This window comes from Hibiscus syriacus, unplaced genomic scaffold, assembly GCF_006381635.1.
Source record: "Hibiscus syriacus cultivar Baekdansim isolate YM2019G1 unplaced genomic scaffold, ASM638163v2 tig00111837_pilon, whole genome shotgun sequence".
NCBI lineage: Eukaryota > Viridiplantae > Streptophyta > Magnoliopsida > Malvales > Malvaceae > Hibiscus > Hibiscus syriacus.
In genome coordinates, this window is record NW_024063194.1 from 7,713,363 (window position 1) to 7,785,451 (window position 72,089).

The 72,089-nt window shown below is 34.0% G+C and overlaps 1 pseudogene; it reads right to left on the reverse strand.

The window, feature by feature from the left end:
• Positions 1-26,456: 26,456 nt before the first annotated feature.
• Positions 26,457-39,049, reverse strand: LOC120171805 (annotated as a pseudogene).
• Positions 39,050-72,089: the final 33,040 nt, after the last annotated feature.

A 72,089-nucleotide genomic window follows, 5' to 3' on the forward strand; every position in this document is an offset into this window, starting at 1 on the left:
TATCTGGCAATAATTACAGGATAACATCGGCAGCCAATTTATATTTGAGAGAAAATCCCAACTTTTCCAACGTTTGGATGTAGCCCATCATCTTGATGACATGAGCTCCTACAAGTGTTCCCTTTTTCATTTTGCATTGAAATAGAGCTTTAGAGGTCTCATATCTCTCTTAATGTGCTTTCCCTTCATATATTTCTTTAAAATTTTGAATCATCTCATATGCAACCATGTCCTAATATTGCTTCTGAAGCTCAGGAGTCATGGTGGCAAGCATTAGACATTCAACATCTAACATATCATTCATATGTTTCTTGAATTTGTCTTTGTCAGCTCTTGAAGCATTAGTTGTCGGTTCATCAGGAACATGTTCCTCAATGACATATTTCTTCATTTCTTGTTTGAGAACAATTCTTAAATTATGAAAAAGTCAAGGAATTTTATGCCATTAAGTTTATCCTTCTCAAGGAGTGATCTTAGTAATAAAGTATTGTTTCCCATTAAATCTACAACAATGGAAATATCAAGGTAAGTAAATTTACTGAAATAAAATTTATAAATAGGACTTTATTTACAAATTACTCCCACTATTTTATTCAAAATTAAAAACCCTATATGTTTTAATTTCGAAAAAAATCAACAAAATTTTTTCTAGTGGGTGAGGATCCATAATACATCAATTTCCTAAATTAGCTTTGGTTATTCTTTTAGGATATTGATTATTTAGGTAAGTAACACTTTACTAGTTATATCTCATGTAACTCCTCATTTTGGTGAACAACTTTTGTTCAAGTCATCACATGACTTATCCAAATATTTAACCTCTAGGTTTTAATCCTATTAGAATAACCTAGCTAAGTTATTACCAATATCTCAACCGGTGAATATCACTTGCTTATTCTTCGCGTTTAACCAAGATAGATTTATGTGCCAATGCTTTGGCAAAGCCCACACAATATCAATCAAAGACTTAATGAGGGTAAATATTAAACGGTTAACTTAGATTATAAAAAGGAATTTGTGTAATTATCTCATCATTGTTTGTTTTAATATTAGGCCCTTATTGATCTCATCAATATCCATTCTTATTTTATCATTTGATGCATTGCATACATAACAAATTTAGAAATAAATCAGATGTAGTGGTTATAGCCCAAAACAATGACTAAGGTGGCCCATCCCTAGCCAATGGGAGAACCAAAAACCCTAAAGCCTAAGACTGCTCTCTAGGTATCTTCTCGCCATTATTCTTCTCCTTGTGAATCTTCATAGGTTTACAATTTTAAAAGAAACTCGTTTTACATACGAGGGAGTAAGATTAGAAGATAAATACAACAGAGATATAGAAAGACACAGCTCGCACACTGTATTTCAAATTAAACCATTGTAAATTGAACAAGGTCTATAACCATGCATGTCAAACACCGTGAAAAAAAAACATATCATATATATACACATTCTTACGCCTTTGTTAAAAAAATATTAATATGCGCCTTCAATTTGTACTGTTGATGAGGGGTCAAGGGGCGAAGCCCCTAGCGTGCATTAGTCGTACCGCGACGGCCGATGGGATTTTTTGAAAACAGTACTTTTGTTTCTATGGAAAAACTTCATGATTTGATAACACTTATCAACATAATCGTGCTTTTGACATTTTCAATCCCAAAGATTTTCTGCATCGGAACAACCATTGTTCCACTGCCAAACGCGATCTGCTATCGTACTCCCACGGATCATCAGGTCAACGATTGACATATGGATTTCGTAAAATCCTTGTATCAACAAATCGATTGAAATACAAATTAAAAAATTAACATATTAATCGTTGTGGTTATCGTTTCAAACAATGATATCATGAATATTTACCAAAAACGATAAAACTAGAACATACATCTCATATCGCATCAACCAAGAATTTAACCCGAATTCGGATCATACAAGTGGCTTTGATATCACTGTTGGGACCATATGCAGCAGAAACAAAACTCGACGAACTCACCAGCGATACAAGTACGTAAAACCGAAATTGGGACGAAGGGATGCGAATACTTACAGTGGGTTCGATGAAAAAATAGCAAGGACAGCAATGAGAAGTGGTGATCACCATCTGTTCGAATCGAAAGGCTCCACGAAAACATGTCTCGACCTCTACTTAGTTCACCCGATTGAGGGCAAAGTTTTCTTTTTCCCAAAATCTATTTTGAGAAAACGACTGAAGAGAGAAAACGGTTGCTAGACCTTGCCTCCTTTTAAATATATCAATTACCCTAACATCTTAGGGCCTGTAAAGTTATTTCGAATTAATAAATAAAATATTATTTAATTAATTCAAATTAAATATACATTAAAGACTTATAATCTAAATTACAATATTTAATGTTTATTTAAAAACTTATTTAATTATTCTGAATTATATATATCAATTAAAAGAGTTGTAATCTAAATTACATTCTTTTAATGCTTACTTACTATATTTGGGATAATTAAAATCATATGTATATCAAATATACATATCTACATAGCTTAGATTGAGATTGATTCTCGAGAACTTTAAAAGTGTCAAGTTCGTAATGATAAGAAAAATAGTAAATTTGTTTACTAGTGTGATTTTTGCAATAATTGCTATGAAGTTATTGCTACAACTTTGTCAAGTTTTCTTATTGAACGCCGTGGATATTTAGGCTTACATTTGAGATGAAAAATATTTCAACTGCTTGAGGATAATTTCTATGGATCTGGAAAAGTTATACATATTACCTTAAGAATGGATTAAGGAATTCTAAAGTAGAGATATTAAACTCGACTTGATAACAAGTGTTATTATGGCAGAAGACCTATGGTTCATGATTCAAGTGTTAGTGGGGCAGATAGTAAATGTCTGATAAAGATTCAGGAGCTTATGTTCCTGATGAATCTTATGGGATTATCATTTATGAGTTTTAGATCATTTTTTAGCATGAGTTGGTTGTCTTTGCATTAAGTTTAGGTTAATGGTCACAATAAGCATTTAATTTAGAAAGATGCAGAGAAATTATAAATTTTAGTGATTGATGAAAAAGTGAATTCATTATTAGCGTTATATTAGCATTGGTTGCGATTGAGTTAAGAGTATAAGGCTCAATGGCAAGAACTGCTAGAACGAGGATTCATTTAACTGAGTATTTTACCTAGGGGTGCATTGGTGTATTTCTGAAAAAGAAAGATTGATCTTCAATCGGGATATCACCAGTTAAAGATTAAAGAGGAAGGTATTCCAAAAACAACTTACAGATCACGGTATAGGCACTACGAGTTTGTAGTAATATCGTTTGGTTTGACAAATGCTCCGGCAACATTTATAGATTTGATGAACTGAGTATTTCAGCCTTAGTTGGATCCGTTTGTAGTGGTATTTATTGATGACATTCTGGTATACTTGAAAACAAAAATAGAGCATGATGTTCATCTCTATATTGTGCTCAAGATACTTAAGGATAAAAAGTTATATGCCAAGCTGTCAAAGTAAAAGTTTTGGCTGCAAAAAGTTGCTTGTCTTGGTCATGTGGTCACGGAAGAATGCATAAGAGTTTATCCTAAGAAAGTTCAAACAATTGTGGAGTAGAAACGTCCAAAGAATATTATAAATGTTCGAAGTTTCTTAGAACTTGCTGGTTATTATCGGAGGTTTGTGAAAATAAATTCAATTATTGCATCTCCGTTGACCAAGCTCTTGAGAAAGAATGTTTCATTTACTTGGATTGAGAAGTGTCAAGAGAGTTTTGAAGCTCTAAAGAAGATTTTGACGGAAGCACCAGTGATGATACAACCGAAATCTGGCAAAGAGTATGTGGTGTATAGTGATGCATCTCATAATAGTTTAGGCTATCTACTTATGCAAGAAGGTAAATCTGCAGCTTATGCTTCTCGGCAATTAAAGACACAAGAGAGAAATTATCCCACTCATGATCTTGAGTTAGCAGCGGTGGTTTTTACTCTGAAGATTTGGTGTCATTATTTGTATGGTGAGCGATGCCACATCTACACGAGTCATAAGAGTCTGAAGTACCTGTTGAATCAAAAATAGCTAAACTTGAGACAGATGAGATGGATAGAACTTTTAAAGGACTATGATTTGATCATTGATTATCAACCAAGGAAGGCAAATGTTGTTGTAGATGCACTTAGTCGAAATTTTTTTAGCTTTACGAGCTATGGATGCGTGACTAGTGTTGAAATAAAATGGCGCACTATTGGTTGAATTAAAGATAAATTCGATGCTTCTAGATTGGATAAAAGAGCTACAAAGGAAAGACGGGAGATTCTTGGAAACGTTTGCACTCGTGGAAAAAGGTGAGACTAAAGACTTTAAAGTCAAGTATAATGGATGTCTGCATTACCGTGGAAGAATCTGCATTCCACATGATAATGAGTTGAAGAAAGATATTCTTTCTGAGGCACATTTTAGTCCGCTGACTATGCATCCAGATGGGAGCAAGATGTATCAGGATGTAAAGAGTCGATTTTGGTGGCAGTGTATGAAAAGAGCCATTATTGAGTTATTTCTACATGTTTGACAAGTCAACAAGTAAAAGCTGAGCATCAAGTGCCTTCGGGATTGTTTCTATGGATTTTGTTATAAGGCTACCTTTGACATAAATATGATCGGGTAACTAAGTCGGTACATTTCATTTCAGTGCGAATGGACTATTCATTTGATAAATATGTAGAGTTGTATATAAAAGAGATAGTTTGGATGTATTGAGTGCCAGTATATATTATATCTGACAGGGACTCAAGGTTCACTTCAAGATTTTGGAATTCCTTGCATAAAGCTTTGGGTATTAGATTGAATTTCAGTCCGACCTTTCATTCGCAAACGAATGGCCAGTCAAAGCATACTATTCAGATATTAGAAGATATGTTGAGGGCATTTGTGATTGAGTTCAAGGGATCATGGGAAAAATATTTGCTTTTAGCTGAATTTGCTTACAACAACAGTTATAAATCGAGTATCAGGATGGCTCCGTATAGAGCTTTATATGGGAGAAAATGCCGAACACCATTAAATTGGTTTGAGTTAAAAGATCAAAATCTTGTTGGCCATGATTTATGGAAAGAGATTGAGGATAAAGTGAAGATAATCTTAGGATGGCATCTGATCGATAGAAGTCTTATGCAGACTTGAAGCGAAAGGAGATTGAATTTCAAGAAGGCGATAATTTTTTTCTTAAAGTATCGCCTTGGAGAAGGATTTTGTGTTTTAGGTGCAAAGGGAAAACTAAATCCAAGATTCATTAGACCTTCCGAGATTTTAAAGAGAGTCAAACCAGTAGCTTATCAGTTAGCCTTACCTTCGGAGTTAGACAAAGTTCATATGTGTCGATGCTTAGAAAGTATCGAACGGATCATTCATATGTCATTTCATCGGAGGAAATTGAGATTCGACCATATTTGACTTATGAAGAAGAACCAGTACGGATCTTGGCTCAAGAAATCAAATAATTGCGTAACAAGATGATTCCTCTAGTTAAAGTGTTTTGGTAAAAGCATAAAGTCTTAAAATTCGAAGATGAATTTTATTTAAGGGGGGAGAGCTGTAATACTCCAAATTTTTGGATAGTGACCAAAATGTAAATTTTAAAAGTTTGATGGTCAAAGTAAAGAATTGGGAAAATATTAAGGACCTAAGTGGTAAATTTTTTCAATAAATTTTTTTTCTATAAATAGATTTGGTTAATCACTAGACTATAAATTTTGAAAGTTTAGTGACCAAAGTATAAACTCTGGAAAAGTTTGGGGACCAAAATGATAATTTTTAAAAATCACATTTTGGCCTCGTAGATAAATAGTTTATCTCAAGAATAATGTTTCTGTGTGAATTAGAATTTTAATACGCGTTTTGTATTAAAAATTATAAAGAAACGAAGTTTGAAGGAAAATTCGGTAAAACAGATTGAATAAAAATTTCATGAAAATCTGAAGATGATAACTTAGACCTAAAAATATTATTTCCACATTTTAAAATGTTGGAAAATAATATAAATCTTTGGATTTTAGGATTCAATTCCATTTTTATTATAGATCGTTAGATTAAAGTGGTATGATTCCAATTTTTGGAAAAATGCAAGGGCAAATCGGTAAAATAATATTTTTTTCCATCTTTGACTTTAAGAAGATGGTCAGGTTGAGATGTCTTGGTTGGATTGTAAACATGATGTTTCATTAATGGTAAATTGGTATTTTCCCATTTTAATGAATTTAATATTCATTAAAGTTGAATTAAAGATAAATATATCATGAAATTATCTAAAATTCATGCCAAATTGTTATAATCTTCTCCAAGTTTGTCGTGAGCTTCCAAAGGTAAGAGAAAATCAATTTGGTCAATAGTTTTGAGCTATTTTATTTGGATTTCAAGTTATGTCGTGAAATGGAAAAATGATCTATTCGAAAATCGCTATCTTTTGGTACCAAATATGATTGCCCAACTTGTTTGATTTCAAAAAAACCCCAAATCTTAGGGTTTCTGTTCACACTAGGGTTTTTGAAATTGGTGATAAATCTTTATGATTTATAGGTTATAGATTCATTTTCAAGCTTGATTTATGATTAGAACATGTTCTAACTTCCTAGAAATGATTCTATGATTTTCAGCCAAAAGAGGAAATTGTAGAACTTTGTGTTTTGAATAGAGTTGATTAGGTCTTTGATTGTAGAGATGTTGTAAAGTAGTTTGGAAGTTGATTTCATGCTTGAATCGAATCAAAATCGAGAAAAATCATGAAAACCTAGATTTAAAGGTTAAAGCATTCGACCATGGTATTGTTGAGTGACAAAATGTATGGAAAGATTAAAAAAAATGGGCTGGAATTGATGTAGGAAGTATGTTACAAGCCTTAGAAAATTTTGGGGACCATTTTATAATTTTTGAAAAGTTAGGGGACCCATTTGGAAATTTTTTAAAAGTTTTGAATGGTTGTTGAATATTATAATAAGTGATTTACTATGCTGGAATTTTCTATTTTGGAATTGAAATGAGTGTTAATATGTGAAATATGACCATTTTGGAAGTTTGAAAAGCTTGGTGATTTAAGTATAATATTTTTATAGTTGGGGTTCTTAAATGTAATTGTACCTTGTAAAAGCACTTGGAGTGTAATAATTTCAGTGCTGGAAATTTTGTTTTAAAATTTAAGTGATAAAATAGTGAAGGACCATTTTGTGTAAATTGGAAAAGTTGGTGCCAATATTAAAAGAAATTATTAAGTGTTAAGTATTTTGGTAGAAAATAAGTTCCAAGTGTATTATGGATTTTGTTTTGGGGATGTGATTTTGTTAGTATAATACTAATATATGTATCGACATCAATTTGTGATTTTGTACATATTATGATTGAAGCAAATTGAATATAAAATGATCTAGTGTGGAGCATAATGAGGCACATATTTTGATATATGAAATGTCAATGTGAGTGCATTTATTATGTACTTATATGATATGAGGAGGACTTGTGATGAGTCAACCTTGAATGATTTTATAAAAGCATGTTTTACCGTATTTTGAAATATTTTCATAAAGTTTATGAAAATGATTTTTATGAATGATTTTAGGGTATGAACTGCCCTAAAATGAATGGATGTGTTTCATACAAATTATTATTTATTGATGGTTTGGAATAAATGTTTAACATGCGATTTGGAATAAGAGTACTTTGTGTACTTTGGCACTTTTTGTGGAATGATGGTAGTCTTACAGTATTACTATTCCAAAAACGGTTAGTTTCATGTTATTGTGTACCTTGCATTCTCATTTGTCATACATTGGGTGTGAATGGATATTTTTGGAATATACCAATTTATAAGTATGCTAGGCATACGAAATATTGTTTAGTAGGTTATTTGACGAAAACTTGGCTTATCAAGTCAGTTTTTATGCATTTATGTATTTTACATGATAAATCGTATTTTGATCTTATAATGGTTTACTCATGTTTTCAAAATGCCTTATTTGTTTTATTATGCCTCACTAAGTGTATACATAGCGCGTGATGATTTTCACGCGTAGGTAAAAGCCAGGATTAGAAGTAAAGAGTACAGAGCAACTCCAAGCATCAAGAATTTTACCACAATATCAGTAAGACATCCTATGATGTATTTTGACTTAGTTTAGTGGCATGTACCTACGAATGTCCTATTAGCTCTATTTAACTATTTTGAAAACTGGTTTGTAATAGATAAACTGAATCGTTTTATGATATTTTAAATATGGATAATATGAACCAATATTATTATTTTGAGTATACGTATTTAATATATATTATGTTCGAACTTAAACTATTGTTTGATGAATTTTAACATTATTATATTTATATATATATATATATATATGTATATGTGTGTGTGTGTGTGTGCAAAATTTTTCTGGTTGCAAGTACATAAATGTTTTGAAAGTCATGTGACATTTGTGACTCGTGTACGGGGACATATACGGGAAATGGGTAATACATATATCCCATGCCTTTATTGGTTGAAATGTTCTTGACTCAGTACAATTACACTTTTTTTGAGAATTGAGTGCAAACAAGCAATTAAGCAATTTATGTTCATTCTTGCTTATTTGTTTGATTGAGGGTGTCAGACTAATATTGATGTTCTAGAACCCATGATTAAATACATATCGAGATTGCATGTTGAACTTGTTGTTTTATCGTTATATGGGCACTTAGGATTTACCCACTTCTCTACCCAAATTGCCTACCCATTTATAACCATTAGTGAACCATTTTTGTTCTTTTACCCTTTCTTTACTTTTACCACATTTTAAAACCCAAAACATTTTTTGTTTTACCCTCTTTTTGCTACCCTTGTCAAGGCAGATATTCAATTATTCCACGAACAAAAAAAAAAGGTCAAAATATTTTGGTTCGAATAATATTCGAACAATAGAAAAAAAAGATTCGAAAAAGCGGGGAATTAGTTGTTCGATTTTTGTTGCATTTTACTTTGCTTATTTTATTTTACTTTGGTTGTTTTTTGGTTTGAACTAATATGGTTTGAATCTGTTGTCTTGATATTTCACCATATTTTTTTTCTATTTTCCCCACCTTAACCTAGGTCCCATTACACCTTTTTCAATACCCTTGATTAATGCATCTTGTTCATTTTAGTAGTGGAGAACTGGTTTACTTACAGACTTATGGTAATATCGTGTTTGGTTCTAGCTTGAGCGTTTTCTTTTACCTGAAACACTTTGAACGACAATTAGTGAATCCTTGTGAGGTATTCAGTATTGTTACATTGAAATTGATGGATTATTTAGATATCATGATTTTGCTGAATTTATTCCTAGTTATGCCTTTTACTTGATTGTTATTTTGAATATGATAATTGTTGTGGTCTTGACTCATTTGGTTATCTTGGATATATTCTGAGATGAAGGATGGTAACTTGAGATTTTTGATAAATTTGATCAAGGCATGCTTGAGGACAATCATTGAATAAGTGAGGTGGAATTTGATGAGTCATTTATTTCCTTATTATTTTTTCATTAGTTACTCCTTGATTGTTCGATATTTTTTATTTGGGTTGTTTTTGTTCAATTTTGTGCGGACTTTAATTTACAATAAAAACATTTGAAGAGCAAGTTCTGCAGTTTTTTTTATTTTCTAGAATCAAGGCGGACTCATAGGTATGACTTGGGGCATGATGATGTCCGACGTGGCATATTATGGCAGTCTAGTCAACCGCAGCTTCTAGAAGGCGATCTAGTCAGTACTATCTAGATGGGAGACGTGCAAAAATCACTTAGGATTTAAGTTTGCATTTTGGATTTTTAGTTATTTTCTTATGTTATTTGAAAGGTAAATACCCCCTTGGGATAAATCTCGAAAAGTACTTGGTTTCGATTTGTTTTCTTTATATAAATTTAATAAAAGTTTTCTTCTTTTCACTTTCCTTTTTTCACTTGAAGTTTTTACTTTATTTTATTTTTAAAAAAATATGGTAAGTATGATTTCTATCACGCTTAGCTAATTTTTGCAATTAGTCAATGGTTTAGTGATGACTCAATTCATTTAGTAAGAATTGAAAAGCACTTAATATCTTAGGATATCATTCTGAATTTTCTACAAACTTGGATTTGCAATTGGCCTTTCCTTTAAAAATCTCAACACTTTCATTTCAAAAAGAGCTCTTTGGTTTGGATGTTGTTTTGATTTACAATTGGAAGAAAGAGTCATGTGGTAGCAAATTCAACTTCGTGTGAACACTTAGTGGCAGTCTGCTAAGGGAAATTGAGATCGGATTTGATTCTCATTGAGACAACATAATCCAAGTCAGACTTTTCCAATGCTTAAAGTTGTTTGGTGCTAACGACGATAGTTGTAGTTAGTCCAAACAAGGAATGGATTTCAAAGATTTTAATGACCAAGAAAACAAGAATGAAGAAAAGCTTCTGGTTTTCATTCAATGAAGAAAGAAAAACAAAATTGTTCATATATACAACTATAATACCTTAACTAACAAAGTTTCAATAGAAAAACTAACTAACGATAAAGCTTAACTAACCAAACCACTAGTTATAATTATAAGCTAATACCCCCTTAAGATGGGACTGCATGGATGTTGAGGAGACCAAGCTTGTCAAAGAAAAGATGATGCATGGGAGACCGAAGAGGCTTAGTGAAAATATTAGCCAACTGGTCTGAAGATCGAACGTGAAAAAGTTTCCAAAAGAAAACAACCTTCACTTTTTCACTCACGAAATGGCAATCAACTTCAATGTGTTTGTTTCGTTCATGGAAAACATGATTCGTTGCAAGGTGAATTGCAGCTTGATTATCACAATACAACCTTGCATGGTCAACATATACATGAAATGAACATAACAACGAAACAAGTCTACAAGTAGCCACTGCCATAGCTCGATATACTACCTCGCAAGAAGAACAACTGACAACGGCCTATTTCTTCAACTTCCAAGAGACAAGATTGTTTCCAAAGAAGACACAAAAACCCGATGTAGAACATCGAGTATCAGGACATGAACCATAATATGAATTAAAAAATATACTCAACTAAGTAATAGACAGAACTGGGAAAAGCAAACCAAGTCCAGACGATTACTTTATGTAAGACAAAAGATGCTTCAAAGTTTTCATGTGTGGCAGGCGAGGATACCAACAAATAACGATGTCATCCACATAGACAAGGATACCAACAAAGCAATCTCCACATAGACACGTGCACAGTATGAACATTGTCAGATTTTCTCCAACAAATAACGATGTCATCCACATAGACAAGGATACCAACAAAGCAATCTCCACAGCCTTTTGTAAACAAGGAATGCTCAAAAGGATATTACTAAAAACCAAGTAGATCAACCACACTGGAAAATACAGTGAACCACTACCTAGATGGCTACTTAAGTCCATAGATTGACTTACGAAGCTTACAAACCATGTTTATGCCCTTAATATCAGGCTGATACCCAAGAGGTAATTTCATGTAGACCTCCTTATCCAGAACGCCATTCAAAAAAGTGTTATTAATGTTCCGTTAAAACAAGTGACATCCTCGTAGTACTGCAAAAGTAAGCAACACCCTGAAAGAAGTCATCTTGGTAACCGGTGGAAACATATCCATGTAGTCAATCCCTTCAACTTGTATAAAACTTTTGGCAACAAATATGGCTTTGTGATGATCAACTGAGCCATCAGCCTTATACTTGACACGGTAAACCCATTTGCAATCAACAACATTCTTCCCATCAGGCAAGGGAACGATGGTCCAAGTATCAAGGCACTCCATAGCTTGAAGTTCATCGTCCATAGCATCTCGCCAAACTAAGGACTGGATAGTATGATGGTAAAATTATGGCTTAAACTAGGAAGAGGCATTGGCAACAAAACCACCATACGCAGGTGATAATCTAGAAAAAGAAAAAAAAAAACTCAATAGGATACAAACAACCAAAAGATATATTGTTGCAGTAATACTTCTGAAGATATGATCGCTTTTGAACAAGATGAGAAGAACGCCAAACAGGAAGTGGAGCAGCAGTGTCAACTGTAATGGGTGCAACATCAATTGAACCAACAAGTTCCTCCAAAATAGGCTCAAGAGAAGGAGATGACTGCTGAATTGGTACGGAATCATGTTGTGTAGGCTAAACTTCTAAGGCACGTGAAGAATCAAAAATAGAAGTCCTGGAAAACATCAACAGAATAATCAGCTAATTCATATTTTGAAAAGGAAACAATCCCTCATGAAAACCACATTACGAGAAACAACTATTTTCTGACTTTGCAACAAATATGCATGATACCCCTTCACCCCAGGAGGATATCCAAGAAACACAGCAGACAAAGCACAAGCCGAGAACTTATCTTGTTGTGTCTTCAACGTGGAAACAAAACAAAGGCATCTAAAAGCTCATAGATGACCATAATCTGGTAAATGACCGTACAAGACTTCATATAGGGATTTATTTTCCAAAGCATGTGATGGAAGATGATTGATCAAATAAGTGGCAGTGAGTAAACAATCACCCTTATTTGTTTTAGTTTCGCTTTTCCTCACATACTGCACAGTTGCATTTGTATAACATGAGCTAAAAACCCCTCCATCCTAATTAGTAGGTGTGTCCCCTCGAATTGAACTCGATCTAAAAGCCTGTGATGAGCCAGGATTAAGGGTTCAGTAGCCCAAGAGGCACCGACAAGGAGAATTCGATAACCTATTACTTTAGAACCGAACCCAGTATATAGTGAACTTAGAACCCTAAACTAGGTAGAGCCTAACCCAAACCTTAAGAGTCTCGTGAGGAGGGTACACAAAGAAAAGCTTTTTGATTTATTTAATTTTGTTTTTCCCAATAAATGTATGCAAACTAGAGATCATGCGGTTAGATTTAATTTTTTGAATAAGCATGCGAACTAGATGGTATGAGGATAGGAGTGTGTTTAAATGAAGTATGTGGGTAGAAATCTTGTTTGGGTAGGATCTACTAAAGCATGATTGGGTAGACAACAAGTGGGGTTTGTTTTACCGACAAATTATATCCGATTAATTCATTTATGATTACTAACCAGTTTTCTCTTGTCTTTTTGTTTAATTTTGTTACCATTTTGCATTACATTATTCATTCCATGGTGTTGATCCATGAATGATGTCCATATAGAAGGCTAGTAATATGGAACGAAGGATTCAAAAAGAGGTAGAAAACAATGCAGATGTTATGAGATGGTTCGAGCAGTCCCAACTAACAAATAGAGACAATTTATAGATTGGCTCAGATTTGACTGGGTACACACATCAATGACCGTCAAAATGACCTGATCACTAACTACCTTCAATATACTCAAAGATTAACTCAGTACTTGGTTGACTTATCATATGAAATTGATATTGTAAGTGAAGGATTGGAGCCCAAGGCTAAAGAAGCTCATAGGATCCTAGATTTACTAGGGCACATCCAATAATAAGGAGAGATAGCTCAGATTTATCTGTGATATGTTTAAGCCTTGTAACTGAACTTCGTTTCCAATATAAAAGGTTGTTCTAAGGATTCATCCCATAATCAACACCTTGCATTGCATTTACATTGCATCAACATTGCATTTACTTTTTCGCATTGCATTTTATTCATTAATAGCCATATTTTTCACATTCATTAACAAAGTATCAATATTAATAAAAGGTTACCGTGGAAGAGTTTCTAGGAGCCAATTAAAGTTACCCAAGGTGTGTTTCTGGAAAGATCGAAAGCAATGAATGAAATATTTGCATGTATTAGTAGGATCGAGATAATCCAAGCGAAACTCATAAAGACTCAACAATATATTATCGATCAAATAAAAAGGTTTCTGAATTAATCAAGAGAACAGCTGACCAAATTAATGGAGATGGTGAATGTTGTGATCCATGGGGAGAAGCCACCAGATGATCCCATTGTAAAGGCTTTGAATAGGATTATGAATATCAGTGGTGGAGCTGAAATGACAGTGACATGTGATCAAGAACTTGTTAAAGAGAAAGATATCTTAAACGGCTCCGAAAATTAGATGTAGTTGTAGAGGGTCCCATTGGACCAACAATGAATGAATAAGATAAACTTTACTCAAAGAAAAGGGCATAAAAGAGGACTGAATGTTGATCAAGAAAGCTAAGAATCATCAATCTATCATGATTACATGTTCTAACTTTTCGCAGTCATCCAGTCAGGATAACCAAGTTCTATCTAAGTAGCCTCTCGTCAAGGGGAGTAGATGAGAAGAAAAAGAAAGTACGGGGTTTTCAGATTCCTCCCTTCCACTTTTCGTGTGAAAAATTACATTAAAAAATGCTTACAACCGGATTGATTACACTGTGATGTGTCCAGCCACATTGGCCTTCGAATGAGAAGTGTACTTATAAGGAGGTTCATTGGATAAACCATATTGGAACTCGAGATTGTTCAACTAAAGTTCCTGGAAACCTTGAGGGAAAGTTCTTGGACCCTTTAGAGAAAGCAATTTGAAGGTGAAAGGTAGAAGAGAAAGGGGTTAAGGTTCAATGCTCAGAAATCATTGCCCCAACCGAGATTAATATAGTCAGATCTGGTGAAGGACACATGGAGCGAGAGGATGGGAAAGAAAATCCAAGCAAAAAGGCTCTAATGGATGTAATATGAGATTAGACCACATGTTTAAGAACGATTTGGGCAGATGCAACCCTAGTAACTCCTCAAACACCTATATTGAATTTCCTGGTGGTAATTGGGGCTTTGGACAGTTTAGATAGTCTGACGAATACTCCACCAATCACAGCTACAATAAATGCTCAAAACCGGGCCAAAACTATCATCACCAAGTAGAATCGTTTTAGACCTAAATTTGGGCCCAATTTCCAACCAAGGAATAAAAGGCTGAAGGGGTAAGAAAAAGAGAAAGATGCCAACCTGAAAGGAGAGGGTAGTCTTTTGGAGTATATGAAGAATACTTTCCAGTTTGGGAATGTTAATGCTGAACCACAGTTGGTGTGTGTAACTGAGGAAGAAGATCTAATTGAGGATCCAAAGCTGCAAGATGCTTGAAGATGACGGGAATTAAAATATGTGATTGGTATCTGACTTTGTTTCCCATCGAACAATCGGACTACGAAGGATCTTTTTGTAGTTTTTAGATAAAGTTTAGAGTAATATTCGGAATTAACCCTTATTCTTTTACCCGCGAGCATTAAGGAATCTTTTGTGAGGGCTGTTATGTTAATTGTAATTTTCTGCAATTAAAAATGCTTTCGTTCAATTCTCAAGTGGCAATTATTTTATACATTTTCATATTTTTATCATTTTTTACACTATTTCGTTCATCCCATGCAAATGTCTATTACTTTTCCGAATGTATATATTAGTTCTAAATTTTTTTTACATGTGTCTCAATCGTTAATTGCATGAATGTTTCTGAATTCTAATCGTGAGATAAATTTCGAGCGGTGTGTGTTCAGTAAAAACCTATAAGTCCATAAATAAGGTAGAATATGAGGATTCTAACGAATTATTGAGGCTAATGGAAAAGTAAGGTATTCATGCCTTATCTCACAGACAAAAAGTCAGGATTTCGAGTCTAAGAACATATGGGAAAAGAGATAGTTAAAGATTTGCAATACTTTGCCAAGAATCGATAGAGTTGCTTCAGTGTCAAAATCCTCTTTCGAGTCCATAAGTCATGATGTGCTTCGGTATGGAATAATCGAAGGCTCAGACAGTACATGTTTCCTTACTACTTGGTGAATATCTAAACATGTTTCTCTAAAGTACTTGATAGAGTCACCAGCTTTGACAAACAAATTGGCGAGAGCAAATATTTTTGACACCATATATGTGAGCCTAAGAAAGCATTAAAGAAAGTGCCAAAAAAAAATTTCTAACTAGTTGTACGTTTGATGATTTTGAGTCCCTGTTGTGCATATCCACTATGGAAGAAATTGAATCATATGACAAATCCTAATAGCTTTATTCAGATGAGGCATCCAATGCTTTGTGGACGAGGAATTGAGACAGTGCTAATTTCTCTAAAAAACGTCTATTATCCTCTTACTAGTAGATTGGATTTCTTTAGCATTAATAGTATGACAAAATTTGAGGTTTACGCTATGAGGATAAGAACAACCATAAAGAGAATGATTGAGGTTATGAGGGGGGAAATGAGAACTATCATATGAAATTGTCCTTCATCATGTATACATGTCAAACGTCAGAATGTAGTAGGACAATGAACAATGCTACTTCCATTTAGCCTTGCTCACTATGATTGAGATTTTGTTACTTCAAGTTCTGATAAAGATAAAGATGAGCCCAAGCTCAACACAATCGTTTCAACCTCATTGAAGAAAAGAGGTCAGAAACTATCTTCTAGAAATAGATGTGTCAGAAGCAAATGAAACGAGCTTTAAAATTTTGAGAGGGTTATATGGTGACTGAAAAGATCTTGTCAATTCATTATGATTCCCATGAGAAATAAGTGTCTAAGGGAGCAAAGACCATATGTTGTCAATAAGGCATTTTCTGGAGAAACATTATTTTTTTATAAAGATTGATGAAGATAAATTGAGCGGCCCGGTAATTTTGATTCTAGTTTAGAAATAACACACTCGAAAAAAAAAGAAAGGAAAAAAGCAAAAAAAATTGAAAGAAAGAAAAAAGAATTAGAAACAAGAAAAAAGAAAAAGAAAAAGAAAAAAAGAAAAAAAAAGAGAAAGAGAAAGAAAGAATAGATAATAAAAAGAATAAGGAAAATTGAAAAGGGGCTTAAGACGATAATCCACCAAGATCGTTTTGAAGCCAAAGGAATGACTTGAGGTGAAAATATGAAATGGCAGCTCGAATACATTGTGATAGGCACCAAGCAAGTAAAACACCCACAAGAGTCTTGTATTTTGAGAGGAGCTTCATATCTATAGATATTTTGGCAACATTTACGTTCTTCTAGACAGAAGCTTACCTTAGTGCTCCAAATTATATCAAGTTGATTGGTTCAGGAATATTCATGCAAGTGATGCTTGAGGCATTTGACTTTATTTATTGATTTTTATCATTTCCATGATTGCCACGACTTTGTAAAAATTCAAATTTCATCATTTTAAACCCTAATTTTGTTCATTTACAAGCATCTTATAAGTAGATTAACATAGTTCAAAAGAAAACAAAAGATTTCTTGGTATTACTTTAGACTAATCTTTTAAAGTGCATTGAATCCGAAGTAGCCCAAAACCTTGACACTCGTGTTCATTTGTTAAAGAGTGTATGCCAAGGAATGATATGTGAGATGAATTCATGTACGTAACTACGTGGGGATAGCTATTTCATCCCCATCAAAGTTGTCTCTCTGAGATATTTGGATCAGGGCAAATAAACAAGTTGATTTCTCAAAAAATGGAGATCTTAGAAGTTGTTGAAGCTTATTCTACATCTTAAAGGAAAAGAATAGGTGACACCAGAGTAATGAAATATTTCCCAATTTCGAAAGAAAATAGTCTGAGAGACTAGAAAGATTGGAGGATAGAACTCGTAGCACTTATCTGTGACGTTGTTGGTAACCCATCAAGAAGCAGATGATCGCCTTTTTAGAAGAGGGCACATATCCCAAAGTATAGAAAAAATACAAGAATACGACCAGTCAAGAATGAATTTTGGCACCCAAGTAGGGAGGAGCCATGAAAATACCCACTTTGGAGCATGACCAAAGACTCAGATCATGTTGAGATAACAAGATTCAGACCAAAGACATTGAGAATGAGTCTCACAATTTGAAGTGTCAGGGGCAAGCCCTGAATATGAGCAGAGCTTACCTCGTGAAGCAAATCAGTCAAGCATCAATGAATGGTAGAGTCTCGAAAAATAACTCTGATAGCTTATTTGAGCCAATGACAGAATGGTGCATCAAGACTATAGCAAGAAATGAAGCTTTTCTGTCGATACTATAATGCTGATGAGAAGCAAACATAACACAAAGATAAGATGATTGGGCAGATCATTAGAAGTTGCAAGCTGCTACACTGATATCTGAGTAAACCCTATAGAAGAATGATCAAGAGGAAGAAGACATGGTTCTCCACTTTGGAGTCAAGAGAAAACTGAATCAATATTTGTCCATGCATGAGAACATCATTTGCATAAAAGAAAATGCATTACATTGCATTCACATTTTACACATAAACATATAATCTTACAGATCTTCCAAGGAAAGAAGAACATTCATGATATAAAAATCCCAACAAGTGGAAGCTATAATTTAAATCCCAGATACAGAGAATCACGTTGAGGGAGGCATACTCCCACGTTCGATGGTTGCTAGACAAATTTGCACAAAAAATTGATTTTCAAAGATTATCTTGAAATTGAAATCTTCAAGTATGATCTTTCAAATTTTCATATATACTGATAAGTGGTAATGTTTAATTTGTAGATTTGATATTCCCAGAGTGACAGCGAAACAAGTCTGCCCTGATTCAATGCATCAACTCCCCATATCTGATTTTCCCTTTAGAAGAAGCAGAATATATCATTTTCTTCCAAGATTTGATATTCCCTGAGTGACATCAGAACAAGTCTACCCCGATTTAATAGATCAACTCCCTCAGATCTGATATTCCTTTTAGAAGAAGCATAACAGATCCCTATCTTCCAATATTTGATATTCCCTGAGTGATAGCGGGAACAAGTTAGCCCCGATTCAATGGATCAACTCCCCCAAATCTGATATTCCCTTTAGAAGAAGCGGAACATATCCCTCTCTTCTAAGATTTGAAATTTCCTGAGTGACAGCAGAACAAGTCTACCCCGATTCAATGGATCAACTCCCCAAGATATGATACTCCGTCTAGAAGAAGTAGAACATATCCCTCTCTTTCAAGATTTGATATTTCCTGAGTGATAGCGGAACAAGTCTGCACCGATTCAATGGATCAACATCTCCATATCTGATATTCCTTGAGTGACAGCGGAACAGATCCCTTATCATATTTCAAACCATGAAGTTTGTCTGGACTAAAAATGCATTGTCTCTTCATCTTTTCCCTATTATTATTGACACAAGAATGGGCAAAGAGGGCAACTGTCGGCACTCATTTTTCATCCCATTTTATATATTATTATTACTAATTAATATTATTGTTTTATTTTCTTAACAGATCCAAATTACAACAAACATGCCTAATCATGCCCCAAAACACCAACCCAACTACCAAACAAGCCTGACCCAATTCAGCCCAAGTTACATAACCAAAACCTAGAGCCCACTACTGCAGCCCATGCGTGGAAACCCATTAGGGTTTCTGTTGAGAGCCTTGCACGCCGCTAGCTTATAATCGTTGGATCGGCTTGTTGATCTAACGATCCAGATCAGAGGCCAACTAGGGTTTTGTGTTTTCTCTTCAACAGTCATTCATCTCGGTCGTCGGATCTGGACCCATCCAACGGTCCAGATCAAGCCTGTCACCGCTCATTTCACCCAATCCCAGATCCAGCCGCTGTTTCAACCAGTCCCTAGCCACCACAGCTTCCACCAACCAAATTCCAACTCAATCCATAAGGCACACAGTATAACCCAAACACGTAAAAAACCACTTTTTCAGTTGTAATTATTTTGATCCAAAAAAGCAAAAAGCAAATTAAATGTAAATCGGGGTTTATAAATACCCGAACGATATATGTAAACGGGGTGGGCATACAAAGACTCCAGATTCGAAAAAAATAAAATCATAGTATTTTTTTTAGGTATTATTATCATTATTATTTTTTGTATATTATAATTTCGAATATATGAAATAGGGGCTTTGCATTTAATGAAATAAACAAAAAAAGGGTTAGATTTGTAGTTACTTGGGGAAATAGTAGTTGGAGCTGCGCCTAAGAGGTTAGATCAGAGATTTTGGGAGGGCTTAGGTTTTGTTTTAGTTGGTTTTGGGGTCGTCGAAAGGTGGGTAGCAAAGGGTTGAGGGAGCATCTTGGGGTGCTTAGGTGATGTTTTACGATGTTTTAGGGTGGGATCTAGGTCTAGAGGAGTAAATCGGATAGTCTAGGGTGTTTTGGGGTTCATTTCTAAGCTCTGACCACTGCGTACAGCAGCCGAAGGGAAGTCAGACGACAGTCGAGGGCGAGGTATGGCGGCCGGTGAGTGACCGACCAAGGATTTTGAGAGAGAGCTCTCAATTTTTTTTCCTCAAATTTAGTTCGAATGAAAAAAATGTTAATGTTGTATTTATAGGGGTGAGTTAGGGGAAAATTACACATAAGTCCCCTAACTTATAGGCATTTTTATAGAATAGTCATTAGGGGGATCGTTTTTAGAATTTGCCCATTTATATTCATGTTTTGCAATGTTTATTTTAATCATAATTTAGTCCCTTTACTTTAAGCGTGTTTTGCATGTTAGTCACCTGTAGGGATTTTCTTTGTAATTTACCCATTTTTGTGCATGTTGTTTAGTTTTAGGAATATTTGCTATTTAGCCCTTGCATGTTTACTTGTGTTTTTCATTTTAATCCTATAGTGACTTTTTAATTTTTCTTTGAATATTTAGGGACTTATTTTGTAATTTTACCTTTATTTATTCGAATATGTAAAATGTAGAAATATTTGGAATATTTATGAAATAGCCCTTGTATTTTTTTCATGTTTGTATTTCGAAATCGAATGTGTTTGTTTTATTTATTTTAATTCGGTCATAGAATTTTAATTTACTTTAATTTAGTCCCATGTTCTATTTATTTTTATTTTAGCACTTAACATTGAAATTTTTTATCTTAGTCACTTGTATATTTTGTTTTATTTTAGTTTTGACACGATAGTTTGATCATTTTTGTTTTAGTCTTGTTTTTATTCTTTATTTTAATTTTTGCATGTTGTTTGCATGTTAGCTCATTTTAGTTCTAATTAATCTCTCTTGATATACTCATAAGCATTGCTTGACCCGAATCGAAATAAATTGACTAAGGGTAATATTCGATCATTTTAATATTGTCCTAAAGTGATTGTCTTAACGTATTAGAAAGTTACTTTCGATAATTTTAAAATTAAAGTATGTCCCATTTATTGACACGAATTGAATCAATTTCATTTTTTTAATTCGGGAATTGAGAAAAAGACAATGTTCTTTTAATTAAATTCATTGAGAGAAGGCTGTTAGAACGAATCTAAGGCCTCGTCTCGATATATTTAAATAATTGAACATCCTTATTCTCATTAAAGATCGGTAAGATAATTAATTAATTGTATTTGCTTGATGTATGATTTTTATTTGTTTTATTTTTGCATGTGTTTTCCGATAGATTTTCAAAATAATAACATTCAAATCGACAATGAGAATGGTAATATCCTTTCATTTCGGTCGGAGTAATAAATAACTGCTTTAAGGCATAAGAAATCATTTATTTTCGATTGGAAATAATTTGATCTCGCCGTTTTCTCTCGAATTAATATCATTTTTTAGAAGGAATATTAATATATCTTTATTTCAATTGGGGTAATAAATTATTGTTTTAATGCACGATAGGTCATTTATTCTCGATTGAAAATCATTAGATATTATTATTTTCACTTGAAACGGTATTGAATTTTAAGATGAAATAGTAATATATATTTATTTCAATTGGAGTATTAAATGATTGTTTTAATGCACGAAAGATCATTTATTCTCGATTGGAAATAATTAGATATTATCGTTTTCACTCTTAAAATTATTTTGGGTGTTATTATTTTGAAATTGGTAGTGAAATTTAGAATGGAATTTTAATATTTCTTTATTTCGATTGGAGTAAGAATCGATCGCTTCAAGGTATGAGAGATCGATTCTTCTCGATAGGAAATAATTAAATATTATCATGTTTCATTCGAATATTCAAAGAATATTACCCATGGGATCTTAAATTAAATTAGACTCGAACTTGTAAAGTTTATTGCAAAGACAATTGATTAATCGACTAGGTACCGATTTAGGGCGTTCTGGGGGTGTTAATCATTCCCCACACGTAATCGACTCCTGAATTCAAATTTTGGTAACGCAGACCGCAAATTTTTTGTTTTAATTAAAATTAATATTTTATTAAAATGACAAATATGTTTTTTGATGCCCAATCACACCCTAATCAAAGATTGGTGGTGACTCTTCGAACCACGTTCTTATCACTAACCGATCGTTCCAAAAGAATTATTTCGAAACGAGACCCCCTTTTCCCCATCCGGGAAAAGACCATTTCAACATCAGCCTTTCATAACATCTCTACGAATTTTTCTTATTGTAATGATGATGAAGAGTGTCGCAAGAGGAGTGAAGAATTTGGAGAGGAAGGTGAAGGCGAGTTGATCGTCCTTAGTATCGATGGTTCCTTCGCGTGCAAGATTGGCTAGACTATGGCTAAGAACATTTTTTTGAGCTGCGATTTACGGTGAGAAAATTTTGAATTTGAGTTCAACATATCTCTAAGGTCGTGTTCCCTGAGTGACTACAGCAAGTCTCAGGCCAAGATCAAGAGTGGTTCTACTTGTCTTTGTTCATTTTAGAGGTTGGGTTCCATCTTCCGGAACAAAAATTTTCTGAAATAAATGTTGAACACTTATGGGGTGGTTCCGGATCAATTAATTAGAGTTTCTTAGTGGATCCATGTCGGCTATCTTATCCTCGATAGATAGAGAAAATGGGTGACATCGGTGGTGATGTTGCAAAATCTTTTTACTCTAAGTAGAGTAGCTTAAACGACTTGTGGAGACTTTCTGAGTTTTATATGGAGGCACATAAGGGGCTTGAGATTGATAAGCTCATTTTAGATTATAGAAGTAAGAAGAAGTTAGGCTTGGATCACTTCAAATACCTTTAGGTGACCCACAAGTTACCCGAAGATTTTGGTTTTCCTTAGCAGTGGAGTACGCCTGAGCAGATGACGAGGCTATTATCCCATGATTAGAATGGGAGGAAGAGAAGAGGTTTTCTTTGTTGAAGAAAGGTGGATAACTTATCGTTTCATAAAAAAATTTGTTCGAAACGTCTTCAAGTTTTTTCTTAGGGGAGATAGTCCGTTCAAGATCGAAGATTCTATGAGTGGGTGTATGTTAATTTCGGGTACTTAAGATCGCAGGAATATTTGACCCAATAAAAGCACGGACAATTTATTGAAAGAGCTATTGCGGAATAAAATAGAGGACATGTTGCTCTCCTTTTGTAACTGTCCCCGTAGACCATGGTTAGATTGGTGATTGTCAAGGGGTTTTACCTGGGTTTTAGAGGTGAAAATAGTTTGGAGATGTTTCTTTAATTCAAGATGTCTCTGGGAGGAAGCAAATTAGGGTTCATAAGACTCCCTTAGATAGTATTTGTTTTTACTGTGTAAGGTCTGTAAAGCTCTTATGTCTGCGCCGCGCAGACCACGCGCAGACATTGAACTTCGCAAACCGTTTGGTTTTTAGAAGACAAAAGCTCTTCTAACGTCTGCGTGTGGTCTGCGTGGCGCAGACATGACCTTATGTATGCAGACGTCTTCTAACTTCTTCAAATATGTTTTATATTTAATTTTATATTATATTTGATTTTGATTTTAATTTTAATATTATTTTTTTTAAATAAATTAAATATTAATTTTTTAATATTATATTATAGATATTTAATTTTATATCATATAAATTATTTTATATATTATTAAAATTTTAAATTTATTTTAATTATTTTGATTTAAGTTTAAATATAATATTTTTTTGTATTTGTTATTTTTAAATTATATTTAAACTTTTTATACAAAATGTAAGTATTTAAACCACATTGCTTAATAAAAATGATTTCATTGTTTGATAATTAAGATTTTAAAATATAAAAAATTATAAAGTATGTTTTTAAAATTTTAAAATATAATCACAATTAAATAAAAAAATAATCATAAAATAATTTTATAAATTAAAAAATATTTTATAAAAATATCATATAATTATAAAAATAAATTATGAATATATATTTAAAAAAATAAAAGTATTGCATTATTGCATATTTAAAAAAATCATATAATTTAATGATCATTTATAAATTTTATTCTATAAAACTTATAAAACTAATAATACATGTGATTATGTGAGACTTATAATAGAATTAATAAGGTGGTGTTTGTTTTTCTAAAAAATTTATTATTGTAGTTTTATGAATTATTTAAATTTCAGTATTGTAAAACTAAAATTATTTAAATCTCAGTATTGCAAAACTCTTTTTAGTTTAAAAAATCAATTTATTTATATTTCAATTTATTTTAGCAGTCTGCAAACGTTAAAAAACAAACAGTATTCTTCTTGCAAACCGCTGACTTTTGGTCCACCTCTTCTGCTGCAGATGCTTGCAGATGTGGTACGCATACTGCAGACCTTTTACCTCTGCAAAAACAAACTCCACCTTAGTGATGACTTGAGTGAGGTATTGACGCCAGACCGAATAGTGATTATCCTGCAAGCGCTCCAACAGATGATTCACAAGAGAAAATTCGCCCAAAAAAATTCAGAGAAAAAAAGTCTCTAGGGTTTAATAAAATATTATCAAATCAAACAATCCCCCAAAAATCAGTCCACAAGCCGGACTGTTATAGCCAAAAATCATCTTTATTCGAATTTTGCCAAAAATAGCAAAATCCCGAAAATCACTCTAAATTGAAATTTGAAATAAAATAAGCAATCTCCAAAAAATACGGCCTAAATCGGATTTAAATTGACTTCCTAATTGACAATCGAAATATTACCATAAATAGTAAAAAATATCTAAATCTAGTGACTCGGAGGGGAAAACGGCAGAATTTGAGGTTGAAAAAAAGGCCACATGGAGCATAGCTCATGTGGAGAGCGTGCGCGTCGAAAAGAGTTTTCCGGATTGGGGTCTTATGCGCGATTCTGACACCTGTAGCCAAAGTTATGGCCAAAAGACTGAAACATACTCAAAACGACCCCAATGAGGAACATGTCATAATCAATTCCCGCCTTTGCGCCGATCTGCCAATTCATGGTATCTCAGCGCCATCAAGGTACAATCTGATAGCTCAGCATCATCTGTCTCGGATCCCCTGCATCATGTATGATCTTGATGCTTTTGGAGAAGAAAAAAAATAGCGCAAAAGTAGTGGAGCGTGTTTTTCCTATAGGGTAAGGACCAATTAAGGCCAATAAACGTTAGCTCTTTGCATATTTTTCCTATGAATGATGACTGTCCTATAAGTGGGTCGTTAGATGAAATGAGGACGGGGAGTCAACTTGTACAGATTTCATGAAAGGGGACTCTTTTCTTCGATGTCTTTATCCTCCCACAATTCCTTCTCTACCAGTACGATTTTATGTTTGTTATTTATGATTTATTGAATTAGTGTTATTGACTTGTTCCTGTATTGCAGGGCCCAAAATGACTCATTTTATTGGAGTAGAGGTGCATCCTTTTTTCAACAACAAAAAATAGACTCTAACTAAAATTTTTAAAATTTTGATGGGCTTAAATTAGATTTTTTAAAATTTATTGCAAGTGGTTTAGTTAAGAAAATAAAAATAAAATAAAATCTAATCTAAATTTCTAAAAAATATGACGGACAAATTAAATTTTGAAAAACTTTGAAGGGTTTCAATTATAATTTTTTAAAATTTTGGGGGCCGTAGCCCCGTTAACCGCTATAGCGTTTCGCGACTGGCTGTGGCTAATTCCCTTTCGATGGTTGAAGTCAATCAACTAATGGAATCTGAGTGAGAGGTGATTTTTAATTATAAGAAATTCGGAAAGATGATCAATCAAATTAACGTACCAAATTTAATGGGGTAAGAATCTTGATATTTTTAATAAAGAAAATGATCATCAACAAACTTTTCTGTGATCAAACTTAAAAAAAGGAAATTGGTTCAGAATTCGAGGATGTTACACCGATGAAGATTGTATGCCCGCATGGAAAGTCAATGTAGGGAAATCTATGTTATATAAATATTTTTTCCATTTCATCCAGAAAATTGTCTTAGAAGTTTTCTTTACAATCTGTACGACTATATCTATTACTAATTTAGCTTCATTCCCAGCATTTGGTCAAATCTATGCAACTTTTATTCAAATAGCGATAGATGAATAAATACAATATTTTCAATTGTAGGGGCAAAACTCGTTTTGATAAGGTATGTAACTATGCTCTATATCTATAGAATATTTGAATTCTTTATCTTCTTTTAAGTGCTAAACTTTGATTCTTGATTTGCAGTTGGTAGAGCTATGTGCTAGATGGTCAAGTTTCAGGAACTTGTGAAACTGTTTTACATGACGCTGATGAATTGTTTTAAGAAAAAGAGTCCTCTATGTCGTCCCCGAATCATCTGTAAATCCGTTGCTGGTTTGATTGATCTCAAGCTTAAATATGATGAAGAGATGAATTACATAATACACAGAGTGCAGAGATACTTTCTGTAACGTTAAATGTCATGCTGGGAATGCTATGGTTGCAAATTCAAGTGTGGTACTAACATGCTTCTTCCACAAAAGTTGGATGAACTCGTAATCGCAGGCGTCGCATGAGAACGCCCAGAACTTACCTTGTCTCTTGCAATAATGTCAAACATATACTTTAGCTATGTTCATGCTTCAAGTCCTGGATTTGCCTACGCAATAAATCCCCTTCTTTTTTCAAGCTTGCTTCTATCTCTTCAATGTTTGATAGGGTGAAAGGGAACGCCTTCGTACCATACAGGGTGATTATGTTCTTCCCATTTGTGCTAATAGGTTTCCCATCTTGACCAATCAGAACCAATGCAAGAATGGCTTTGATGTTGAAGATCCTACACAGATCTTGTCGAGACCGATCCTTGAATGGAACAGCCAGCCATCGCATACCGCGTAAAATGGCATCGAATTCATTCTGGTCCCTTTGTGAAGAAACCAAAACAACCTCAAAACATCCTCCCCTGCTGCTCCTTAACTATTTGTATGATTCTACAAGATGTGCATTGAAAGCACGGCACAGAGGAAACCACTACGCGCGAAGTAAAGATCGACCGTCTTCCCAACAAGCTCGGATACTAATATCTGCAAAACTCAAAACATAACAGGGTTCATAACTTGTACGTTAACACTATATTAACGTCATTAAATCACTAAAAATGGTACCTTTCCACCATTGCTAGCAATGACATAATCTCGTCCTGGACCAGCTAAAAGTTGATCAATTTTTCCTCCTTGACACTTTGAATCGTCGAGAGCATTCAATTCTTCTCTTCTCTTCCTAGTTAACGGAAACGTATCTTCACCATAATCTTCAATCAATCCAATCAAGTATACATCAACCCAAATTTAACGGGACATGGGACGGAATGCGAATCACATGAATCCTTTGGTGTTATCTCTTGTGCAAATTGACGTCAAACGGGACGGCAAGCCACGGCAAAGTCTTGAAGTGAGCATCAAATACATCGTCATTGTGGTCGAGGGAAACGAATACAATCTCTAGTTCTTTCCCCATCGATCTTAACATTTTGTATAGGTGCACCAGTTTGGGGGTAAAACCTTGGCAGGGGCTGCACCAGTTTGCAGAGAAGAATAGGTAGATAATCGTCTTCTCATTATCAAATAAAGTTAAGGGTACCTATTTGCACAAATATATACATAGTTGTTGAGTAATTTCAACTGAAAATCAAGCAAAGGAACTATAACCTATGTCCAAAGATTTAAATAATGGTCTGTTATCGGATAGCAACTGTTATATAACCGTCAAAATGTCATTTGAAAAAAGCGTTATTGTATGATCGTGATATCTACGATAATCGTAATAAGATCTGCTTTGTCTGTCATAATGGTAAACACGGCGCAACTATTTATATCTAACTATATTCATTACAACTTGTTCATTTATTCCAGGCAAGTAAATTTATGATAAATTGGAAGTGATGAGAACTTACAAAAGTAAATTTAATTTGAAGGAATACCTTTTCTTCACCTGATGAGAGGAATTCAACTCCTTGAGATGTCAAGATGGTGGTGAAGTCCCAAAGGGGCAAGCTTTTGCCCTGATAATCAAGCTTAGGATAACTTAGGATAACTTGATGAGAAATTTTTTTTCTTCAACATGCTAATCAGGAATATTCGATGAGCATATAAGTGAAGGATGAGGATGCAGAGCAAGTTTCTGGGTATTTTATACCGTAAACATCAAAGGAAGTGTATACACTTTTTCTTCTGAATATTGACTACGATGTTTTTCATTGGACCTCTTGTTTTGTTTTTACTGTATATCTTGGTTTTGGAATATAACCATTTTTATTATCGAGCCCACTTTCAAGAATATCATTCATTCTTGAATTTATTTCTTTATCAAAAGAATCATTAAAAAGTAAGCTTATATATAATATAAATATAATTTTAAATTCTTAATAAATAAAATATAAACAAAATTTAAAATAACAAATTAACATACACAAAAATCTATTAATTTAAATTCAATTCATTCATATCCTATAAGCGAAACAGGAATCTATCATGTCGCTCCGTTCTCCATAAAGCTGCCCCTTTTTCGGCCTATAAGGGTTAATAAAATATTAAATAAAGATATTTTAAATTATTTACTAAATTATAGGAGTCGTGAATGATAAATAGAAATTGAAATTCATCCCAACTCTTGGCAACACTGGTAATTAATCTAAAGATAATCATAAAATAGTATATATTTGAAAGATTCTCATTTTATTTGATAATAAACATTCAAACATCCTAATATACAATGTGTTTAAACTCGAGACTTCTAAAGATAACAATCATCATTTAACTGTTGAGATAGCTTTCTTCAAGATGCTCGTAATGTTCTTTTACTATGATAGTTTGCTATTTTTTTTAATGAGAAGAAAGGGACATGCTAGATGACAAGTAGCATCACTAGCTTAACTATCTATAGAATCATCATAAAAGGTAGAGCTTATCTCTGGGTGTGCATCATGGAATTTGTGAACACCAAAAAAACAACTCCAATCCAATTTTATCATAACATCAGCCACTCTATTGTACTCTCTTGGAACATGATTCAAACAAACACTCTAATCGCGCTTGATGAATTAAACAATGTGTGGGATCATTCGAAGGTGAAAACCTTCGTATATTTGTTAATTGTCAAAAGAGCATTGTTGCAATCCGACTCATTATAACATGGCATAAACCAAGATCGCAACCCAAGTTTAGACCTTCAAGAAAACCCTCAAAGATCAGCATCAAAATCGAAACAACAACTAATTCTTTTGTAAAACCATAAAGACATGCACCCTTATGATCTCTCAAGGCACCACCGTAGGACGCTAGGTTAGTATCCGTTTGTTAGGCTCCATCAATATTAATCTTCACCCAATCGTCTGGAGGTGGCTTCCATGAATTGTTTCTCATCATTGGGGCTAAGCAAAGCTCTTGAACCATATTACAAAAAACTACTGCTTCACTACCTCAAATGTTAATCTTAATATTTGTAACGCACTAAATCTCAAGTTAGAAGTTTCAAGCTAACCTAGGAGAGTTTTGGATAAACTCATCAGCCTTATAGGAACCCTTAGTCCAAGTCGATTTGGTTTGGACTTGTATTGATCCCACATGGTAATAAAAATGGTATTTTTGTTTTAGGAGCAAAACCAAAGGAACCAAGGAAGTATTTTACTCATTTTAAGATTCAAAGGCTGAATCCCATTAATGTGCATGAGGTCACACGACTGAAAAGGAAGAAAACTATTATCTCTTCTTTTTTTTCTTCACCAAATATCGCCTTCTTCTCCCATTCAAACTCTCCTTAGTTCTTGTTTGTATCCTGAGAAAAGATAGCAACTTTGTAGCCTTGCAAGCTTAGTAAAAAATTATCAAGGTAAGGGTTTGTAATCTCCTCATCTTAAGCTTCCTTTCAAGCCCACAATATCAAAGTTTGGATATGGTAACCATAATTAGGGGTATAGTGAGGGTTTAGAAACCCTTAATGAATCAGCTCATTTTTTTGTAGATTTAAGTTTTAGGAAGTGTTCTTAACTTCCTTCTAAATTTTTAAATGAGTTGGTAACTAATTTTCCTTTTTTATGATAAATGAAAGAAGTTGGTAAGTGCTCTAAGGGAAAGGGCAAAAGAAAAGCTAGTTCTTAGTTGAGCTTTAAGTCATTCCAGCGGCTTAAGGATCAAGATAACACATTTCTAACTCACTTATACCACTTGTTTATCATTATATGTTCTAGATTAGCTTGTTTAAGAACATGAAGCATGTGAGTGCATCCATGGTAGATTATGACATTTGATGTTATACAGCATGAAAATAAATTACTATAACCGTTATCAGCTCAAATAAGACTTAATTAATGTTTATGGGTCTTAGAGAGGCAAATGAGTAAAGTTTGTGTCATTTTCAAAAAGAACAGAGTATTTATGGGCTTGGATATCAGTACTAGATGAATATAACTGATACTATTCTTTAGATAGCCAAAACAAAAGGGCTTTTGCCTTATTAATATCAATACTATGTTCATAGGGTATCGATACACAAAGGAGGGGTATCGGTACTAGAATTCAATTATAAATTTTAGTAGCGAAATATGGTACTAGTACTTGCGGAGTATCGATACCGAACTTAATTATCATAACATCAAACCTAATTTTAGTATTAATACATAGGATGGTATCGATACCCTAGTAAAGAAGTATTCATACTCCTATAGGAATATCGATATTACAATGCTTCCTTAGATTCTAGTAGACCAATTTGGTATTGGTACTACAGGTGCACAAAAAATCCGAATATCCGATTTTGCGCAAAAAATATCTGAAACTGGTTTTGGGAAAAACCGATTTTTTTTAAACCGGATCGGATATTTTAAAACTGGATAGTATAACCGGTTTGGGAAAAAATTGGAAAACTGGTTTTTTTACCGGATTAAAAACCTGTTTTTTATCCGAAAAAAACCGGTCCGAGTTTAAAAAACTAGCCGTTAATATAGCCATTGGGGGGGTTTTGTGACCTTTGTTTCTTAAAAATTACCATTTTACCACCCTAAACATTTATAAATAGGTTGGGGATGTATTTGGTTGATTACAATTTTCTCAAATCTTATTACACAACACCTAAACATCTCTCAAATCTTATTTTTGTAATTTTTTTTTCATCATGACTAACACGACTGAATCTTCTGTCGGGGGAAACCTTGAAGTCGTGAGAGTGATCAAACACAATCGAAACAAATATATTTAGGATCACTACGATTTATGTGAGATGTCAAATGGCTCGAGGAGGGCGTGTTGTAAACTTTGTCTAAAGTTGCTTGCACCGGAAGGAAACACAACGTTGAAGAACCATTTGACAAAATCATGCAAGGCACTTCGCTTAAGATCGGATCCAAGTCAATCGAATCTTTCACCGCAAGGTGGTGTTTTTCTTTACGACAACGAAAAATTACAAGAAGCGTTTACAAAGTTCGTGATTACAAAAGCATTGCCATTCTACTCAAGTAAGTCGTTCTACCCTTAGAAGAGATGCTATAAAAATGTGGCGTACGGCGAGGGAAAAAATGATTTTAGGATTCCAAGAACACCGTTATGGTGTGTCGCTTACATGTGACGTTTGGAGTTCCCCTCATAATGCCGGAAATTCTTTTTTAGCCGTTACGGCACATTGTTTAGATCAAGATAAACGGCAAATGATGAAAAGAACAATATCTTTTGAATTATTCGGTGAGCCGCATACCGGTGCTAATTTATTTACACTTTTAAAAAGGGTAATTTGTCTTTATAAATTAGAAAATAAAGTTTTTCTATATCCTTTGATAATGCATCGAATAATACAAACGTGGTTCCAAGATTGAAAATATTACTTTCACCGATTTTAGACGGTGCATTTTTTCATACACGTTGTGTTGCACACATAATTAATTTATCCGTGCAAGTCGGTTTGGAGGTTATTGAGCCGATTAGATTAGAATTTAAAGAAATGATAAAATCAGTTCTTTGTAACAACAACAAAAGACTAAATGATTATAAACGATTTTGTAAGTCAGTTAATAAAAAAGCTTTGGGTCCTAATTTGGATTGTCCAACTCGTTGGAACTCAACTTGGATGATGATGCATATCACCTTAAGGCAAAGGGAAACATTGCAAACATTTCACGATCGGCTTTTCGAGAGGGGCCATGTCCCAAACATTTATCCGGATTCGAGTTGGGAAACTATAGCCAAAATAACCGATTTGCTTGGGGTTTTTAAAAATGCAACAACTTTTTTATCTGGTGTTTATTACCCTACTAGCCCATTGGTTCTTAATCAAATATTTTTGTTGGCTACCCGACTAAATGGCTTTGAATTTGAAACCGAAGATTTTTAAGAAATTGGCTTTGTAATGAAGGAAAATTTTTTAAAATATTTTAAGGAGATTCCCCCCATTTTTACATATGCCGCTTCTTTAATTCCAACGTTAAATGTTGGCGGGGTTGAAACACTAATTGAACAAATTGCTTTTTCTTTTAATCTAACCGATGATGAACCCAACTTTGTCCAAAACCAAATAAATTATTTTAACAAATGTTTTCGAGACATGTTTGCAATTTATTTAACTAAATAATAATCAAGTAGTGTAATACATGATCAAATGAGAACGAATGAGGAATCATCTAGTAGACGCCCAAGTAAAATAAATTTATCACTTTTTAACACTCTTGTAAATTCCAAATCCAAACGATCACGTACTACCACCTCAAGTAGCAAGTTGGGAAATTACATGTCATGCAATTTTCTATAAAAAAATGACATTTGAAGAGTTTGAAAGTTTGGATATTTTGGCTTGGTGGAAAGAAAAGGAAGCACAATTTCAGATTTAGCCGCTATGGCCCGTTATTTACTAACCGTCCAAGCTTCTACGGTAGCTTCGGAATCTGCTTTTTCTGTTAGTGGCAGGGTTTTATCGCAACGGAGATCAAGACTAAGTCCCAAGTCGGTGGAAGTATGCAGTTGTTTAAAGGATTATTTGGATGGAACGACTCGGAAGCAACATATCACCACCCTAGAAGATGCAATTGATGCCGATTTGGAAGCAAACTTACACATTGAAGAAGTCAAACTTGGAATATCCCCTCCAAATGAAGAAGACGAAGATGATGAAGAAGAGATGGCGATGTAGTTTATTTTTAAGTATTTGAATTTATAGAACTTGAAAGTTTTTAAGTATTTGAATTTATTGAACTTGGAAGTATATAAGTATTTCAATTATCGTAAACTTTGTTGCAAATGATGACGATGTAATTTTAATAATATTAAAATTGGTTTTTTTTATATCCTATTTTTTTTAAAAACCTATTTTTTTCAAACCGAAACCGGTTACACCATCCGGCCCTCAAAACCGGTTAGGATCCGAACTGGTTTTTTTATAAACTGATTTTTTGGCTTGGTGAAAAAATATGATCGGTTTTTATCTGATCCGGATCGGATTTAAATCCGGCTATGTGCATCTCTAATTGGTACAAGGGGTGAGTATCGATATTGAAGGGTTAGTACCGTACAAAAAAGGCTTAGTATCGATACCATCATCCTGAATTGGAAAAAAACGCCTAATTTGATACAAGGGTTTTGGGAAGGGGTCTAAAAGAACTCGAACTTCTTAAATGAACTTACAAGTGAGAACAATTAATGGATACAATAATAGCTAAGAATGGTATGAAATGAGAATGTCATAAAACTAGCCATTGTGTGACGCTCAAGAAATAGCAATGACACACAAGTTACTCTAACGGTATGAAGATTGTCTTGTATGATTAGGATATATGGTTATGTCTCAGCTAGTGCCAAGGCACTTCAGCCACTAATCGGACATTGATGCCCTAAGTACTCACAAGGAGTAGGCTGGACGAGTGTATGTTTCCAATGAAAAAATCTATAGATCTTACCTCAACATGTGTTAGCATACTTGTATGTTTATGTCTTTACTTTCTAGCATGACTATATGATGGATGCATGCAATATAGTATAAATATTAGTGTGACATTAAGCTTGTGAGCTCAGCAATTCAAAATTTTTTTTTGTACATAGGTTCATAGGAGGAGCGGAGCGCCAAGGAGCTTATCACATAACCTGCATTCTAAATATTTTAGAGTAGTAGAGTACGTCTTGAGTCTTTTTAGAGGATATGTATTGTTCATATACCTTCATGTATTTGAGTTGTAACTAAATTTTTAGAAAGATTTGATATGTGCTATTTTGAGACGTATTAGGAGCTCCCTACTTTTTTAAAACTGAATTACTTGTGTCTTTTATTTATGTTTCCAAATATGATGGCTAAATGATGATTTCAGTATTGTTTAAAAGAACTTTTTGGTATAACCACTTCATTCGTCTCGTGTGATGCTTTAATAATTCAATCTTTAGGTTAAATTAAATTAGGGTGTTACATTTAATGGTATCAGAGCATCAGGTTCAATCGTTCCACTCGTGTTAGTAAACGTCCATGTGTATACATACCTCTAGAGTGTCAAAAGTACTTTATATTTGGGATGAAGATAACAACCTCTCTTTTTTTCAAAAATTTCAGAAACCCATACCCCGATAACACAACTCATGGTCGAGAGGGTAGATATGGATTTTGTCTTGGATTTAGAGGAGTTTGAGATTTCAGGAAACACTTGGGTTGACGAGGTAATCTTCTTTGAATATCTTACCTTAACGCTTATGCACATAGACTGTGCCATCTTCAAAGTGTTAGGTGCTCTACTTACCCCACCAGTATCTCCAGTTTCGCCTATCACTGTGATGCTTTAATAAAGGGGCTCTGTAGATATATGATCATGGATTTCTATGGTTCTAGAGATGGTGAGCCTATCACTGCAGATTAGTGGCATAGAGAGACCCTCTAACACTTCATCAACTATACCTTACCCTTGAGGGTAAGCTCGAGTGTGTACTACTCTATTTAAGGGTGATGTCATATACTTGTGGAGATGATTGAGATGGTTTTGGAGACTAAGATACTGACTTGGGAATACGTCTTGTCAGAGTTTCGACAGAAGTACATTAGATAGGCTTACACCAACAACTTAAGGGAGTAGTTTCTATAACTTAAGGCGAGATTACAATACCACTCCATAAAGTGGTTGCGCTCATATTTTCCCTCGGGTTTGTTTCAGTTTGAAAGGGTAATCTACCTTGAGATTCTAAATGACCAATGATTTGGGCTAATGGCTTATCTGTTTGTCGATTTCTTGAAGATGAGATTGCATTTGTGTTTGAAATTTTTATTTCGAGATAGTCAATTTTTCAACAATGGATTCAATGAAGGTTTTTTGTGGCGCTTGGTTTGGAAACAGAGGTTGGTCTCGATTGGTAATTCATATTTCTATTTCTATAACTCAAATTTGGGTGATCTCTCCAACTGAGATTAAATGTGTTACTGTAAAGGTTATACGGTCTTTGAGGAGGTCATGGAAAATTGTTTACGGCATTGCCATGGGCTCTGACTCATCTTGCAATAAAGAGCAATAGTCTGTCAGATGATCCGGTAAGGTGAAAATTTCAAAGACCCTTGTGGCTTCAATTTTTCCTATAACGAGCGAATCCACGATATCAGTTAATTTGTCTATCTTATTTTCCAATGAAATATTACTTACTTCGTGAACCCGTTGACTGATTTCACTCGAAAAACCAAATTGTTGTAAATTTGTGGCCATGGTACAGATTAGAGTTTTCGTGGCTTCCATGGTCATGTTGACGAGAGTGCCACCACTAACGGCATCCACCATTTTTCTATCAACCGAAAGCATGGCTTCATAAAGGTACTGAAGAAGAGTTTTTTCTGATAGACCATGTTGATGACAACTGCCATATAATTTTTTAAATCTCTCCCAGTAATCAAAGAGAGTTTCGTCATTTCTTTGTTGGATTCCCATAATGTTTAGCCTATGTTTGCTCGCTTTCACCGGAAGGAAAAATTTGACAAGGAAAACACGAGATAATTCAGCCCAAGTAGTAATCAAATTAGGCGGAATATAAAATAACCACTCCTTAGTCGTTCCAGCTAAGGAAAAAGGAAACACTCGTAATTTAATTAATCCTCGAAAACTCCCTAAGACATCATACTGTTGAAAACCATATGAAATTCGACGAGGTGCTTATGTGGGCTCTCACTGGGATAACCGTTCTAGGTAGGAATGAGATGGATCAATCATTCTTTAATTGAAATTGGGTCTCGCAATTAGGAAAGGCGATACAAAGCAGTTATTACACAATGGGCGCTGCAACTAGCTCTCTAATAGTCTGATGCGCCATTATTGGTAGCTCGAGTGTAGGATTTGTGTTAGGAACAGTGGGATTGACGTCTAGAGTAGATTCTTAGTAAGATTGTGATCGAGATGATATTTGGGATATAGATTTTAGATATGATATTTGCTCGTTCTATTAGCGTTGTTGTTTATTCTTTCGAAGCGTTTAACAGTGCGTTCTACGAGCTCTCGCTTCGATCTCCTGGTCAAATTCTACAAGATCTCCCAGATTGCTCCTGATCATAAAATCAAACAAAAATTAATCAATAAATTGTTGAAACATTTCCCTAGCAACAACGCCAATTTTGACAAGCGTCATTCTACTCATCAAAAATAAAAAATATCTTTAGAATAAAATAAGATAAATGAAATGAAAGTAGTATAGTAAATAGGGTCGATCCACAGGGAAATTTTGGAACCTTTGGTGTGATTTATGTTGATTTCTTTTGGATAAGTAAGAGTTTTATTATATAAAATAGCAAAGTTTTGCTACAATCCAATCAACCAATAAACAAAAGAACACTATGCACAATTATACAAAAAACAGTGATTGTTGGAACTATAAGCCCCAAGCATTACATATGATTAGATTAGTACTATCAAGTCTATTGAAGTTTTTCCCCCAAAGACTAAACCGAAAAGCATCAATGATTTCATTAAGCAAACTTTCAGCATGTCTTCCTCGTTTCTGGAAGATACCCTGATTCCTTTCCTGCCAAACAATATAAATAAAAGCATACCAAGCAATTTTTAAAATGAATGTGAAAAGAGACTTTTCTTTCATGAATTGATTATTGTAGTAACCTATTCCTCCCAATTCAAGTTCGTAGGATTCATTCCATTCAGATTCAAGAAAGAATTCCATAAGCAAGCTACTAGAGAACATTCAGAAAAAACATGGTTTATTATCTCTTGAAAACAGCTACAGATTACACAAGCAGAATTAATGTTAATTCCCATTCATTGCAGGCGGTCTCTAGTTGGTAATCTGTCTTGTAAAGCTATCCACACAATTAATGAATGTTTCAAAATATGCATGGGAAACCAGATGAGCTATTGCCATGTTACTTTATGTCCTTTAGGTCTGATTTCATTCCAAATATCTTTAAGCATGAAAGAGTTATAAATAAATGGAACTGCATCAACCCTCATTTTTAAGATACGTTTGGTGCTCCAGCTAACATTTGAAGCAGGTTCAAACTGCCAAAAATCATTATCCTTGATGACATAGTTCTTGAGCCAAGCAACCCAAAGGGATCCATTACCAGCCAGGATTTTCCGTATGAGATGAATGATACAAGCTCTATTCTAGCTTTTGATATTTTTTAGCCCTATACCACCTTCAGATTTTGAGAGGCAAATTCTTTCCCAACTCACTCGAGCTCCAGCAGCAGATTGGTCTATACCTTTCTAAACAAATCGGGAGCAAAATTGTTCCACCTTTTTTAAAACATAGGCAGGCAAAATTAGCTATCTGAACCAATAATTGCTCACGTGAAGAGCACATACCGAATCAATTCAAGTCTTCCAGCATAACTAAGATTCTGTGATAACCAATGAAGGAGTCATTGATGAATTTTTCCAAGAAGAGCTTCACAATCATTTTCATTAAGTTTGCGCGTGACCAGAGGAATACCAAGGTATCTAACTGGAAGGCAGCCTACTTTGAAATTTGTTAAATTTTTTATTTCCTCCATGGATCTTGGTGATAGGCCTGCATCAAATAACTCACATTTGGACGAATTTATTTTAAGACCAGAAATATCGTGGAACTACTGCAATACACTAAGAACACCACTAGCAGATTCAATGTTACCCTTACAGAAAATCAGTAAATCATCTGCAAAGGATAGGTGCGTAAGCCCAATTTTCTTTCATTTAGGGTGATAACCAAACAAATCCCTTGGAAGCATCCAGATTGAGCAGTTTGGATAGGACATTAATAGCAAGAACAAACAGGTATGGAGAAAAATGATCCCCTTGCCTCAAGCCTCGAGCCCTTTAAAGTAACCTATTAAAGTTCCATTGAACGATATGGAGAACCTAGCTTGGGTGTAGCATATCTCATTCCATTTTATGAATTTTTGAGGGAGATTAAGGGCTTTGAGAATGGCAGAAATAAAACCCTAGTGAATGGAATCAAAAGCTTTATGAAGGTCAATTTTCATAGTGCACCCAGGGGAGATGGTCTTTCTACCATAACCTCTTACCATCTCCTGAGCAAGGAGCGTATTATCAATAATGTCTCTGCCTCAGATAAAAGCTATCTTGTTTAAAGAAATGATCTCAGGAAGAACATCAGTCAGTCTTATAACCAGGATTTTTGAAATGGCTTTGTAAAAACAGAACATCAGGATATGGGTCGAAAGTCTTTAACAGAACAGGGATTTGGTACTTTAGGAGCAAGGATAATAATAGTAGAATTGAATTCTGGAAGAAAAAAATCATTGGAGAATAAGTGCTTGACAGCTGGAGTGAAATCCTTACCCACTATAGTCCATGCTGCTTTGAAGAAGAGATCAGTAAATCCGTCAGGACCCGGGGCTTTTTTGTTTCCTTGGTTGAAGATGGCACTTTGGATTTCTACTTCAATAACTTCTTTGACGACACTTGAAGAAGCTTCACAGGGCAGATTGAAATTCAGAAGAGTTTTGAGAAGATTAGGATCAATTTCTTTAACCGATGAATCAACAGTTCCAATAAGATTAGAATAGAAATTGATCATTTCTTTAGCCATTGTGTCAAAGGTTTCAAGTCTATTTCCACTTTCATCCACAAGAACTCTAATTGTATCTCTCTTGTTTTTGAAGGCTGCCATGGAATGAAAAAATTTAGTATTTTTGTCGCCCTCTTTAATCCACATTAATTTTGCCTTTTGCCTTAAGAACATACTTTATGCTTCTTCCAAATTCTTTAGCTCATCTTGAATAGAAATCTCCTTTTCAATGATATCCTCTCCTTTAAGAGTGAGAAGTTGATGTTGTTCCAGAGCAGTACGTTGAGATTTAACCCAATCTGAAATGTTACTGAAATTTTCTTTATTAAATCTCTTTAGGCACACTTTCAATATTTTTAATTTGGAGAACAAGATCATCATAGGATCTCCATGAGCTCTTTGATTCCAAGATTTCATGACTTCATTAAGAAAACTATGATGTAATGTCCAAAAGTTAAAAAACTTGAATGGCTTTGGTCTATTAATAGGTGCCTCTTTAAAAAGTCAAGCAATAGCCATACAGTGATTAGAGACTCCTGGGGCTAAAAATTCCACAAAGGAATGGTGAAAAGCAGTAGCCCAACTAGAATTAATCATGACTCTGTCGAGCTTTCTTGCTAGGAAAATATATTTTTGTTTATTACTCCATGTATACTTAGGACCAAAGAAAGGATGGTCACTAATTTCCAACTCACAAGTGAACTCTTGAAACTCTTTCATATCTGAAGTAATATATTGACCAAACAACTCATGATCAGAACTTTCCGTAGAATGCAGAAAAGTATTAAAGTCACCCCAAAAATCCAAGGATCACGATTAACTGAAATTTCAACCTCTTTAATCTTTTTCCATAAGAGTATTCTAGCTATCCCATCATTTCTACCATAAATAGCATAAATGAACACTGGACAACCAAGAAAAGATCCTTTAATAGTGATACTTTGATCAGAGGTTTGAACAATAGAGAAATTTAATACTTTCCTCCACATCACCCATATCCTACCATTGATAGTATGTTCATAATTAGTGCAGACAGTCTAATTCGAAAATTTTGTGCTATAAATAGCTTCTGCTTTTTTAGCTTTGACTCTTGTTTCCAGTAGACATAGTACATCAACTTTATTATGATTTGCACGCTGAACTACTTTATTCTGTTTAATAGGACTATTAAGTCCTCTTATGTTCCAAAAGCTAATAATAATTGGGATGTAGATCCGGAGAGCCCTACTTGATTTCCAACCGAAGTGCACTTAGTTTTATCGAGAATTTCCTTCTTTTTTTATTTTAGCTCAGTAACCATATCAACAACTCCCTTTACAGTAGCTCTAGGTTTCCTTGGCAGACTTTCCATGTTAATGGGAGTCTTATCAACAGAATTAAGCACATTAAATCGATTCTTCGAGCATGTTATAGATGACTTTGACTTATCCTTAATAGGTATGCCTCTTCCTTTTTTAGGGATTAAAGGATGTACTGGATGATCCATCATAACAGTGTAAATAGGAAGTGAAGAGCTTTTAGTCACAGGGTTAGCAATAATAGCTTTCATTGGGATAGCTTCCCTTGAAACTGCTTGAGTAGTAGAATCTTCAGAACCACCATTATTATTAATTTTCCCAAGATCATCATTTTTTACTTCCTCATCCAGAGAATTAGCTTGCACTGTATTCAGAGTATTACTTACTGTTTCCAAACTTGCTTCAACTCCTTCCACAGTCTTATTTGGAAGGCTCTCTCCTTTCTTGACCCAAATTTGAGATACAACAGCAGCTTCATTAGATTTCTTAGGATAGTCTTTAACGTTATGCCCAAATACCTTACAGTTCTTACAAGAATTAGGAAGCCAAGGCACTTCAACTTGTATAGAAGTTTGCCCATTTTGTAAAATTACTTAAATGGATTTGGGTATATTATCATTAACCCCGACTTCAATACACACTTTGGTAAACTCAAGCCTAGTCTTAGTAGCAGTTTTGGAGTCCATAGAGATAGGGACTCCATTGGTAGAGGCTATATAACTTAATCCAGCTCGAGAAAAAAGTTCTAAAGGAACATTATACAGATTTACCCAAACTGGAATAGTAGACAAGTTGAAGCTAAGGCATTTTATGTTTGGTTCCCACTTACGAAGAATAAGAGGCTTATTATGCACATGCCATAGACCATTTTCAAGTACCCAATCACAGGCAGATTCAGAATTGAAAGAAAAAATAAACAGGTTGTTGCCAGCGAAACTAACCTGTATTTGTGAACCCTTCAAAGCTTTTCCCTAAATGTTGTTGACGATTATGTGCAACGAAGCAAAAGAAGGTGAAACTCCAAGGAACTGGCCCATGAAAGACAATTTCCACTCGGAAATTCCATCTTCGATCACCTCCAAAGGCGGAAGAATAGTCTGGCTTCCATCACTAGTTTTTGGGGGGAAATAATCTAGGTTTTGATTTTCAGAACTGCTAAACAATTTTCTCCACTCCATCATCAAAGGCAGGAACTAGTATGAAAAGAAGACAGATGAGAGACTTTAGAGACTGTAATCGGAACAGTAGGCATGATTGAGAATAAGTAAATGAGGAAGCAATCTAAGAAACATTGATCAAAGAAAAGCAGTAAATTGAAGAATGGACGAAAATAAAAATTGGAAATCACTTGTTGAACAAATATCCTCGAGCTAGCTTGATTAAATTCCCACAATCATCGAAATAGATTTTTGCTCCGAGATTCATATCGGTTAGAGTCTACAAGGCCCCACCCATTGTAACTTGCCCTTCTCTCACATAACCGATCTTCCCAAGTCTATCTTCGAAAGATGATTCTTGAGTGGATTAACCACATCTATAGCCATTAAAATAATCATATTAAAACTGGAAAAGCCCGACATAGAAATTGTCTCGTCGAGGATCGTATCTTATCACGTCTTTCCTTAGCGGACCACCACTAAGAGTGTTCAGAAGAAGTCAACTTAACATAGGCCGATCCTTCCTCCCAACTGCATATTAAATGATATCCAGACGAACAAGCTCTTTTTGATTTGATACAAGTTTAAAATTGTAGTAAGACCGATTGTCAAACTATTTAATCAGAATGGCGAAAATGTATCTAGAAGGGATTTAAGTGATATTCAATTCTCACGTATGGAATTGATTTGCACTAGCTCTCGGCTTATAGGAAATTAGCTAAGCATGATATTGATTATCATACTTAGCATAGATTTGTAAAATAAAAATAACTTGGAAAAGTAAAAAGGAAAATGGAGACTTTAATTAAAATAGAAAAATGCCCAAAAAACAAAAGTAAGAAAATGATATCCCTCAAGCCTTACCCATGAAGGGTATTTATAGGCATGTGCAATCCTAAAAATAACTAAGATAATTCAAAATAAAAATTCTAAATAATACTAAAAGATAATTCTAATTCATATGTTTTGAAATTAATTAAACAAACTGAAAATCCTAAAATCTCTCTCCAGAATCGTGTTCAATGATTGAGTTTCCAGAATCTTCCAGCACCTTCTAGATACTACCACGTCAGCTCTGCGCGTGCCCATGCCTCCAGCCATGACCAGAAAATAGTAAAAAAAAATACAGAATTCATCCTTTTACTACCAATTCAGTAAGTTATCCACTGCACATAAAATAAACAAAAACAATACAATCAACAATGATAAGTTCATAAAATAAATAAATTAGCAATTTAAAAGAATCAATTCTAGGAACTAATCACCTCTATAAAAAGCACCAAGTTATTTGCAAAGAATAAATGTGAGAGTATAGGGCCATTCCTCCCTAGGCTGATTAGCTTCAATTTCTCACCATTTACCTCACTCTGGAAATTATTATCCTCCTTTTTTAGCTAATTTTTTTCTATAAATATCCGATGCACCTTAGGGTTTTGGTTTTGCATGGTTAGTTTTACTCGGTCGATTGCAAGGGCAGCTGGTGATCACCATCCGGTAAAGAGAAGCCTTTGAGGATTTCTATGGACCCTTGATGATAGTCTTTGACCAATATCATCGGAAGAAGAATGCTAGTGATGGTGATGTTTCTAGGGTCACTTCAGAGCATATAAATAAGTCACGCTATGACATTCTCCAAGCGTTGGACGCAGAGAAGGATAAACATGATAGAAACCAAGTTAATAGAGTTTTACCCGTTGAAGTGGTTCCAGAGAATGGGGATGACCATTCAATCAAGGGTAAGGAAGTCGTTACAGTCGAGGGTGCCCAAGTTGTCTCAAGTAAGTAGTGTGGTTCTCATAAAAAAGGGTGGTTTGAACACCTCTACGACTAAGCCTATTGTAGAAGCTCATTTTGTCCGGAATTTGATTTGAGTCTTTGTTTATATATATTACTTATTAATAATTATTTATTAATTATGCTTGTGGTCATATATATAACATTAATTTTAAATACACTAAAAGTTATCAGTTTTTACAGGCTTATAGCATATCAAACGATTCAAACCAAGCCCAATATTACATGAAACCCAACTTGTGTCCAATTGGTGGGAGCCCAAAGCCTTACAGCAGGCCAACAACAAAGAACCGAGATGATTCCTTCCTCAGGTTTTCATGCTTCACGAAGTTGGCATGACAGCAGCCACCATGCCATGCTCAGGTGGTCCAAACAGAGATTCCAGCAGCCACCTCTCACACAATGGTCCCACCAACAACAAACTCACCCAGCTGGCCCATCTAGAAGCCTCCCCTCATGCTTTTAGTTGGCCATGCAAAACCAAAGGATTTCCATGATTCATTGAGGTTTTTCACCAACACATGGGGGGAAATTACAGGAGGAACAAACACAGACAAAAAAACAAAGAAAAAGGATAATATTTGGGGGTAACAGAAAAGCAAAAAGGGGATAAAAACTCGAAGGGAACAATTGTAAGGGGGCTTCTTCTACTAGAAAAAAAGAAGGAAAATAATGTAAATGGAGAAGTTCTGCTCCCCATTTGAAAACACAGTGTAATCAAGATATTCTCCCCTTTTATTTTTTCACAGAGGTAATACAAAGACTTAGCTATTTTTTCTTTCGAATCAAAAAGCATAACAATAACCTAGCTTCAAGATGCATTAAAGGAAACATTTTCTCATTTTCGAAATGAAGATATATATATATAGAGAGAAAAAACCATTTACCAGAGTTGGTTGAGCCATCGCCGGTGTTAGGAGCATCTGGAACATCGCTATCGCCTCCCACCATCCATACGTTGTTAAGTCGTCAAGGGTAAGCTTTCTTTTTCTTTGGAGGGTTTCGTCGTTGGTTCTCGGGTGTCTTTTGGGAGTCCCTATCGAGAGAGCTATGTCTAGGTTTGGGGGTTTTTTATGAAGGTTTGACTGGGGGGTTTGTTTACCTTAATCGGGGTTGATTGGAGGTGGTAGCTATGGTGCCTACCTTTGCCGATTGATAGGAAGAAAATATAAGGGTTAAGGGGTAGAGAGTCATCGGCTTGGAGATTTTATGAGAGATTAGGGCAGGTCCTAGTCGCCTAGGGTTGTTGGTTATTGTTTGATGCGACCGATGATCGACCATCCATATTCGGTGGCCAGAATGCTCGATTCTAGAGCTGTGATTGGTCTCGGCTGAGAGACAAGTCGAGAGAAAGAGATTACGGTTGATACTGAAAAAGGAGAAATGAAATTAGGGTTTAATTTTTACCATATATATTATATATATTTTTATACTCACTTGAACGACGTCGTTTGGGAGATATAAGTTGTATGTTTCCCGCATGGGTTATTTTCTGTTTGGGCCATTATGGTTTTCTTTTTAATTCATTTTAATCCTTAATTTAGGGTTTACGTATATTCAATTTTTTTACTTTATTTTATCCGCATTTAAATATAGTCCTAATTGTTATTGTATTTAATTTTTGCAGTTTTAGATATTTAACCTCTAAATTTTTGCATGTTTCTTTTTAGTCATGTTTATGTGTTTAGGGTTTATTTCAATGTTAATCCTTTATGATGGTGATTTGTTTTGTTTTAGTTACATTGTTTATTATAGTATAATATTAGTATTTTTACCCTAGTTTTTATTTTACTTGTAGTTAAGTTGGTAAATTTTTATTTAACAGTATTTAGTCCTCTTTTTACTAAGTGTAATTATTTTCTGAAATTTGCAATTTGAATTGTTATTTTTTTATTTAAGTCACGGTTGTTAATTATATATATAGTTTTTGGCATTAAATGTCATCACATGGTAATTTTTCATATATTATTTATTAATTAGATAATCATTTCTCTTAATTAATTTTTGCATGATATCCTCACGTGCATAACTCGACTCATAATTACATAATTGGATTAAGAGTAATACTCTTTTAATTTAAAATTGTTTTGTGTGGCTTGTCTTAGCTTATTAGAGAGCCACTTTCTATAATTTTAAATTGAAAGTGTATCCCAACAGTGAATCCTAAAAATGATTCGTCACTTAAAATTTGGGAACGAAAGAAAAAGAGATATTCGTTTATTTAAATTTTTTGAGAAAATATTGTTATAACTTATTTAAGGTCTGATCTAGATGTTTTTAAATTATCGAATATTCTTCATCTTTATTTCGATTGGAGTAAGAATTGATTGCCTCAAGTTATGAGGGGTTTGTTTCTTCTCGATAGGAAATAATTAAATATTATAAAGTTTCATTTTAAAATTCATATTTTGTTGTTTTATGGGATCATAAATCAAATTAAATTCAAATTTGTAAATTTCATTGCAAAGACATTAATTAATCGACTAGGTACCGATTTAGTGTGTTGTGGGGGTGCTAATCCTTCCCCACACGTAACTGACTCTCGAACACATTTTCTGGTAACGCATACTATAAATTTTTCGTTTTATTAAAATTAATTTTTACTTAAATTGACAAAACATTTTTGGGTGCCCAATCACACCCTAATCATAGATTGGTGGCGACTCCTCGAACCATACATTTTTATTTTTAAAGGAATCCCAAATTTTTCGAAACGATAGATTTTTTAAATCGCATTTATTTTTAATTAAAAATTAATCTAGAAAGAAATAAATTAAAAATTGTGTGTTTTTTAAAATCTCTCCTTAAGAAATAAATCGTTTTGACAGCTTGGCGACTCTGCTGGGACTTTTTTAGAGTGTCAGGTCGATAGTTGATTAATTAATTGTCTTTGCAAATGAAAGTTATAAGTTCGTTCTAATTTGGTTTTTGATCCCTTGTTTGGTTTTAAATAAGTTTTGTTTACATTTTGATTTGTAATTTGATTAACCACTAAATAGTTATAGTGATCTGTTTGTTAATGGTTTCAGGTTAATTGTGTGTTTTAAAAGGATTTGGGAATTGATTTGTGTTTTGATTGTGTTTTTTTTCTTTCCTCACACACTGCACAGTTGCATTATCATAGCATGGGCTAAAACCCTGCTCTGTCGCTCTATCCTAATTAATTATGAGTGAGAAACTACTCCCACGTGTGGTTTTCACCTCCGCATGAGATAGTGGATTGCTCCTGGAGCTCACACCTTATGGTCCTTGTGATGGTATTTACCTTCGCATGGACATAAGGAGGTGTGTTCCCTTGAATTGAACTCGATCCCTAAAAGCTTATGATGGGATATGATTAAGAGTTTGACATCCCAAGGGGGCACCAACAAGGACAATTCGAGAACCTATTACTCTAGAACTGAACCCAACATATAGTGAACTTATAACCTGAACGTAGTTAGAGCTTAACCCGAACCGTAAGAGACCCGTGAGGAGGGTACACAAGGAAAAGCTTTTTTGCGTCATTTAATTTTGCTTTCCGAATAAATGTATGCGAACTAGAAATCATGCAGTTAGGTTTAATTTTCTCGAATAAGCATACGAACTAGATAGCATGAGGTTAGGTTTTAATGTTCAAACAAAGCATGGGGGTACATTTCATGTTTGGGTAGGATCTGATAAAACATGATTGGGTAACCAAAATGTGAGGGTAGGATTCATTAACAAATTATTATTCCCGATTAATTTCTTTATGTTTACTAACTAATTTTCTTTTGTCTTTTCTTTATTTCTTTTTTGCATTGCACTATTCATTCCATGGTGTTGATTCGGGATCGATGTCCATATAGAAGGCTAGTAATATGGAACGAAAGGTTCAAAAAGTTTTTGAAGACAATGCAAATGTTCTGAGATGGTCTGAACAGTCACAGCTGACCAATGGAGATAGTTTGATGCAGGATATGTGTCAGAGTTGTTTGGTTACACCCATATCCATGTACGTCAGAACGATTTGAGCGAGCTAAAAGAAATTTGGGGAAGATGGAAAGCAGTTGATAAGCATTTGTTTTATCAGTTATATGGAGATATATCTTATCTCCTGGATGTTCAAATTGACAGAAACTTGTTTAGAGCCTTGGTGTAATTCTAGAATCCCGCTTACAGACGCTTTACTTTTGGAAGAGTGGATCTGACACCTACCATAGAGGAGTATCGAGCTTTGATATATTGTCCGATGTCCCAAATGGACATAATATATACAAAACTGGCAATCACTCCGTCATTCAAGAAGAAATCGCTCCTAATGAATGGAATGAGTGAAGAATGGTTTGTTAGAAACATCAAGAAAAAATGAGACAATGAGTGCATCTCTTGGATTGCTCTGAAAGAAGTAATTGAGTGTCATCCTGACAAGAGAAAGAATATAGAGTTGTTTTCTTTAAGGATTTACAGACTTATCATTTTTTGAAGGTGTTGGGATAAATAGATGTATATGTTGTCGACTTGTTTAAAAGATTAGACAAGCATGTGGATCCTGTTCCAGCCATTTTAGCCGAGATATTTTATTCTTTGAGTTCTTGTAGATGAGAAGGAGAATGACGCTTTATAGGGTGTGCACCACAGCTGCTAGTATGGATTCTTATTAACTTCAAACATGTTGAAAGAGAACCATGACGAGTGTTTCTGGATGGGTTTTCACCTTTGAAAGATTTCCTTACTAAATAATGGACTGGGGGTTTTACCGAAGAGAAATGAATGGTTATCTTCAAGGATATCAGGGATGGTGACATATTGTGGCGAGCTTCGTGGAATGTCTCTTCAGATATACTATACAGATGTGGAGCTCGAGACTGAAGAAGCCCAGAGGATTAGGGAATTGTTGGTACATATGAAACAATTAGGAGAAGTAGTGCAGATCTATCTGTGATATGTTTCAACCTAGTAGTTGAACTTCATTTTTAATATAAAAAGTTGTTCTAAGGAGTCATTCCAGGATCAACACCCTGCATTTTGCATACGCATTCTTACTTTTCGCAATGCATTTTAATTTCTGCATCATATTTTTATTCATTCATAGTCATATTCATTAATAAAATATCAACAAAAAGATTGTGTGACAGAAGCTCTGAAAGCAAATTGAAGTTACCCGGAGCATGTCTATAGAAAGATCAAAAATGATGAATGAGATATTAGCACGTGTCAGTAAGATCAAGAGAATCATAGAACAACTCGAAAAGACCCAACAAGAAATGATTGATGAAGCAAGGAAGTTCCAAGTTGAATCCAGAGAACAGATGTCCAAGTTGATAAGCATGATGGTTATAGTAATATATGGGGAACGAATGTGGATGAAGACTTTAATCCAATTAGACACTCAACATTCTAAGTAATGGGGCATCCTAATTATGAAGAGATCATTTCATCCATCATGAAGTTTTTTCCCACTTGCACTGTCTTGTTTGAGTGTGTTTTTGTTCTTTTTTTTAATTATTTACCTAAATATTTCGTAAAAATTTTGTTTGATGATTGAACTTATGCTACTTTTAAGGCCATGAGCAATGAATCAAATTTTTTATCTTGAAGTTCTTTGAGTAACAAATTAATTAAATTTCTTTTAATTTTTTAAGAATTATACATTTTTGGAAAGTGGGAAAATTAGACCTTTCATATCTTTTCCAAAGCCAAAAACACAATTACTCGATCTCTTTTACCTCACATAATACATGGTCATTACCAAAACTGAATTTTGACACAACATTCATCTAAGGTTTTGAAGTCATACCTTTACCTTTTTGTTCGAGATACCAAATTCATACTTTTACCCTTTCGGGTATAGCCGATATGTTTATAACACTACCTTTCTCCATATACACGACTTCAAAGTCACACATTTGTATTTTCAGATGCAAACCATCATTTTGCTTTGTACCAGTAAAACCATAAGGCCTCAAGTGCAGAATTTGCATTTGTCCGTGAATTGTTCTGCAAGAAAAGACAAGATGGGGCATCATAGATCAACTTTTTGAAGAAAAGTTAGAATAATTGGGTCATGATCGAATCAAGAAGAAAAAGAAATAAGGGGGATGATTTAAATAATTTTATCATGCATTAATTACATTATTTTCATGTAAATAAAAGTTAATCCTGAATGTTCATCCCCCTGGGGATACCTCTTTTTGCAAGGACTTCTATGTATGAAATGATGAACGACCATATTTCATTTACCCCTTCACAAAAAGAGAAAATATTTCCTTTGTTGTCCCTATTTGAGCCTGAATTATTTTTCTTCTGATTCAAGCATAACCAAGGATCACCCTCCACACTGGGGAGCAAGTTGAAGGATATCTACTTGTAGGAGTAAAAATCATCAATCCAGGATTTATTATAGGGGCAAACTTCTGTGAAATAAATAGGAATAACAAGGAATCGCAAGACATATCGAATACAAAGTGTTTGAAGATCAAATCCAGTCTAGAATAACGAAAGAATTTCTGAAATGCTAGAAATAAAGAGGACAAGAAGGTGCTCAAAGCAATTGGAGTCTTATACTAATTCAATAAAAAGATAGAAAAATAAGAAGGAAAAAAGAAGGGAAAAAAGAGGGAAAAAAGAAAAATATAGAAAATATAGAAAATAGAAAATATAGAAAAGAAAAAAAAAAGAAAAAAGAAAAAAGAAAAGAGGAAAAAGGAAAAAGGAAAAAGAAAAAAGTAAGAGAAAATAAATCAAGTATTTTAAGATGATTGATTCTTTGAGCCTCAAGCCCAAGGTTGATCATGTGCAATCGTTTCAAAGATTCAGATTCAACAAGAAGAGCGAGAAAACTTGAAGATATAAGAAAATGAAGATGAACTCAAGGATGAAAACCAAAAAATAGGCAATCTAGAGGGATCCAGAGAAAGAAAGAAGATAAAAAACAGGTAGCAAGCAGATCCAAGAAAAGCAAGGTAGGATTGAAGACATCAAAATGAATTGATCCTTGGTTCAATTACCCTTAAACACTTGTTTTGGCCTATTTATCCTTTTTTTCATAACCGTGAGCTCTGACCTATGTTAACTGCCTGAAAAGTCTATTCTAATCATACATGGATTTCTAAGTGAAAGAGATTATCTTCATAGTTCATTCCACTTCTCAAGAATAATTTTTATTTGCAAAAATTGGTTTTCTAAAATCTTTAATGTGTGATAGGAAAAATAATAAAGGGGTTCAAGACATAAAATTTTGAATAACGTTTTAAAACCAAATGAGGATTTGATTTGAAAACCCGAAAGGGTAGCTTGAATATTAAATTGTGCAACGACGACAAAAGAGACGGTCTTATAAGGCTCTTGATGAAGTACCGCATATCCCAAAGGTGTTCATGAGAGTTTGGAACTCTAGAAGATGAGCATAAAACCACTTCTTCAAGTTAGTGGACGCCCAAAGAGATATATATGATGTAATAAAAAGGCCAATCCTAGAGACCTTACTTTTTCAGAATCAACCTACACCTTAAATTTGTCAGTAATTTTGATACTTGCCAATGCGCTATGATTTTTTGAAAGATTAAAAGAGTAGTTGACTTGTTTGATATTCATTAAACTCTTGATTTATGATTTGTCTCAATTGTGAAACCTAGAAAGGGGCAATATTTTTCAAAATTTTTCATATTAAACATTTTTCAAAATTATTTTAATTGATATTTTTCAATTTTTTGGAAATAAAAAGAAGAATAAAAACATTTTCAAACATGACAATCTCAAGTGAAAAGGTCCTTGAAGCTCGTGATGCTCATTTTGCCTCTATTGTAGAAAAAATAAACGATGCCATAATAATGAAACATTCCACAATATTGATAGCAAGTAGTCCGAGAGATCAGAAGCACTGAGGAATGGAGTTTGTAACACTTCCTTGTGACGTTGTCAATAAATCATCAGATGATTGCCTTTATCCAAAAGGGGCACATACCCCAGCTCGTATAAAATGCAAGACTTTTTGTTAGAAGAATTGATCACTACTTAAATTATTGTAATGTTCATGACATCACAAAGAGAAGCCCTCAAGTTACTCGACAACACTGTTATTTAGTGACACCAGATTGAGACCATTCAAGATTAAGATATTTTGGCATGAAGGGAGCCATGATTACCCACATTGGGGCATGACTGAACCCACATTATGTAGAAATAACAAGGTTCAGACAAAGAAGACATTGAGAATAAGCCTTATAACTTGGAGTGACAGGGGCAGACCTTGAGTTTGAGCAGAGTTTACCTTGTAAATTAAACTAGTTGAGTATCAATAAATGGTAGAGTCCAAAAAGAAAAATAACTCCAAGAGCACTATTGAGTCAAGGAAAGAAATGGGCATTAGGGTCATATTTTAGACCATATGAAGAATTCGAGAGAGAAAATACTTCCTTCAAACTGAAGATAGAAGATGATCATATGGCTCCTCAAAATGCAAGATGAAAATTATAAGTTGTTACACTGATATCTGAGTAAACCCTGGGAAGAAGTGATCAAGTGGAAGAAGACCGAGTTCCCCTCTTTGGAGTCAAAGAAAATTTACTCACCATTTATGCATTCATGAGAACATCTATTGCATAAAAGAAAATGCATTACATTGATACATTTAATTACATTTGCATTCGTATTTAAACACTTGGTTTTTACAGTTCTTCCATTGAAAAGAATAGATTCATGATGTCAAAATCCTAGCAAGTTGAAAGCTAGAATTCAAACATCAAATGTAGGGAATCATGTTTAGAGAGGCAGAACCTGAAGAACAGAGGGGTTTGATCCATAAAAGAAGCATTACTTTGAAGTTGGGACATGTTACACGACCATTAAGTGAATTTGAAAAATGAGAAAGCGATTTCCAAAGTTTCTCATTTAAATCTTTTCAAAAAAAGACCATCAAATGTAGGAGGAAAGCAAAGATTCTCGGGTATAGAGAAGCGGATCAATCGATTAAAAGGGCTTGCACACATGAGATTGTGGCAAGTTAAACAGATTCAGAAAGTAAATCATTTCGTTGAAAGATAATGGAACATATTGATAGAAGAGTCGTTCTTTTAGTGTCGTCTTCCTTGACTTTCTCGCGAAGAAGAGTTGATCTTTTAGTGTTGTCATTCTTGATTTTCTTGTAAAGAGAAATTAAGCTTTCATTGTTTTGATTCTTGACTTTCTCAGAAAGATGAGTCAATTTTTTAGTGATGTCATTCTTAATTTGACTTTCTCGTGGAGAAAAGTCAACTTTTCAGTCGTATCATTTCTCCACTTGACTTTCTTATGTAGAAGAGTCAACCAGTTTATAATGTTACCGTTAGTCTTGACTCTCTTAGGACTTGTGTAATTGGAATTTTAGTTTAGTCTTCCTAAAGATTATTCCCTAATAAATCTTCTCATTGAGATTTTTTAGGCTTGTTTTTCTAGAAGTCTCAATTTAATCTTTCTTGATATTATTTCCCTATAAACCTTAATCTCGTCTTCCATAAGACTGTGTCTCCTGAAATTAACCTTGTCTATTTTGAATTGTTTCTATGATAGTTCTAATTTTGTCTTTCATAAAGACCTCTTCAATTTTTCAAAAGATTAATGATAAATGAATTGTATTACCGCATTCAGTATTCATATATGTTGTACTTTCAAGATTAATGTTTTATAATTTCTTTCAAGAAAACTAAATATTTATGACAAGCATGAGTCATTAACCAATTCAAAGTCCCAAGAAGTGAGAGGTTCAAATGGCAATCGAGTTAAGGTAGATTCTTATATCCAGTGGCTACGAGACAAGTTCCACAAGAAATATTGATTTTCTGAAATTCTCTCAAATTCAAAACTTTCTATTATAATATTTTTAAATCTTCAAGCATACACTAAAGATTGGTAATGTTTGATTTTTCAGGTTCAATATTTTAAACAAGTCGATCCCGATTCAGTTCCTCCTAAAGAGTAGTGAAGTGAATCAAAGATTTTTCGGGTCTTATCTCCTTGAAAGAAAAGTGAAGCAGACCCGTCTTCTAACATTGATCTGTATACCCAAAAAAGATGCACAAATCAAGTCTGATTTCCCCTGAATGAATGGTGAAACAAACATGTCTACCAATATTGATTTGTTTACCTGAAAAACAAGCATATATCAAGTCTGATTTCCCCTGAATGAATGGTGGAACAGACATGTCTTCCAACATTTATTTGTCTACCTGAAAAAGAGGCGCATATCAAGTATGATTTCCCCTGAATGAATGGTGGAGTAGACACGTATTTCAAAATAGATTTGTCTACCCAAAAAAGAGGCACAGATCTAGTATGATTTCCCCTGAATGAATGGTGAAGCAAACATGTCTTCTAACATAGATCTATCTACCCGATAAAGAGGCACAGATCGAGTCTTATCCCCTTGAATGAATGGTGAAGCAAACACGTCTTCTAACATAGATATGTATACCCGAAAAAGAGACACAGATCGAGTCTTATCTCCCTAAATGAATAGTGGAGCAAACACATTTTTCAAAATTAATCTGAATACCAGAAAAAGTGAAACAGATCAAGTTTGACTTATCTGGAAGATGCATTGGAGTAAACTAACCCTTTGAATTCCTAATAACCACACAAATATGACCATCCTTTGATATTTTCCTCTATTCTTATTGTACGACAATGAGAAAAGAGGGGCAGCTGTAGACGCTTTGTCCGGAGTTTCATTTGAGTCTTTGTTTATATATATTACTTATTAATAATTATTTATTAATTATGCTTGTACTCATATATATAACATTAATTTAAAATACACTAAATGTTATCATTTTTTTGTTACAGGCTTATAGCATATCAAACGATTCAAACCAAGCCCAATATTACATGAAACCCAACTTGTGTCCAATTGGTGGGAGCCCAAAGCCATACTAGCAGCCCAACAATAAAGAACCAAGATGATTCATTCCTTGGGTTTTCATGCTTCATGAAGTTTCCATGACAGCAGCCACCATGCCATGCTCAGGTGGTCCCAACAGAGATTCCAGCAGCCACTTATCACACAATGGTCCCACCAGCAACCAACTCACCCAACTGACCCATCCAGAAGCCTCCCCTCATGCTTTCAGCTGGCCATGCATAACCAAAAGATTTTCATAATTCATTGGGGGGTTTTCACCAACTCTTGAGGGGAAATTACTGGAAGAACATGCATAGACAAAAAATGGTGAAAAGGAGAATATTTGGGGGTAACAGAAAAGAAAAGAGGGGATAAAAACTCGAAGGGAACAACCGTAAGGGGGATTCTTCTACAAAAAAGGAAAACATGTTAAATGGAGAAGTTCTGCTCCACATTCAAAAACACAGTCTAATCAAGATATTTTCCCCTTTCATTTTTTCGCAGAGGCAATACAAAGACTTAGTTATTTTATTCTTTCTAAAAAAACAACATAACAATAACCTATCTTCAAGTGTCATTAAAGGCAACATTTTCTCATTTTCGAAATGAAGATATATATATAGAGAGAGAGTGAAATACATTTACCTGAGTTGGTTGAGCCATCGCCGGTGTTAGGAGCATCTGGAATGTCACTATCACCTCCCACCATCCTTATGTTGTTAAGTCATCGAGGGTAAGCTTTATTTTTCTTTAGAGGGTTTCATCGTTGGTTAACGCTTTTGGGAGTCCCTATACAGAGAGTTAGGTCTAGGTTTAGAGGTTTTTGATGAGGGTTTGATTTAGGGTTTGTTTAACCCCTTTATCAGGGTTGATTGGAGGTGGTAGCTATGGTACCTATCTTTGCCGATTGGTAGGAAGAAAATAGAAGGGTTAAGGGGTAGAGAGTCATCGGCTTGGAGATTTTAGGAGAGATTAGGGTAGGTCCTAGTCGCCTAGGGTTGTTGTTGGTTGTTTGGTGGCGACCAATGATCGACCGACCACTGTTTGATGGCTGAAATGCTCGATTCTGGAGCTGTGATTGATCTCAATTATGAGACAAGTAGAGATAAAGAGATTGCGACTGATACTGAAAAAGGAAAAATTAAAGTCGGGTTTAATTTTTACCCTATATTATATATATACTCACTTGAACGGCGTCGTTTGGGAGAAATAAGTTGTTTGTTTCCTGTGAGGGTTATTTTCTGTTTGGGTCATTCTGGTTTTCTTTTTAATTCATTTTAATCCTTAATTTAAGGTTTACATATATTCAACTTTGTTACTTTATTTTACCCACATTTAATTCTAGTCCTAATTGTTATTGTATTTAATTTTTGCAGTTTTAGATATTAAACCTTTAAATTTTTGCATGCTTTTTTTAGTCCTGATTATATGTTTAGGGTTTATTTAAATGTTAATCCTTTATGATGGTGATTTGTTTTATTTCAATTACATTGTTTATTATAGTATAATATTAGTACCCTAGTTTTTATATTATTTGTAGTTAAGTTGGTAAATTTTTATTTAACAGTATTTAGTCATCTTTTTAATAAGTGTAATTATTTTCTGAAATTTGCATTTTGAATTGTTATTTTTTTATTTAAGTCACGGTTGTGCATTATATATATAGTTTTTCGTATTGAAATGTCATCACATGGTAATTTTTCATATATTATTTATTAATTAGATAATCATTTCTCTTAATTAATTTTTTCATGATATCCTCACGTGCATAACTCGACTCATAATTACATAATTGGATTAAGGATAATACCCTTTTAATTTAAAATTGTTTTGAGTGGATTGTCATAACTTATTAGGGAGCTGCTTTCGATAATTTTAAATTGAAAGTGTATCTCAACAGTGAAACGTAAAAATGATTATTTACTTAAAATGAATTATTCGGTTATTTAAATATTTCTAGAAAAGATTGCTAGAACTTATCTAAGGTATGATCTCGATGTTTTTAAATAATCGAATATTCTTCATCTTTATGAAAAGGCTTGGTAATTTTAATTTAATCTGTTTTGGGTACATTTGAATATTATAATGAAATTATAATATTTTTTTATTATGATTGGAGTAAGAATTGGTTGCCTCAAGTTATGAGGGGTTTGTTTATTCTCGACAGGAAATAATTAAATATTATTAGGTTTCATTTTAAAATTCATATTTTGTTGTTTTATGGGATCATAAATCAAATTAAATTCAAATTTGTAAATTTCATTGCAAAGACATTAATTAATCGACTAGGTACCGATTTAGGGCGTTGTGAGGGTGTTAATTCTTCCCTACATGTAACCGACTCCCGAACTCATTTTTTGGTAACGCAGACTATAAATTTGTCGTTTTAATTAAAATTAATTTTTATTTAAAATGACAAAACGTTTTTGCGTGCCCAATCACACCCTAATCAAAGATTTGTGGCGACTCCTCAAACCATACATTTTTATTTTTAAAAGGAATCCCAAATTTTTCGAAACGAGAGATTTTTTAAATCGTATTTATGTTTAATTAAAAATTAATCTATAAATAAATAAATTAAATTTTATGTGTTTTTTAAAATCTCACTAAAAAATTCGTTTCGACACCTATCTCAAATAGGAGTTTTACATGAAATTCCAGTGAACACGTTGAACCAACAGTTGAATAGTGTGGGATTGTCACGTGACTTTTGTGTGAAGCCTTCTCAGCCGGGTGTTGTAGCACAACTTAGGATCCATGAACTTGTCATTCCTTCAGGGAACCATTCTATCGTGTCAATTGTTGAACCAGAGAAGGATAAATATGCCTCTCTACAAGGGCAGAATGATGGCGAGAAATTGGTGAATCGTAAAGGAGGACGAGTGGACATGTTTTAAGGGTTAAAATTCAAAAACCAATTGCTTACAAACCCCCGAATTGGCCCCTACTCACTGACTGGGTCCAATCAGCTTCTGCCAGGTTACAATCCCAATTGTGTCATGCTGAACCTCAAGCCAGAAGTGTGATGCCACCTTTGGGGAAGTTAATCATGATGTTACTGTTTGATTGCATGAAAGTGCGACTACTTACTGTTAATTGGGGCCAGAAAGGCCCTCAGTCTTAATCATGTCTTAATGATAGATTATCGATTTTGGAACAATTAGGGCGTGGCTAGGCCTTCTTACCCTCATCATTTGAAAAGGTTGATGCGTGATCATAAACCTGATTTTGGGGCGTTAATGGAAACCGGGCGAGCGGAGCTAAAGCGGATGGGGTTGGGCTTTCCTACTTCGTTCTGTTTCGAAGCTTAGAGATTTAGTGGAGGGATCTGGTTGCTCTGGTCTGACGATGTGCATGCTTCCATCCTATCTGTTTCAAATAACTTTGTCCATTCTATGGTTCAAGGTGTGGGGGAGGATAATCCGGTCTTTATTACCGTAATTTATGCTAATTCAAATATTTTGATTCGCAATAATCTTTGGGAAGTGCTTGAAAAGCTTAACCCGGGAACTGATAAACATTGGCTGCTTGGTGGGGACTTTAATGTCATTTTACGGCCTAATGGACGTCGAAGGGATGTTACTACTTGGGACAGGACAAGTAGGGGTTTCTCTAATTACGTTTTTGACTTTGCGTTAATGGAGGTTGCCTCTAAGGGACCGCAGTTCACTTGGGTAAGGGGTTCTCTTTATCAACATTTAGACTGGTGTCTTGTTAATTCTAAATGGCTTGATTGTTTTGCAGATTCCATCGTTTTGCACTTTGATTGCTTAAGTTTGGATCACCTAATCCTGCTTGGAACTCAAAGGGCTGGCCGCAGCTCCAATTGGGTACCCTTTCAGTTTGTATTTGCTTGGCTGAATCACCATGATTTTGGAACCTTGCTTAGGTCTTCTTGGAAGGAGAGTGCTGACATTATAAGGAATTTAACTTCATTTACGAATTAATCTTGAAGAATGGAATGAAACTACCTTTGGTTCTATCGGTAGACGGGAAAGGGTGTTGATTGTCCGCTGAGAGGTATTGATCGTGCCCTCTCGAGTAAACATTCTGATTTTCTTTCGAATCTAGAGGTACAGCTTAAAGATGAGTTGGAAGCAGTTTTTGCCAAGAAGAAAGTTTATGGATGCAGAGGTTCGGTATAACTGGTTTATGCATGGAGATAGGAATAAAAAAAATTTTCATACGAATGCTCAGAAGAGACGGCGCCAGAATTCTATTAAGATGCTTCAGCTCGCTGACTGTTCTTGGTGTATGGTTCACGATACTCTTAAACCGGAAGTAGCCAAGTTCTATGCAAATTTGTTTACTAGCCAAGGCACGATTGGTTCCATGTTCAGTGTCAAAGGTAACTTTCATCGACCGGATGCAAAGATGCTTTCAAGATTTCGGCTCTAGTTACTTTGGAGGAAATATGACAAGTAGTGTTTTGATATGAACCTCTCTTAAGTCATCGGATGTAGATGGCTTACATGTTTTCTTCTAGGGTAAACTACGGGTGACCACTAGATTATGATCAAAAATTAATGTGACGACCGAACTTTCAATTGAATCAATCAGACCACCAAACTATTTAATTGAGTCAGTAAGACCACCGACCGTTAATTTTTAACAGAGGTGGTGACATTCCGTTAAGAAAATTGGCATAATTATATATTTGGTCCTTAATATATGCATATTCTTTCAATTTAGTCATTATTTTAATTCAATTCAATAAATTTAACTATCCAACTATAACGTGACACGTGTCAATACATGATTGGAAGGTTTTATTTATTAATTTAAAATTATTTAATTAAATAAATTTTCTATCCAATTAGGTGGTGACACGTGTAACCACCCAATTGAAATGAAAATAAAAGGGACCAACATGTTTGCAAGGGGAATCAAACTTGTGTTAACAAGGGGGAAAACCTACCAGGCGCCCAAACCATTGGGCCAAAGATCCCCAATGGATTAAATTTATAACAATTTGTATTTAACTTGTAAAAGTTTGTTAATGATAAAAAAATTAAACAAATTATTTGTTTAAACAAATTATTATTTAAATTAATTGTAAAAAAATTGAATTAAAAAAATTCAATTTTTATATATATTAGAAAATTAAAAAAAAAATCGTTAATTCAAAAATTGACTGAATTAACTGATATTTGTTCTGTTCGGTTAATAATTTTCAAATAAACTTCGGTTCGATTAATGGTTAAAGAAAAAATTCGGTTAATTCGGTTCAGTTAATAATTTTCAAATTAATTCGGTTCGGTTAATAATTTTCAAATTAATTCAGTTCGGTTAATAATTTAAAAAAAATTGGTTTGATTAACCTAACCGAATTAACCAAACTTTTACTTCGATTAATTCAGTTAATAATTTTCAAATTTATTTTGTTCGGTTAATAATTTTTAAATAAATTTTGGTTCGATTAACCGAACCGAATTAACCGAATATTTGCTTCAATAAATTCGGTTAATAATTTTAAAAAAAATCGGTTAATTAGTTCGGTAAATAATTTTCAAAATAAATTTTGATTCTATTAACCAAAACAAATTAACCAAATTTTTTCTTCGATTAATTTATTCCTGTTAATAATTTTCAAATAAATTTTGGTTCAATTAACGAAACGTTAATTAACTGAATTTTGCTTCGATTAATTCGGTTTATTTTTAAAAACAAATTGGTTAATTCGGTTTGGTTAATAGTTTTCAAATTAATTAGGTTCGGTTAATAATTTTCAAATAAATATTAGTTTGATTAACCAAACCAAAATAACCAAATTTTTTTCTTTAACCGTTAATCGAACCAAAATTAATTTGAAAATTATTAATTGAACCGAATTAACTGAATTTTTTCTTTAACCATTAATCGAACCGAAATTTATTTGAAAATTATTAACCGAATTGAACAAATTTTGGTTAATTTGGTCAATTTTCGAATTAACAAAAAAATTTAAAATTTTTCTAATTTATATAAAAATCGAATATTTTTAATTCAAAGAGCAGTTTACAATTAATTTAAATAATAATTTGTTTAAACAAATAATTTTTTTAATTTTTTTATCATTAGTAAACTTTTACAAGTCAAATACAAATTGTTGTAAGTTTTAACTATTTGGGACCTTTGGCCCAATGGTTTGGGTGCCTAGTAGGTTTTCCCCCGACACAAGTTTGATTCCCCTTGCAAGCATGTTGGTCCCCTTTATTTTCATTTCAATTGGATGGTGACATTTTTCACCACCAAATTGGATAGAAAAATTATTTAATTAAATAATTCATAATTCATAAATAAAACATTTCAATCATGTATTGACACGTTCGACATTCTAATTTGATAAATTAAATTTATTTAATTGAATTAAAATAGTGATTAAATTGATAGAATATGTAAATATTAAGGACCAAATATATAATTATGCCAATTTTTTTAACGCAGAAGTCAACATCTCTGTTAAAAATTAACGGCTAGTAGTCTCATTGATTCAATTAGAAGTTCGGTGGTCACATTGATTTTTTATCATAGTTTAGTGGTTTCTCGTATAGTTTACCCTTTCTTCTATTAGAAGAGTCATGAGGTGATTGGTAACGATGTTTGTCGATTAGTTTGTGAATCATTTCATAATTGCAGTGTGCCAAACGGTCTGAACATGACTTTGTTATTTGTTATTCCCAAGTTGGAGAATCCTATCATTTCCCTCTGTTTCAGGGCCAAATTGGCCCATTAGGGAAATCAAATAAATAATTTAGCCCATTATGGCACCTAAACATTTAATTTGGGATCTACGACAAATTGAACAGTTCCCATGTGACGAGTTCTATGGCATATAATTTTTTAATGTGCCCTATTAAGTGGGTTCCACACCCGGATTAAAAAAAAAATTCTTAAGGGACTCGTCACACCGATGTGACGAGTCCCTATAAAAATAATTTTTTTATTTTAAATTTTTAAAAGAAAATTAAAAAAATTAATATTTTTTCTATGGCGTGACGAGTTCTAACGGGAAAAAATGTCTTCCCTTTAAGTTGTGTACATCATCTTCAATCTCTTACTTTAGACACTACTTTCATCTTTAATCTCCTATGCAAAAAAACTCATTTCATCTAATAAAAAACATTTCAAGCAATGAACACCAAATTCTTCACAATTGTCCATTATAATGGCAAAATTCTACAAAATGATGTTGGTTTTGTGTTTAAGTTAGACAGACCAATCAATATGATGTTCCCTATAGATGTATCGCATCGCCAAATGAATCAAAAAATTGAGAGAAAAGTTAGAGCTTCTGTTTCATGTTTAAGTTATCAGCACCTGATCTCCTCAAATTCAATAACAGTCTTTATAGTGTAACTAGTTACGGAGCATGTTTAACTGTATCAAAACATATTGGGATGATATTGATCTCAAGTCTGAGGATCATACATATAGTCATCACCATGAGCACTGTTATGACCGTTACATAATAATCTAAGACATATGCTCATGATGGGTCAATCCAATACATTGTTCTATAACAATATAATCATGTATCAATTTTGACATCTTTATGTCAATGACAACTCCTTGTCATCAATCAATAACATGTTAGTCTTAATCGTATTATTATTGTTCATGCCCATAATAATACTTGACTATGGATTTTTTAATAATGTTATTATATAGACTTTATTATCTTTTAGTTTTTGTTAAATACAAACATATAACTGAAAATAATATTGGCAATGCCTTTATTGAATAAAATTGGTAAATATTTACAATCATCATATGATTGGTCTTTGGGCGTACTCTAACAATCTCCCACTATAACTATGACCAATCACTCACATATCTAATACCTAGTGACTCAGTGTGCCAATCATGCCTATGCTGTGTAAGAGGCTTCGTCAAGGGATCAGCAATGTTATCATCTGTGTGTACTCTGCATATTTCCATATCTCCTCGATCTATGATCTCTCGAATGAGATGAAAACGCCTAAGAATATGTTTGGATCGTTGATGAGATATGGGTTCCTTTGCTTGTGCAAATGCTCCATTATTTTCATAACGGAGTTCTACAACATTTGATATGCTGAGAACAACCCCTAATTCCAATATGAACTTCTTGATCCAAACAACCGCTTTTGCTACTTCACTGGCTGCAATGTATTTAACCTCTGTTGTAGATCAACTATTGTGTCTTGCTTTAAACTTTTCCAGCTCACAGCACCTCTATTAAGACAAAACACAAAACGCGATTGCTATTGTGAGTCATCCTTGTCAGTTTGGAAGATGGCATCAGTATAACCTTTTACACTAAGCTCTTCCTCCCCTCCATAGACAAGAAACTTATCCTTAGTTCTTCTTAAGTACTTAAGGATATTTTTAATCGCAACCTAGTAATTTTCACCAGGCTTTGCTTGATACCAACTCGTCATGCTTAAAGCATACGATACATCTGATCAAGTACATATCATGACATACATGATAGAACCAATAGCTGAAGCATATGGAATCTTATTCATCCGTTCTCTTTCTTGTGGAGTTGAAGGACACATTTCCTTCGAAAGAGAAATGCCATGTCTCATAGGCAAAAATCCTTTCTTGGATTCTTCTATACTGAACCTTTTCAGCACTTTGTCTATATATGTACTTTGACTCAGACCTAGAAGTCGTCTTGATCTATCTCTACAGATCTTAACTCCTAAGATATACGCTGCCTCACCCAAATCTTTCATAGAAAAACAACTACCTAATCAAGTCTTAATAGACTGTAAAGTAGGTATATCATTTCCTATAATGAGTATGTCATCTACATACAAGATTAGGAAAGAAACAATGCTCCCACTAGCCTTCTTATAAACACAAGGTTCATATTCATTTCTAATAAAACCAAACTCTTTGATTGCATCATTGAAATGAAGATTCCAGCTTTGAGAAGATTGCTTTAGTCCATAAATAGACATTTATAGCTTACAAACCTTTCTATCATTTCTTGGAATGACAAAACCTTCTAGTTGTGTCATATACACATCCTCTTCAAGTTTTTCCATTAACGAAAGCAATTTTTGACGTCCATTTTCTAGATTTCATAATCATGGAATACAACTATTGCAAGCAAGATCCGAATGGACTTAAACATATCTACAGGGGAGAATGTTTCGTCATAGTCTACACCATGAACTTGTCAAAAACCTTTAGCGACTAATCCCCCCTTGTATGTTTGTACATTACCATCCATGTCGGGTTTCTTCTTGAAAACCTATTTACACCCTATAGGTTTGACCTCTTTAGGTGATTCAACCAAAGTCCACACTTGGTTTACTGACATAGAATCCATCTCAGATCTCATGGCTTCAAGCCATTTCTCATAGTCTGGGCTAGAAACTACCTCTTGATAAGTCCTAGGCTCATCTTGGTCCATAAGAAGAACATCTCCATGTGCAGTAACGAGAAATCCAAATCTCTCAGGTGCACGGCGTTCTCTTATGGATCTGCGTAATGGTTGTGTTTCTAAATCTGTTAATTGTTCCTCAACAACTTGTGAAACATGCTCAACTTCAGGTTCATTTATATGTTGTTCTTGAACTTCTCCAAGTTTAATATTTCTACCCTTCCCTTTCTTTAAGAGATTATTTTTCGAGAAAAACTCATGTTCGAGCAACAAATACTTTGTTCTCATTAGGGTTGAAGAAATATTATCCCTTAGTTTCTTTAGGATATCCAACAAATATACACTTATGAGATTTAGGTTCGAGCTTTGTAGACATCTGATGTTTTACATCATCTTCACAACCCCAAATCTTCATAAAAGAAATAATAGGACACTTACTAGTCCATATCTCGTATGGTGTCTTTTGAATCGATTTAGATGGAACACGATTTAGTGTGAAAGTGAATGTTTCAAGTGCATGTCCCCAAAAAAGAAGTCAAAAGATCACTATGACTCATCATCGATCGAGCCATGTCTAACAGTGTTTAATTCATTCTTTCAGAAAATCCATTCCACTGTGGTGTACCAGGTGGTGTAAGTTGTGAGATAATCCCACATTATTTCAGGAGTTCATCAAACTCTATGCTTAAGTATTCTCCTCCTCGATCTAATTGAAGTGCCTTAATACTCTTGCCTAGTTGATTTTGTTCATTTTTAAATTCCTTAAACTTTTCAAGGGCTTCAGATTTATGGAACATAAGATAAATATACCCATACTGACTGAATTCATCGGTGAAAGTAATGAAGTAATGGAACCCACCTCTGGCTTGTGTATTCATCGATCCACATACATCACTATATATTAACCCCAATAAATCTCTTGCTCGCTCACTTTTACTATTAAAAGGAGCTTTAGTCATTTTTCCCAACAAACAAGATTCACATACATCATATTGTTCGAAAAAAATGAATCTAAGAATCCATCTTTATGGAGTTTTGATATGTGTTTCTCACTTATATGGCCTAAATCACAATGCCAAAGATAAGTTTGATTCAAGTCATTTGTTTTTGATCTCTTAGTATTTATGTTATAAATGGTGTTTTCTTGATCCAAAATAGAGAGACCATTAACCAATTGTGCCGAACCATAAAAAACACTATCGAGATAAAAAGAACAACAATTATTCTTAATAATAATCTCAAAACCAATCTTGTCCAAACAAGAAATAGAAATAATGTTCTTAGTCAAACTAGGCACAAAATAACAATCCTCTAAATTTAAATCAAGTCCACTAGGCAAAGATAAAACATATCTCCCTATATCTAATGCAATAGCTCTTGCTCCATTTCCCACTCGTAGGTCTACGTCTCCTTTAGCCAAATTCCTTCTCTTTTTCAGTCCCTGTACAGAAGTAAAAATATGATAACCACAATCAGTATCTAATCCCCAAGAAGTAGATGTTGACAAATTAACATCAATAACATAAATATCTGAAACTAATGTTCTGTTTACTTTCGCTTTCTTGACCTCTTCTAGGTAAACATGGCAGTTTCTCTTCCAGTGTCCGGTCTTATCATAATGGAAACATTTTCCATCCTTGCTAACTCCCCCTTTGGGTTTCAATGCATTTTTCCCTTTTGGTTTGGCCTTACCATTGCCCTTAGACTTTGCCACTACCTTTTCATTTCCCTTTCCTTTGTCATTGTTGACCATCAGAATGGGCTTAGGTCTAACCTTTTTCATGTTACTTTCAGTAGTTCGTAACAAGCCAAGTAACTGTGGCAAAGTCTTGCTAATATCATTCATGTTGAAATTAAGGAAAAATTGGCTAAAGCTATCTGGAAACGATTGCAGGATAACATCGGTAGCCAATTCATATTTGAGAGGAAATCTCAGCTTTTCCAACGTTTGGATGTAGCCCATCATCTTGATGACATGAGCTCCTACAAGAGTTCCCTCTGCCATTTTGCATTGAAATAGAGCTTTAGAGGTCTCATATCTCTCTTGACGTGCTTTCCCTTCATATATTTCTTTGAGATTTTGAATCATTTCTTATGCAACCATGTCCTCATGTTGTTTCTGAAGCTCAGGAGTCATGGTGGTAAGCATTAGACATTCAACATCTAACATATCATCTATATGTTTATTGAATTTGTCTTTGTCATCTCTTGAAGCATTAGCTTCCAGTTCATCAGGAACATGTTCCTCAATGACATATTCCTTCCTTTCGTGTTTGAGAACAATCTCAAATTACAAAACAGTCAAGGAATTTTATGCCATTAAGTTTATCCTTCTCAAGGAGTGATCGCAGTGATAAAGTGTTGTTTGCCATTAAATCTACAACAATGAAAATATTAAGGTAAGTAAATTTACCAAATTAAAATTTATAAATAGGACTTTATTTACAAATTACTCCCACTATTTTATTCAAAATTAAAAACCCTCTCTATTTTAATTTCAAAAAAATTCAACGAAATTTTTTCTAGTGGGTGAGGATCCATAATACATCAATTTTCTAAATCAGCTTTGGCTATTCTTTTAGGATAATGATTATTTAGGTAAGTAACACTTTACTAGTTACATCTCATGTAACTCCTCATTTTGGTGAACAACTTTTGTTCAAGTCATCTAATGACTTATCTAAATATTTAACCTCTAGGTTTCTAATCCTATTAGAATAACCTAGCTAAGTTATTACCAATATCTCAACCGGTGAATAACTTGCTTATTCTTCGCGTTTAACCAAGATAGATTTATGTGCCAATGCTTTGGAAAAGCCCACACAATATCGATCGAAGACTTAACGAGGGTAAATATTGGAGGGTTAACTTAGATTATAAAGAGGGATTTGTGTAATTATCTCATCATTGTTCGTTTTAATATTAGACCCTTATTAATCTCATCAATGTTCATTCTTATTTTATCATTTGATTCATTGCATAAATAACAAATATAGCAATAAATAAGATGCAATGGTTATAGCCCAAAACAATGACTAAGGTGGCCCATCCCTAGCCAATGGGAGAACCAAAAACCCTAAAGCCTAAAACTGCTCTCTAGGTATCTTCTCGCCATTCTTCTACTCCTTGTGAATGTTTATAGGTTTACAATTTTAAAAGAAACTCGTTTTACATACGAGGGAGTAAGATAAGAAGAGAAATACAACAGAGATATAGAAAGGCACGACTCGCATACTGTATTTCAAATTAAACCATTGTAAATTGAACAAAGGCTATAACCATGGATGTCAAACACCATGCAAAATAAACATATCATGTATATATACACGTTCTTACGCCTTTGTTAAAAAATATTAATATGGGCCTTTAATTTGTACTGCTGATAAGGGGTCAAGGAGTGGAGCCCCTAGTCTACAACGGTCGTACCGCGACGACCGATGGGAATTTTTGAGAAACAATACTTATGTTTCTATGGAAAAACTCCAAGATTTGATAACAATTATCAACAGAATCGTGCTTTTGGGATTTTCAATCACGAAGATTTTTTGCATCGGATCAACCGTTGTTCCACTGCCAAACGTGATCTGCTATCGCACTCCCACGGATCATCATGTCAATGATTGACACATGGATTTCGTAAAATCCTTGTATCAACAAATCGATTGAAATAAAGATTAACAATTTAACATATTAATCATTGTGGTTATTGATTCGAACAATGATATCATGCATATTTGTCGAAAACGATAAAACTAGAACATACATCTCATATCGCATCAACCAAGAATTTAACCCGAATTCGGATCGTACAAGGGGCTCTGATACCACTGTTGGGACCGTCGGCGTACCCCACGGTGCATCGGAAAGAAAACTCGACGGTGTCTCTAGCGATCCAAGTACGTAAAACCGAAATCGGGAGGAATGAATGCGAATACTTACAGTGGGTTCCTTGAAAAAACAACAAGGACAACAACGAGAAGTGGTGATCAAGAACTGTTTGAATCGAAAGCCTCCACAAAAACATGTCTCGACCTCTACTCAGTTCACCCGATTGAGAGAAAAGTTTTTTTCCCAAAATTTGTTTTGGGAAAACGACTGAAGAGAGAAAACGGTTGCTAGACCTTACCTCCTTTTAAATATATCAATTACCCTAACATCTTTGGGTCTGTAAAGTTATTTCGAATTAATAAATAAAATATTATTTAATTAATTCAAATTAAATATACATTAAAGACTTATAATCTAAATTACAATCTTTAATGTTTATTTAAAAACTTATTTAATTATTCTGAATTATATATATCAATTAAAAGAGTTGTAATCTAAATTACATTCTTTTAATGCTTACTTACTATATTTGGGATAATTAAAATCATATGTATATCAAATATACATATCTTAACTATAGATATATTTTAGTCACATACAACAAATTGTACATTTTTGCTCATTTAAATCCTAGGGTGTGGCCCTGTAGGTTCTTGTAACGTTAGAAGTAATTATTAGAACTATTCTAATATTACATACAATGGGTGCATCTAGCATTATATATCATTGTTACCTAAGTTACAAGAAATTATGATTCGACATATCATCTTCGTGATTAACTCTTTTATGTATTACATCATTTTGTCCTTTATATCTAGAATAGACACAAGTCCTAGAATAGACACAAGTCTTAGAATATTCACACTTGTATAGCCCATCTATTGTTTCTTGATAACTAGAGTAGACTATAATTAACGAATAATTAGTGATATCACATATCAACTTATTCGAGCATGGCCATGCATTTCTAGTCTCACTCAATCAAGTGGCTTGTGATATATTTCCTATTATGTAGGAAAGACAAATCCTATCTTAACCATATACACCCACTACATATATCGAGATATATTCAACAACAGTCTTTATAGTGCAACCAGTTACGGAGAATGTTTAACTGTATCAAAATATACAATAATATATGTTAGGATTATATTGATCTCAAGTCCGAGGATCATACATATAGTCATCACCATGAGCAATGTTATGACTGTTACATAATAATCCAAGACATATGCTCATGATATTTCAATCCAATACATTGTTCTCTAACAATATAATCATGTATCAATTTTGACATCTCTATGTCAATGACAACTCCTTGTCATTAATCAATAACATGTTAGTCTTAATCGTATTATTATTGTCCATGCCCATACTTGACTATGGATCTTTTAATAATGTTATTATATGGACTTTATTATCTTTCAGTTTATGTTAAACACAGACATATAACTGAAAATAATATTGGCAATGCCTTTATTAAATAAAATTGGTAAATGAATGTATTATTACAATCATCATATGATTGGTCATTGGGCAAACTCTAACACTTTGGACTTTGTTATGTACCTGCCACATTCAAGAGATGTATGATAAGTATACTCTCTGATTATATTGGGAAGGGAATTGAAGTGTTCATAGATGACTTCACGGTTTACAGTAACTCTTTTGGTGAATGCTTATATAATTTATCTAAGGTTTTAAAACATTGCCTTGAGTTCAATCTTTTCCTCAACTATGAAAAGTGTCATTTTATGGTTGATAAAGGATTAATTTTGGGGCATATTGTTTCTTCTAATGGAATAGCGGTCGATAAGGCCAAAATTGACGTAATTCACTCACTACCATACCCCAAAACTGTGAGGGAAGTTCGCTCTTTCCTTGTTCATGTAGTTTTTTTATCACAAGTTTATCAAGAATTTTTTTAAGGTGGCGCACCCACTTTGCAATCTATTACAAAAAGATAAATCCTTTAACTTTGTCGATGAGTGCAAAAATGCTTTCAACTTCCTAAAGGAAGAATTCATTTTGGAACCTATAGTGCAACCACTTAATTAGGATCTATCCCTTTGAGATTATGTACAATGGGAGCGAATCAAGTGTGGGAGCTTTACTTGTACAGAACATTGGCAAAGAGCCTCACATGACAGCATATGCGTCTAAGACATTAGATGCGGCTCAAGAAAATTATTTAAATACTGAAAAGGAGTTTTTTCTTTTATTCAACTACAAAATTATTCTTCTTGGACATAATATAACTGTATATTCTGATTATGCATCCTTGAAATATTTACTGAGCAAGAAGGAGGTGAAACTACGTTTGATTCGATTGATTTTAATCTTACAAGAGTTTAATTTTGAGATCAAATATAACAAAGGATATGAAAATTTAGTCATAGACCATTTGAGTCGTCTCCCCATTTCTCAACTTGATGTGTCAGTTCAAGAAAATTTCCCTGAGGAACATCTATATGTGGCACAATCAACAGTCTTGTGCTTTGTCGATATGGTTATTTATTTAGCCATAGGGGTATGTCCATCATATTTATCACATTCCAAGGTAAGTCGAATCAAGTGATAGTCTTAACTCTACATTTGGGATGATCCTTATCTCTGAAAACACTACTCGAATCAGGTAATTCGACGATATGTTTCCAAAAGTGAGGTAAACTATATCCTTAGTTTTTGTCATCCTTACTTTTTTGGGGGCCACTTTGGACCGAAGCGAACTGCGCATAAAATTATTAAGTGTGGATTTTACTGGCCTAACATTTTTTTTGATGTATATGTACTTTATAAATCTTGGGAAAAATGTCAGTGTGCTGATAATTTAAGTCATCGAAATGAAATGTCTCTTAATCTAATTCACTTTTGTGAAATATTTGATGTATGAGGTATTGACTACATGGGTTGTTTCGTCTTTTGGTAACTGTTATATAATTCTTGCCATTGATTATGTCTCAAAATGTGTAAATGCTAAAACTACTACTAAATTTCTAAAGAGTTTTTTTTCTAGGTTTGGCACATCAAGAGTAATAATTAGTGACCAAGGGACACATTTTATTAATTGAATTATAGAGGTTCTCATGAAGAAGTATGGTGTAACTCAACGGATCACCACAACCTACCAACTTGAGACTAATGGACAAAACGAAGTTTGAAATCATGAAATCAAGATGATTCTCAACAAAATTTAAATACGAACAGAAAAAGGCTAAAGTTTGAAACTAAATGATGCCTTATAGGAATATTGTACCGCTTACAAAGGTCTCATCGGCATGTCCCCATACTGTTTAGTCATTCATAAACTGTGCCATTTTTCGGTTGAATTGGAACATAAAACTTATTAGGCGATAAAGGAATGTATTATGGAGATGAATGTAGTCGATGAATCCCAAAAACTTCACATTTAGGAGCTCGAAGAAATTCATCACAATGCTTAAGATAGCGTCCGAATATACATGATAAAACTAAAGATTTTCATTATCGTCGTATTTCATTTAAATCTTTTATTGTTGGGCAAAAAGTTATACTTTTAACCCTAAATCAAAAATCTTTGTAGGTAAATTGTGGATGAAATGCTCAGGACCTTTTACGGTGACTCAAGTATTCCCCCATGGTGCAGTTGAAGTTCAAGATGATTCGAGAGCTTGTTTCAAAGTAAATGGTCAACAATTGAAGTCATACTACGAGAATAATCAAGTTGTGTGATTAAATAAATTATTTTAAAGGAACCTATAGTCTGAATCTGAACATCGAGTTAAATGACGTTAAATAAAGCACTTTAATGGGAGGCAACCTATTTTATTTTATTTTTCTTGTTACTTTAATTTATTTTTTTTATTTGTATTTCATTCAAGTATTTCTCTTATTTTATTTTTATTTTCGGTTTTTCAGGTGCATGTTATTTTTAATCGAACTTAAACGGCGGAGTTAGATCAAGTATTTTTGTTCGAACAATGAGCGAATTTTCGTCTTTAAGCATTGCAAGTCGCGCGAACAGCAAGGATTAATTTCCCCTTTCCCATTAGCAAATCTTTTTTGAAGTTCAGTGCATGTTACCAAAACCAAATTTCATTTTTTTATCATTTGCCGCAGCATATTGCCTGAATTCCAACATGAAGAAACCCTTTGGCCGGTCCATTAAGCCTAGTGGGACCTACATATTTTTCAATTCATTTTTATACCTATATCTTATTGTTTCAAGATCTAAGTCCCACGTGATCTCTATTTTAAACCAAAAAAACTCTAAACTTTTTTAGCTGCCTCCTCATCTCCTTGATTCCATGAAAACGACAGCCTTCACCAAACCACTAAACCAGTCACAATCTCGCCTTCTCTGCTCCGCTCATTGTCGTCGTTTGTTCGACCAACCATCACTTCTCTTACATCGCCAATCATCTTTCCAAACAACCATGTTTATAATAAGAAACCAAGGGGGCAGAAATCCCTTCCAACCGGTGAACCATGAATGCACCGCTTCTGTGCACCACCGTCGTAGTTGATGTTCCAAGTGATTCTTACCCCATCATACCACCGCCCGCGCGCCGTGGACACCAACAAGCATAACAACCGCGCACATCCGAACCAATAGCGGCACCAGAGAGGTCAGACTTATTCTATCCCAACCGAAGAAGAATTGCAAGGCTTTGCAATTCGATGACGATGAGCAAGTGAGGTTCAACAACATCTGACACCATTAGTTTCAAGTTTGTAAGTATATCCCTATTCGAACTTTAGAGACTTTATATTTGAGGGATTTTGTTCTATGATATTTCAATGTTATTAGTTGGACTTTATAATTAAAAATTAAATGTGGAACATTTTATGAATTGGTTTTTGAAATTTATTCCACATTTAAATTTTTGCA